This window comes from Oncorhynchus mykiss, chromosome 10 (genome assembly GCF_013265735.2).
Source record: "Oncorhynchus mykiss isolate Arlee chromosome 10, USDA_OmykA_1.1, whole genome shotgun sequence".
NCBI classification, from domain to species: Eukaryota; Metazoa; Chordata; class Actinopteri; order Salmoniformes; family Salmonidae; genus Oncorhynchus; species Oncorhynchus mykiss.
Genome location: NC_048574.1, coordinates 34619872 through 34687675, shown reverse-complemented (window position 1 = coordinate 34687675; position 67804 = coordinate 34619872). Strand labels below are relative to the sequence as shown.

Below are 67804 nucleotides of genomic sequence, written 5' to 3'. Positions count from 1 at the left end.
GTCAGTCAGACCAGTGAATGGGACAGTGAAATGGTTGACATTCTGCCTGAACCAAGCCCTACAGAGATATCATGACATCATTCACTGAGGGCAGAGGAAGGCTGCTTCCTATCACTCCCTGTCACTGAGGCACAACTGCAGGCTGCTGGCCCCCGCAGAGAGGTACTGATGGATGAAGACAGAAATACAGAATTCAGAAAAAAAGAAATAGCAGAAAGGTGGACTGAGATTGAGAGAGAGAAAGAGTGAGGGAAAGTGAAGTGTGATGGAAAAGATGGGATTGTAAGTGACTATTTGAAAGAGATGGAGAGAATCAGAAAGAGAGAAATATGAATAAAGAGAAGGGAGGGGAGTTTAGAGCTAGAGATGGAGACAGTCCGTAATTACATCATATGGAGGAAAGATGAGCCTAGTCATCTCTTCCATGGGAGAACAGAGTGTGTGGAGGGGCGAGGACACTGCCTGCCAGAGGGAAACAGATTGGAGGGGCGAGGGCTCTGCCTGCCAGAGGGAAACAGATTGGAGGGGCGAGGGCTCTGCCTGCCAGAGGGAAACAGATTGGAGGGGCGAGGGCTCTGCCTGCCAGAGGGAAACAGAGTGGCAGAGCGAGGGCTCTGCCTGACAGAGGGAAACAGATTGGAGGGTCGAGGGCTCTGCCTGCCAGAGGGAAACAGAATGGAGGGGCGAGGGCTCTGCCTGACAGAGGGAAACAGATTGGAGGGGCGAGGGCTCTGCCTGCCAGAGGGAAACAGAATGGAGGGGCGAGGGCTCTGCCTGACAGAGGGAAACAGATTGGAAGGTCGAGGGCTCTGCCTGCCAGAGGGAAACAGAGAGGAGGGGCGAGGGTTCTGCCTGACAGAGGGAAACAGAGTGGCGGGTGAGGGCTCTGCCTGACAGAGGGAAAAAGAGTGGCAGGGCGAGGGCAGGACGAAAATGAAGCGAGGGCCAGCCAACGAGAGCATACAGGTTGCAGTGGTGGGTAGTATATGGGGCTTTGGTGACAAAACGGATGGCACTGTGATAGACTGCATCCAATTTGCTGAGTAGAGTGTTGAAGGCTATTTTGTAAATGACATCGCAGAAGTCAAGGATCGGTAGGACAGTCAGTTTTACGAGGGTATGTTTGGCAGCATGAGTGAAGAATGCTTTGTTGCGAAATAGGACTTAATTTTGGATTGGAGATACTTAACGTGAGTCTGGAAGGAGAGTTTACAGTTTCACCAGACACCTAGTTATTTGTAGTTGTCCACAAATTCTAGTAGTGATGCTGGACGCGCGGGCAGGTGCGGGCAGCAATCGGTTGAAGAGCATGCATTTAGTTTTACTTGTATTTAAGAGCAGTTGGAGGCCACGGAAGGAGAGTTGTATGGCATTGAAGCTCGTTTGGAGGTTAGTTAACACAGTGTCCAAAGAAGGGCCAAAAGCATACAGAATGGTGTCGTCTGCGTAGAGGTGGATCAGAATCACCAGCAGCAAGAGCGACATCATGGATGTATAGAGAGAAAAGAGTCGGCCCGAGAATTTAACCCTGTGGCACCCCCATAGAGAATGCCAGAGGTCCAGACAACAGGCACTCCGATTTGACACACTAAACTCTGTCTGAGAAGTAGTTGGTGAACCAGGCAAGGCAGTCATTTGAGAAACCAAGGCTGTTGAGTCTGCCGATAAGAATGTGGTGATTGACAGAGTCGAAAGCCTTGGCCAGGTCCATGAATACAGCTGCACAGTATTGTCTCTAATCGATGGTGGTTAAGATATCTTTTAGGACCTTGAGCATGGCTGAGGTGCACCCATGACCAGCTCGGAAACCAGATTGCATAGCGGAGAAGGTACGGTGTGATTCAAAATTGTCGGTGATCAGTTTGTTAACTTGGCTTTCAAAGACCTTAGAAAGGCAGGGTCGGATAGATATAGGTCTGTAGCAGTTTTGGTCTAGAGTGTCACCCCCTTTAAAGGGGTGATGACCGCGGCAGAATTCCAATCATTGGGGATCTCAGACGATACGAGAGGTTGAACAGGCTTGTATAAGGGGTTGCAACAATTTCGGCAGATAATTTTAGAAAGAGAGGGTCCAGATTGTCTAGCCCGGCTGATTTGTAGGGGTCCAGATTTTGCAGCTCTTTCAAAACATCAGCAATCTGGATTTGGGTGAAGGAGAAATGGGAAAGGCTTGGGCAAGATGCTGTGGGGGGGGGGGGGGGGGGGGGGGAGGGGGAGGAACGTTGACCGGGGTAGGGGTGGAAAGCATGGCCAGCTGTAGAAAAATGCTTATTAAAATTCTCAATTATAGTGGATTTATCAGTGGTCAAATCAAATCAAATGTATTTATATAGCCCTTCGTACATCAGCTGATATCTCAAAATGCTGTACAGAAACCCAGCCTAAAACCCACAACAGCAAGCAATGCAGGTGTAGAAGCACGGTGGCTAGGAAAAACTCCCTAGAAAGGCCAAAACCTAGGAAGAAACCTGGGTGGAGATTATAACAGAACATGGCCAAGATGTTCAAATGTTCATAAATGACCAGCATGGTCAAATAATAATAATCACAGGCAGAACAGTTGAAACTGGAGCAGCAGCACGGCCAGGTGGACTGGGGAGAGCAAGGAGTTATCATGTCAGGTAGTCCTGAGGCATGGTCCTAGGGCTCAGGTCCTCCGAGAGAGAGAAAGAAAGAGAGAAAGAGAGAATTAGAGAAAGCATACTTAAATTCACACAGGACACCGGAAAGGACAGGATAAGTACTCCAGATATAACAAACTGACCCTAGGCCCCCGACACATAAACTACTGCAGCATAAATACTGGGGGCTGAGACAGGAGGGGTCAGGAGACACTGTGGCCCCATCCGATGATACCCCCGGACAGGGCCAAACAGGAAGGATATAACCCCACCCACTTTGCCAAAGCACAGCCCCCACACCACTAGAGGGATATCTACAACCACCAACTTACCATCCTGAGACAAGGCAGAGTATAGCCCACAAAGATCTCGGCCACGGCACAACCCAAGAGGGGCGCCAACCCAGACAGGAAGATCACATCAGTGACTAAACCCACTCAAGTGAAGCACCCCTCTTAGGGACGGCATGAAAGAGCACCAGTAAGCCAGTGACTCAGCCCCTGTAATAGGGTTAGAGGCAGAGAATCCCAGTGGAAAGAGGGGAACCGGCCAGGCAGAGACAGCAAGGGCGGTTCGATGCTCCAGAGCCTTTCCGTTCACCTTCACACTCCTGGGCCAGACTACACTCAATCATATGACCCACTGAAGAGATGAGTCTTCAGTAAAGACTTAAAGGTTGAGACCGAGTTTGCGTCTCTCACATGGGTAGGCAGACCATTCCATAAAAATGGAGCTCTATAGGAGAAAGCCCTGCCTCCAGCTGTTCGCTTAGAAATTCTAGGGACAATTAGGAGGCCTGCGTATTGTGACCGTAGCGTACGTGTAGGTATGTACGGCAGGACCAAATCAGAGAGATAGGTAGGAGCAAGCCCATGTAATGCTTTGTAGGTTAGCAGTAAAACCTTGAAATCAGCCCTTGCCTTGACAGGAAGCCAGTGTAGGGAGTCTAGCACTGGAGTAATATGATCAAATCTTTTGGTTCTAGTCAGGATTCTAGCAGCCATATTTAGCACTAACTGGAGTTTATTTAGTGCTTTATCCGGGTAGCCGGAAAGTAGAGCATTGCAGTAGTCTAATCTAGAAGTAACAAAAGCATGGATTGATTTTTCAGCATCATTTTTGGACAGAAAGTTTCTGATTTTTGCAATGTTAAGTAGATGGAAAAAAGCCCTCCTTGAAACTGTTCATCAAAAGAGAGATCAGGGTCCAGAGTAACGCCGAGGTCCTTCACAGTTTTATTTGAGACGACTGTACAACCATTAAGATTAATTGTCAGATTCAATAGAAGATCTCTTTGTTTCTTGGGACCTAGAACAATCATCTCTGTTTTGTCCGAGTTTAAAAGTAGAAAGTTGGCAGCCATCCACTTCCTTATGTCTGAAAAACAGGCTTCTAGCGAGGGCAATTTTGGGGCTTCACCATGTTTCATTGAAATGTACAGCTGTGTGTCATCCGCATAGCAGTGAAAGTTAACATTATGTTTTCGAAAGACATCCCCAAGAGGTAAAATATATAGTGAAAACAATAGTGCTCCTAAAACGGAACCTTGAGGAACACCGAAATTTACAGTTGATTTGTCAGAGGACAAACCATTCACAGAGACAAACTGATATCTTTCCAACAGATAAGATCTAAACCAAGCCAAAACTTGTCCGTGTAGACCAATTTGGGTTTCCAATCTCTCCAAAAGAATGTGGTGATCGATGGTTTCAAAAGCAGCACTAAGGTCTACGAGCACAAGGACAGATGCAGAGCCTCGGTCTGATGCCATTAAAAGGTAATTTACCACCTTCACAAGTGCAGTCTCAGTGCTATGATGGGGTCTAAAACCAGACTGAAGCATTTCGTATACATTGATTGTCTTCAGGAAGGCAGTGAGTTGCTGCGCAACAGCCTTTTCTAACATCTTTGAGAGGAATGGAAGATTCGATATAGGTCGATAGTTTTTTTTATTTTCTGGGTCAAGGTTTGACTTTTTCAAGAGAGGCTTTATTACTGCCACTTTTAGTAAGTTTGGTACACATCCGGTGGATAGAGAGCCGTTTATTATGTTCAACATAGGAGGGCCAAGCACAGGAAGCAGCTCTTTCAGTAGTTTAGTTGGAGTAGGGCCCAGTATGCAGCTTGAAGGTTTATTTTCATAATTGTGTCAAGAGATATAGTACTAAAACACTTGAGTGTCTCTCTTGATCCTATGTCCTGGCAGAGTTGCGCAGCCTCAGGACAACTGAGCTTTAAAGGAATATGCAGATTTAAAGAGGAGTCCGTAATTTGCTTTCTAATAATTCCTCAAAGAAGTTCATGAATTTATTACTGCTGAAGTGAAAGCCATCCTCTCTTGGGGAATGCTGCTTTTTAGTTAGCTTTGCGACAGTATCAAAAAGGAATTTCGGATTGTTCTTATTTTCCTCAATTAAGTTGAAAAAATAGGATGGTCGAGCAGCAGTGAGGGCTCTTCGATACTGCACGGTACTGTCTTTCCAAGCTAGTCGGAAGACTTCCAGTTTGGTGTGGCGCCATTTCCGTTCCAATTTTCTGGAAGCTTGCTTCAGAGCTCGGGTATTTTCATAATATCAGGGAGCTAGTTTCTTATGAGAAATGTTTTTAGTTTTTAGGGGTGCAACTGCATATAGGGCATTGAGCAAGGTTAAATTGAGTTCCTCAGTTAGGTGGTTAACTGATTTTGTCCTCTGACGTCCTTGGGTAGACAGAGGGAGTCTGGAAGGACATCAAGGAATCTTTGTGTTGTCTGTGAATTTATAGCACGACTTTTGATGCTCCTTGGTTGGGGTCTGAGCAGATTATTTGTTGCAATTGCAAACGTAATAAAATGATGGTCCGATAGTCCAGGATTATGAGGAAAAACATTAAGATCCACAATATTTATTCCATGGGACAAAACTAGGTCCAGAGTATGACTGTGACAGTGAGTAGGTCCAGAGACATGTTGGACAACGTCCACTGAGTCGATGATGGCTCCGAAAGCCTTTTGGAGTGGGTCTGTGGACTTTTCCATGTGAATATTAAAGTCACCAAAAATTAGAATATTATCTGCTATGACTACAAGGGCCGATAGGAATTCAGGGAACTCAATGAGGAACGCTGTATATGTCCCAGGAGGCCTGTAAACAGTAGCTATAAAAAGTGATTGAGTAGGCTGCATAGATTTCATGACTAGAAGCTCAAAAGACGAAAACGTCTTTTTTTTTGTAAGTTGAAATTTGCTATCGTAAATGTTAGCAACACCTCCACCTTTGCGGGATGCACGGGGGATATGGTCACTAGTGTAGCCAGGAGGTGAGGCCTCATTTAACACAGTAAATTCATCAGGCTTAAGCCATGTTTCAGTCAGGCCAATCACATCAAGATTATGATCAGTGATTAGTTCATTGACTATAATTGCCTTTGAAGTAAGGGATCTAACATTAAGTAGCCCTATTTTGAGATGTGAGGTATCACAATCTCTTTCAATAATGACAGGAATGGAGGAGGTCTTTATCCTAGTGAGATTGCTAAGGCGAACACCACCATGTTTAGTTTTGCCCAACCTAGGTCGAGGCACAGACACGGTCTCAATGGGGATAGCTGAGCTGACTACACTGACTGTGCTAGTGGCAGACTACACTAAGCTGGCAGGCTGGCTAACAGCCTGCTGCCTGGCCTGCACCCTATTTCATTGTGGAGCTAGAGGAGTAAGAGCCCTGTCTATGTTGGTAGATAAGATGAGAGCACCCCTCCAGCTAGGATGGAGTCCGTCACTCCATCCTAGCTGCAGGTCAGGCTTGGTCCTGTTTGTGGGTGAGTCCCAAAAAGAGGGCCAATTGTCTACAAATTCTATCTTTTGGGAGGGGCAGAAAACAGTTTTCAACCAGCGACTGAGTTGTGAGACTCTGCTGGAGAGCTCATCACTCCCCCTAACTGGGAGGGGGCCAGAGACAATTACTCGATGCCGACCCATCTTTCTAGCTGATTTACACGCTGAAGCTATGTTGCGCTTCGTGATCTCTGACTGTTTCATCCTAACATCGTTGGTGCCGACGTGGATAACAATATCTCTATACTCTCTTCACTTGCCAGTTTTAGCTTTAGCCAGCACCATCTTCAGATTAGCCTTAACGTCGGTAGCCCTGCCTTGTCAGAGCTAATGGTGGGAAGCTTCGGTGTCTCAGACCCCGTAACGGGAGGAGTAGAGACAAGAGAAGGCTCGGCCTCTGACTCCGACTCACTGCTTAATGGGGAAAACCGGTTGAAAGTTTGTCGGCTGAATGAGCGACACCGGTTGAGCATTTCTACAGCATTTCCCTCCAGAAACCGTGAGAAAGTTGTCCGGCTGTGGGGACCGTGTGAGGGGATTTATACTAACATTACTATCTGCACTTACTGGTGGCACAGACGCTGTTTCATCCTTTCCTACACTGAAATTACCCTTGCATAGCGATTGCGTCTGAAGCTGGGCTTGCAGCACAGCTATCCTCGCCGTAAGGCGATCGTTCTCCTGTATATTATGAGTACAGCGACTGCAATTAGAAGGCATCGTATTAATGTTACTACTTAGCATCGGCTGGTGGAGGTCCTGACGAACCATGTCCAGATAAAGCGTCCGGAGTGAAAAAGTTGAATGAAAAACAAGTTGAGGGAGTGGTGACAGTGTTTCCTAGCCTCAGTGCAGTGGGCAGCTGGGAGGAGGTGCTCTTATTCTCCATGGACTTTACAGTGTCCCAGAACTTTTTGGAGTTTGTGCTACAGGATGCATCTATCCGTAGCTTTCCTAACTGCCTGTGTATATTGGTTCCTAACTTCCCTGAAAAGTTGCATATCGTGGGGACTATTCGATGCTAATGCAGTACGCCAAAGGATGTTTTTGTGCTGGTCAAGGGCAGTCAGGTCTGGAGAGAACCAAGGGCTATATCTGTTCCTGGTTCTACATTTTTTGAATGGGGCATGCTTACTTAAGATGGTGAGGAAAGCATTTTTAAAGAATAACCAGGCATCCTCTCAGATTAGGGTTGAACTAATCTGCCAGCCTCTGCCATGGTAAAGCCGGGACATCTGCCTCCCTCTAGCTCTCTGATGCCCACCTCTTTGACAGGCTAGTTCCTACCTCTTTAATGGGGCCTGTCATGCCAAATAGTGTCCACCTCCACATTACAATGGGGTTCGATAAACTATTAGCGTCCGTTGCCATATCAACAGTGGGATGACCTAATGATTAGAATTTTGGAGATTACAGCCTAAATTACGTTATTTTCATCATCGTTCTTGAAAAGATGGCTGATTTCCGCAAAAAATTCGCTGTTTTGTTTAAGTAATAAAATTAAAACATTACTTCAAACTACTTTTGGGTACCTTGTTAACATTACAAATCAAATAAAATGTTATTTGTCAAATACACATGGTTAGCAGATGTTAATGAGAGTGTAGCGAAATGCTTGTGCTTCTAGTTCTGACAATGCAGTAATAACCAACGAGTAATCTAACCTAACAATTCCAAAACTACTACCTTATACAGACAAGTGTAAAGGGATAAAGAATATGTACATAAAGATATGAATGAGTGATGGTACAGAACGGCATAGGCAAGATGCAGTAGATGGTATCGAGTACAGTATATACATATGAGATGAGTAATGTAGGGTGTGTAAACAAAGTGGCATAGTTTAAAGTGGCTAGTGATACATATATTGCATAAAGATGCAGTTGATGATATAGATATACATATGAGATGAGTAATGTAGGGTATGTAAACATTATATTAAGTAGCATTGTTTAAAGTAGCTAGTGATATATTTTTACATCAATTTCCATTATTAAAGTGGCTGGATTTGAGTCAGTGTGTTGGCAGCAGCCACTCAATGTTAGTGGTGGCTGTTTAACAGTCTGATGGCCTTGAGATTGATAAACAGTTTCTATCTCTCGGTCCCTGCTTTAATGCACCTGTACTGACCTCGCCTTCTGGATGATAGCGGGGTAAACAGGCAGTGGCTCGGGTGGTTGTTGTCCTTGATGATCTTTATGGCCTTCCTGTGACATCGGGTGGTGTAGGTGTCCTGGAGGGCAGGTAGTTTGCCCCCGGTGATACGTTGTGCAGACCTCACTACCCTCTGGAGAGTCTTACGGTTGTGGGCGGAGCAGTTTCTGTACCAGGCGGTGATACAGCCCAACAGGATGCTCTCTGTAGAAGTTTGTGAGTGCTTTTGGTGACAAGCCAAATTTCTTCAGCCTCCTGAGGTTGAAGAGGCGCTGCTGCGCCTTCTTCACGACACTGTCTGTGTGGGTGGACCAATTCAGTTTGTCCAAGATGTGCACGCAGAGGAACTTAAAACTTACTACCCTCTCCACTACTGTCCCGTCGATGTGGATAGGGAGGTGCTCCCTCTGCTGTTTCCTGAAGTCCACAATAATCTCCTTTGTTTTGTTGATGTTGAGTGTGAGGTTATTTTCCTGACACCACACTCCAAGGGCCCTCACCTCCTCCCTGTAGGCCGTCTCGTCGTTGTTGGTAATCAAGCCTACCACCTACCACATAGGTATTCCTCTTGTCCAGATGGGTTAGGGCAGTGTGCAGTGTGGTTGGGATTGTGTCGTCTGTGGACCTATTTGGGCGGTAAGCATTTTGGCAGACATTTTGACAGAAATTGAATAATGTGTCCCTGAACAAAGGGGGGTCAAAATGAACAGTCAGTATCTGGTGTGGCCGCCAGTTGCATTAAGAACTGCAGTGCATCTCCTCCTCATGGACTGCACCAGATTTGCCCGTCCCTGCTAGAGCTGCCCTGGTCAACTGTAAGTGCTGTTAGTGCTATTATTGTGAAGTGGAAATGTCTAGGAGCAACAACGGCTCAGCTGCGAAGAGGTAGGCCACTTAAGCTCACAGAATGGGAACACCGAGTGCTGAAGTGCAAAACGCTTTCGTCAGGAGCTGCATGAAATGGGTTTCCATGGCCGAGCAGCCGCACACAAGCCTAAAATCACCATGCACAATGTCAAGCGTCAGCTGGAGTGGTGTGAAGCGTGCTGCTATTGGTCTCTTGAGCAGTGGAAACGCGTTCTCTGGAGTGATTAATCACGCTTCCCCCTCTAGCAGTCCAACAGACTAATCTGGGTTTGACGGATGCCTGGAGAACACTACTTGCCCGAATGCATAGTGCCAACCGTAAAGTTTGGTGGAGGAGGAATAATGGTCTGGGGCTGTTTTTCATGGTTCAGACTAGGCCCCTTAGTTCCAATGAAGGGAAATCTTCATGCTACAGCATAGAGTGACATTCTAGACAATTCTGTGCTTCCAACTTTGTGGCAACAGTTTGAGGAAGGCCCTTTCCTGTTTCAGCATGACAATGCCCCCCCCCCCCCCCCCCCCCCCCCCCCCCCCCCGTGCACAAAGCGAGGTCCATACAGAAATGGTTTGTCAAGACCAGTGTGGAAGAACTTAACTGGCCTGCACAGAGCCCTGACCTCAACCCCATCGAACACCTTTGGGATGAATTGGAACGCCGACTGCGAGTCAGGCCTAATCGCCCAACATCATTGCCCTCCTCACTAATGCTTTTGTGGCTGAATGGAAGCGAGTTACTGCAGCAATGTTCCAACATTTAGTGGAAAGCCTTCCCAGAAGAGTGGAGGCTGTTATAGCAGCAAAGGGGGGGCCAACTCCATATTAATGCCAAAAATTTTGAAATGAGATGTTCGACGAAGGCTCTTTCCTATCGCTCACTCCCTGTCACTCTGAGGCACAACTGTAGGCTGCTTGCCCTCTCTGCTGGCGAGAGAAGGCAACTGCTCCCTGCAGATGGTGCCCTACTGGAGTAGGATATAGTTGCCCCTAGGCCTTATTATTGTGGTTTCACATGTCGGAAGAAAATACAAACAAAAACTAAAGACAAGTGTACCAGTGTTGCATTCCAAAAAGCAGAGGGTTAATGCCTAAATGGAAAAGACCAGGATAATTTTACATGGGCGAGCACAGCCAAGAGATAACTTCAGGCAAGAGATAACTTCAGGGTCATTCTTGAATTATGGTGGCATTTGGGCAAGGCATTTAGGGAAAAAAATTCTTTATTTTTCTAAAAATAATTCTATTGAAATGTGTTTTGGTACATCTTCCCATTCTAAATCAACAAATATGGTAGCTCAATGACTTTAAATATTTGTTTACGATTACGATAGCACTGTGCCACCAGTAGGAGTAGTAACACCAATGATGGTAACACCAATGAGACATTCTAGGTTAATTAGGATTTTCTGAAATGGAGGCCACAAATGCTCATATCTAAGGTCATCAATCCTTTATATATAATTTACTAAAGTGATAAGATGAATAATTTTGCTCACAATGTTACATCCCTTCATTTAAATCGACTAACACCAAGTGATACTGGATTTAGACACACCAAATAAGCAATGGAATCCTCAAATTTATGACATACTAAAAGGGTGTGATTAGCCAATAATTGTATTTAATATAAACCCCTCCCCTGATAACAGTTTGCCACCGGAGAGAATGCTCAAGGTTCTTGTATATCAGTGATTTTCAAGGCGGTAACACCAATGACATAAAACTGAGGGACACACATTATACTACTAAAAAAAGAAATTATTTTAATAGCCTTCTTTGTTTTTATTGATCTATACAATAAATTAAATACTTTTGTTCACTGTCTAGAATTCAAAATACTAGATCGATCTCTAAATCCCCAAAACATGTCACTACACCTCTACACATAACCCTGGGAACAAGCTAGTTGTCTAGCCCCCAGTAGTTTGTACAATGCACACTAATAGATTTGTTGCAGTATAAAGGACTTACATAAACTCAGCAAGAAAAGAAACGTCCTCTCACTGTCAAATGCGTTTATTTTCAGCAAACTTAACGTGTAAATATTTGTATGAACATAACAAGATTCAACAACTGAGACATAAACTGAACAAGTTCCACAGACATGTGACAAACGGAAATGGAATTATGTGTCCCTGAACAAGGGGGGTCAAAATCAAAAGTAAAAGTCAGTATCTGGTGTGGCCACCAGCTGCATTAAGTACTGCAGTGCATCTCCTCATCGTGGACTGCACCAGATTTGCCCATTCTAGCTGTGAGATGTTACCCCACTCTTCCACCAAGGCACCTGCAAGTTCATAGACATTTCTGGGGGGAATGGCCCTAGCCCGCACCCTCCGATCCAACAGGTCCCAGATGCGCTCAATGGGATTGAGATCCGGGCTCTTCGCTGGCCATGGCAGAACACTGACATTCCTGTCTTGCAGGAAATCACGCACAGAACGAGCAGTATGGCTGTTGGCATTGTCATGCTGGAGGGTCATGTCCGGATGAGCCTGCAGGAAGGGTACCACATGAGGAAGGAGGATGTCTTCTCTGTAACGCACAGCGTTGAGATTGCCTGCAATGACAACAAGCTCAATCCAATGATGCTGTGACACATTGCCCCAGACCATGATGGACCCTCCACCTCCAAATCGATCCCGCTCCAGAGTGCAGGCCTCGGTGTAACGCTCATTCCTCCGTTGATAAACACGAATCCGACCATCACCCCTGGTGAGACAAAACCGCGACTCGTCATGGAAGAGCACTTTTTGCCAGTCCTGTCTGGTCCAGTGACGGTGGGTTTGTGCCCATAGGCAGGTGTGATGTTCAGATGTACCGATCATGTGCAGGTGTTGTTACACGTGGTCTGCCACTGTGAGGGCAATCAGCTGTCCATCCTGTCTCCCTGTAGCGCTGTCTTAGGCGTCTCACAGTACGGACATTGCAAATTTTGTCCCTAGCCACATCTGCAGTCCTTATGCCTCCTTGAGCATGCCTAAGGCACGTTCACACAGATGAGCAGGGACCCCGGGCATCTTTCTTTTGGTGTTTTTCATACTCAGTAGAAAGGCCTCTTTAGTCTCCTAAGTTTTCATAACTGTGACCTTAGTTGCCTACCGTCTGTAAACTGCTAGTGTCATAACGACCGTTCCACAGGTGCATATTCATTAATTGTTTATGGTTCATTGAACAAGCATTGGAAACAGTGTTTAAACCCTTTACAATGAAGATCTGTGAAGTTATTATAATTTTTACGAATTATCTTTGAAAGACAGGGTCCTGAAAAATGGACGTTTCTTTTTTTTGCTGAGTTTATGTTTTCTTATTAAATAATAGTTACATAAAATGGAAAACGTTTTCGTCATTTGAAAGTGTTTTTATATGGTTTCAAAGTCAAGGGACAGCATTTACCACCGCAATTAAATAATGACCCTTCAGCAGATAACAATCAAAAGGAAAAACATGCTACTTCATACATTGTTAATTTTACTTTTAAAATGTTCAGTTCATCCACCATTTTATATCATCCATAGAACCATGCCCCCAGGCCATGTCCAACCCAGTCACTTATATTCTAATACACCCCACTCCAACCCCCCTCCCCAACCCCAAGCGCAGCGCTCCATTCAATAACAACAACAAAACATACCCATGCACCTCTTAAGGTATAAACATGAAACACAATGCAGCTGAAACATAACACAACTATGTACCTTGCCACAAAAGAAAAGCAAAAGACCAGAACAGAGGCAGAACAAAGCACATTTTACCATACAGTCTCTTTAATTAGCGCATAATTAAAGCATATTTAGCTTCCTTATTTATATGCATAGTAACCATACTATCACCATAGCACATTTAGAGGAGATGTCCTAAAGACTAGCAGGGTAGTGGTGGCTCCATGGAGGACAGACACACTAGTGAGCTGCATACTAATAAGCCCCAGCCCCCTCTTTGCTGTCCACTCTCAGCCCTCCTGGCTGTAGCATAAGCATTTGACATTTTAGTCATTTAGCAGACGCTCTTATCCAGAGTGACTTACTGGAGAAATTAGGGTTAAGTGTCTTACTCAAGGGCACAGACAGAGTTTTCACCTAGTTGGCTCAGGGATTTCGAACCAGAAACCTTTTCGGTTACCGGCCTAACACTCTTAACCGCTAAGCTTCTACTATAACATATTTGGTTGTTGAGTATTTGATGCCCCCCATCCCAGCCAAAGTGAAGCCTCCTGTCCAAGCAAACCCCATTTGGTCAAAACCACCCATCCCATATATAGGGGTGCTGAACCCCTGCCACCACCACCCTGGGAGCCCCGAGGACGAGGGACGGGGAGAGGGAAGCATGCTGGGGGGGGGGGGGGGTCAAGGTCTTCTTGTTGTTCATTCCTGTGCAGAGCAGAGATAAGCAGTGTCTTTAAGGAGTTGTAATTTGTCCGAGAGAAGCAGTGTCTTTAAGGGGTTGTAATGATTTCCTGTTTCGAGATGAACAGAACATGGATACGGTCGTTAGGGCGCGAAGGGTTAATCCATCAGCTGTAATTACAAAAGATTTGTTTCTTGCTGTTTACCACTCACTGTTATCTGCCATACTACTCTTTCATTCAGCATTGGAAAGACAACAAGCTCTTCTGATCTCTTCTAGTCCTATGATTGACTTGATGTCATAAGAGTGCTGAGACTGACAGTGGATCAACTAGGGCTGCACGATATGGGCAAAAAATACAAATCTAAAAAGCATCGTTCTTGTTTGGAACACTATTTTGACTGCATCTGACGTAAAGGAACAGCATACAAATGTATTGGGAATCTAACAGTGAGGAGGAAATGCTCTGCTGAGTGACAGGTGCATGGTGTGTGTGGGAAGGCCACAAAAGGAGAGAGACAGAGTAAACTATAAAAACAGACGTTACACCCAGTTAAGAAGTGTTTCAAAATGTTGCATGCCATATGGATCTCTTGCGATATGGATATTGCACATGTCAATATTGTGATCTCTGTGAATTTGCTTAATTGTGCAGCCCTACTCAAATCCCTGGAAACGTCTGTGCTGTCACCCTAAATCTATTCCAAACTTTCTCACAACCCCATGCATGACTCTCACAAACAACAAGGGTGCCTGTCCAATTAAGCATCCACAACCCCAATATGGAATTTAGTAGAGTCGGGAGAAAATGAATTAATTTTATTACTAACAGAAAAAGGCAGAATTTAACATGCTCTCTCCATGCCATCAGGTCCTGGTCCTGAGCCAACTTCCATCCATCATCCTCTCATCACAGGCTCTCCTCACACGACGGACCCTTGCCCAGCTTCTGACAGGGCCAAATAGTAACAGCCCAGTGAGGGTCCCAAGCTCTCCCTCCTGGGGCCCCATGGCAGTACACACATGGTTAATGCTATTTGGCCATGCCAGAATAGACAGATGAATAGCCCTTCCTAATCACTAATCATCATTTCCTTTTTAACCACTAACCCTAACCTTAATCGTTACCCTAATGTTACCCCTCACTTCAAACTCTAAACTGAGAACAATAGCTGATGTACTTACTCATCAGTATAGCTATACAGTAGTTTGTCCTTTCTAGCATGGCCATCAAGTTTCTACTTCCTCCCTGCTCTACTCTACCTGTTTGATCATCTCCCCCGTCCGGCTCTCGATTACGATGGTCTTGGTATCCTTGATGGGCGATGTGGAATTGTAGTCATCAGTTAGCAGGCCCAGGAGGGGGTACTGGTTCCTGTACCTACACATCAGATATACACAGTAAGGACCGCATACTAGTTGGTTAAGTACCTACTGTTCACCAGTACAAAATCCTGTTTTGGGAAATACCACACTAGGCATCCCAAATTACATTCACCCATTTTAGAGGAGCTACTGCCCCAAATATTCCCCATAAAATAGGCTCATAGTATTGTTGGGCTGACCTTTTGGTGATAGTGGTCGTGGTGACGTTCTTGGAGCTGTCTCTCTTCTTCTCCTGCTGCAACCGCCAGATGTCCTGGAGGTTAAAGATCAGAGATGGGAGGTCAAAGGTGAATAGGGAGGGAGGAGGAGGAATGAGGTCTGTGCCGTAATATAGGTGTTAATGATGGAGCTAAAGGTGCACAACGTGCCAGGTAAATACATTCCTGAGGTGACATTAAAGGATCCTTTGGAGCCAAATTAACACAACAACTGTGAGATAATATAGTCAGACTGGCCTAAACAAAACCAATCACTTAATTATGGAAACAAGTTAGGCAACAAACCCAATAAGCGGGGTAAGAACAAACCCGAGAAGCAGGGTGAGGACAGACCCTAGAAGCAGGGTGAGGACAGACCCTAGAATCAGGGTGAGGACAGACCCTAGAAGCAGGGTGAGAAAAGACCCTAGAAGCAGGGTGAGAAAAGACCCAAGAAGCAGGGTGAGGACAGACCCTAGAAGCAGGCTGTTTTTCTAATCCAACACTGTTAGCTTAGTTTGGTTCTAGATTTGTCCAATTACAGGAGTAGACATTTCCTAGATCTGTATGTATCTAAGGGGCCGGGCTGACCAGTGACCAGTAGCTATGACCCCTGACCTCTTCCTGATGTTTGATGACGACCTCCCGCTGCTCCAGCGTTGTCAGCAGCTGTGTGATGCGGAGATGCAGGCTCTTGTCACCTGACCTCTCTGTGGTGTACTCTGTGGTGATCCGCGTCAGCTGGGACTGGACATACCGACAGATAGTCAGAGACACTCACAGTCAGTATAACCACTAGCTACCCATATTTCTTCTCGCAAGCACAGTCAGTACTGCTACAGTACTTCCAACAGAGCAGGAAGGCCCCATCCCTGTATCCATGCATCCCTGTAGGCTTCTTACCCTGAGGCTCTGCAGTTCCTTGTCCTTCTCCTGGCGCAGGGCAGCTAGCTGCTCTGAGTACTGACGTGACAGCTCCTCTGTATTCATCTGAATGGTGCTACTGCTGCACTGGCCAGCCAACTGGATGAAGATGGATACAGAGGGAGACACAAGTTAGTTAACAAGTTCGATCTATGAGAATAATTCTATAGTCGGATACTACAGTCATCATGAGTAAAAGGAATTTCTAACATGAGTAAAAGGAATTGCTAAGAGCTTATTCTCTGAAGTGAGATGGGTTAGAGCCAGAGATGGAGGAGGGTAGAGTTAGAGTACCTTCTGTTTGAGCATCTCATTTTCCTTCTCCAGGGCTCGGTAGCTGCCCTCCAGTTCTTTGATGCGGAAGTCCCTGTTTGAGTCTGTAGTGCGGCTGCTCAGGAGCTGAGTCTCCAGGGTCCGCTGGCTGGAGCTGGTCTCCTTCAGAGATATCTAGATGGATGGATGGATGGATAGAGTTACCCACACACAGTCATACACCCATTGCACTAACATACAGGGCAGAGATACTCTCTTTCAAAAACACCTACAGAAGAGGTGTACACACAGGCAAACACACACAAGCGACACACAGTGGAAGAAACACACATACACACACTCTCACAAATTCTCACACACACACACCTACCTGTAGCTGTCTGTTGTTCTCTCGTATGGCCTCTAGGAGGCGGTCATACTGCTCAGCCTGGTCAGCCTTGAAGCTCAGGTCTCTCTCCAGGGACTCCTTCTCGCTCTCCAGACGCTGGGAGAACAGAGACAGAGGCAGTAAGACTGTAAGACGGCCTGCCTGCATGTACATCTCAATGAGACAGTTAAGAGCATAAGAGGGTCCTACAGTGACCCAGATCTTACCCTCAGATCCTCTGACATGTGGATCAGCTCCTCCCTCAGGCTGCTGAAGGTGGTCAGAAGGAGACGCATGGTCTTGTCTGCTGTCATACGGGTCTGAGAGGGTGGGAGCGAGGGAGTGAGGGAGAGAGAGCGAGAGACATGAAAAATAAAGGAGAGATATTGATGAAAGAGAGGTTAGGTGAGATTTAATGAGCCAGTTTCAGGCATAGTGGAGCAACCAGAGGAATATATTTTCCATAGGCGGATTGTCCGTCGAAATGAACAAAAAATTATATAAATATTATATATATTTTAATATAATGGACACGACTTTTAGCCCAGCTTGGTAGGGGGACACGACTATTTTTCATAGCAATCTATAGTATTTGGCTGACCAGTGTGCAACGGCCGACCCCCCTACCAAGCTGGGATGACCCGGTGACGCAAATTCACAAGTCAAACGCACATCATCAGAGAGTGAGACCCACCCTGAATCTGTCAGTCACTCAGTCAAAACTGAAAAACGGAAAGGTGGTGCCAAAAAAGGGCTCGAGGCCGACGCATTTTCTAAAAGTTGTGGTTCTGTTGGTCCAAGTGTTGTGTCTGTGAGAAATTACAGATCAGCTGCAGTGGTGCAGGCAAGGAAGGAACCAAACAGAGAAATACACACTCCTGCACACCGACACAGATCATGATGCCTACTGCTGCCAGTTAGACTTCATATTTTGGCTGTATATTGTACTATGAAATATATTTAATATTGACTAAAGTAGGCTTATTAGGGAAGGGAGATTTTGGGCAGCATTTAGACACTTGTCTATTTGCAATACACCTGAACAAGTTGTTAGATTGGCTTTTATAACACATAGCGAAGGCAATAGGTATCTAATCAAATAAAATCAAATTTTATTTGTCACATACACATGGTTAGCAGATGTTAATGCGAGTGTAGCGAAATGCTTGTGCTTCTAGTTCCGACAATGCAGTAATAACCAACAAGTAATCTAACTAACAATTCCAAAACTACTGTCTTATACACAGTGTAAGGGTATAAAGAATATGTACATAAGGATATATGAATGAGTGATGGTACAGAGCAGCATAGGCAGGATACAGTAGATGGTATCGAGTACAGTATATACATGAGGTGAGTATGTAAACAAAGTGGCATAGTTAAAGTGGCTAGTGATACATGTATTACATAAGGATGCAGTCGATGATAGAGTACAGTATATACGTATGCATATGAGATGAATAATGTAGGGTAAGTAACATTATATAAGGTAGCATTGTTTAAAGTGGCTAGTGATATATCTACTAGACATGTACTCTGCATATACCTCTTTTAACTAAACACAAGCCAAATGAAGGTACATTTGGGGACTGTGTATTTTAATTGCTTTATCAAAGATTTTTCACTTCTGAATCTCAGTCTCTTCAGCCCAGCGAGTGAGTTATTGAGCTGTAGTAACAAGTGACTAACAAGTGTCAGATAACATTACATAGCCACCGCACTTAAGGCTGGAAAGTCCCGCCAATCTCTAGCATATTTAATTTGTTGAAAGGCCAGTCACTTCTTGGCAGAAAAATACGCATATGCACGCAGCACTGTCAAATGAAGCACAATGCTGGAAATCAATCTGCATCCATATACACTATTCCCAGCATCATTCTTGACAAACATAGAATGTCATATATTGAATTCAATAGAAGAAAACAGAGAGGGAGAGAGAGAGACTGCCAGTTCCTTAATATAGTCATTGGCTGTATTATACAGACAAAACATTAAGGAAGTGGCAGTCTTTATCTCTACTTCTCTCTCTCTGTTGTCTTCTATTGAATTATATGTAGCCTAATATCTAAAGGGGGGGGGGGGGGGGGGGCGCACTTGACATGCACTAATTTGAAATATGTATACTGACCAAAAATATTTACGCAACATTCAACAAACAGATTTGACTGAGTAACAGTTCATATAAGGACATCAGTCAATTGAAAAACATGAATTAGGCCCTACTCTATGGATTTCACATGACATGACAGGGGTGCAGCCTGGGTGGGCCTGAGATGGCATAGACCCACCCACTTGGCTGCCAGGCTGACCCAGTGGGGAGCCAGGCCCAGCCAATCAGAATGAGTTTTTCCCCCACAAAAGGTCTTTATTACAAACAGAAATACTCCTTAGCATACTCCTTGTTAAGTATAGTTATGCTTTTATAATGCATAATATAAGCCAATGATCATCTATAAGGCATTTATTCCGTGATTTTCTTCGTTCTATAATATATGTGTTTATTCATTCACAACTAGAATGGGTAACACTTTATTTGAAGGGTCAGTAATAAGTCATTTGTAAGGCATTTATAAATTCTGTGTTCACCCTTTTTTATCATCACTCCCACATTAATAATCTATTTACTAATCATGATGAAGTATTTTTGCAGATCCTAATCTAAAGTGAGGGCTATTTATAAATATTATGAGTGACCAGTGTAATACGAGGTGTTGTAGTAGCTGACAGGCCCACTGGTTTGTGTCAAGTACTGTTGGGTTTTTCACACTCAACAGGTTTCCGTGTGTATCAAGAATGGTCCACCACCCAAAGGACATTCATGCCCTGATGAATTGAGGCTGTTGTGAGGGCAAAAGGGAATATTAGGAAGGTGTTTCCTAATGTTTCATATACTCAGTGTATATATATGTATATATATGTGTAAATAACTAGCGTACTAACATTTACAAATGTGGGCGTAATGATCAATAAATGGTGCGCAAAAGGTTTAGAAATACCTTATAATGCCTTATAAATGGTTTATTATGGACCCTTAAAATAATGTGTTACCCTGGGGTGTTGCTGGGCCCAGCACAGGCAGTGTGGTCCCCTGGTCTTCGGGTCCCAGTGATGCTAGTCTTATAAGCACAGACATCTCAGCTGCTGCTGCAGCAGTCAAGTGTAGTGGTTGTAGGGAGAAAACAGTGGATGTAGGGAGAAAACAGTGGATGTAGGGAGAAAACAGTGGATGTAGGGAGAAAACAGTGGTTGTAGGGAGAAAACAGTGGATGTAGGGAGAAAACAGTGGATGTAGGGAGAAAACAGTGGTTGTAGGGAGAAAACAGTGGATGTAGGGAGAAAACAGTGGATGTAGGGAGAAAATAGTGGTTGTAGGGAGAAAACAGTGGTTGTAGGGAGAAAACAGTGGATGCAGGGAGAGAACAGTGGATGTAGGGAGAAAACAGTGGTTGTAGGGAGAAAACAGTGGTTGTAGGGAGAAAACAGTGGATGTAGGGAGAAGACGGTGGTTGTAGGGAGAAAACAGTGGATGTAGGGAGAAAACAGTGGATGTAGGGAGAAAACAGTGGATGTAGGGAGAAAACAGTGGATGTAGGGAGAAGACGGTGGTTGTAGGGAGAAAACAGAAAGAGACACACAAACTGACACGTGTACTGCCAGTTTATTGATATTTTGCCTCTATATTATATATGTAAGAGTAATTAACCTTTAGGATTGGGGGGACATGTATTGCAATGTAAGTAGTTAGCCTTTCATAAGGTATTATGAGCCAATGGTCATCTATTAGGCATTTATTCAGTAATCTTTCTTCCTTCTGCAGAGAGACAGCACAACAGGCAACAGAGGCACAGTTAAAGTGGTGAGTTGTATCTCCAGTGGTGATTTACATGTTATATTTGTCTTAAACATGAGCTGGTTAAAAAGGAGGAGGACCATGTTTCAAGGGTCACTGATACAGTAAATGGTGAGAAACGCTGTACTATAGTTGCCTATGTTATGTGTCAGTAGCATTACTGCCTGTGTGTGTAAGTAGCAGGTGCGGTGATGTGGGCTGGTGTGGCTGAAATGCCAGGGCTGAATTTTTGTCCCAGTCCGACCTTGGTGTTACCTGCAGCAGGTAGCGGAGCTGCTGTTTGGTCAGCTCAGATGCTCCTTTGGGGATCAGGGCCTCAATGTCCTCTCTCTTTACCTGCATACACACAAATGATTACTTTCATGTCATACTTTCACTTCCAGCATATATAAATAGCTACTGTACAGCAATTTAAACAATACAAGACTAATATGATGTTATGTAAAACCCTCGGTCGCTCCTCCCTGCTGTACCTTGTAGTCATTACTGGGATCTAAGAGGTGTTTCCTGGGAAAGAGATGGAAAGGTAAACACATTACAGGGCATGACAAACACACAATTAGACTAAATAAACCATCTTTGTCTCCAGTCTACACATGTTATGATGGAGTTAGCAGCAGAAGGACACAGAGGGATGTGTTTGCTCAGTGAATCACAGGTAGTATGAGTAAACAGAGAGTCTAGAGAAATTAGAGAAGTCAGGTCTGACTGACGGTTGTAATGTCTAGTGACTAATTACAGGATTTACGGCGATGGATGACACTCTGCAGGTGTATTTAGGACGTGTATTTAACCTGTGAGTTTATATTACTGAGTTTTACATGAAATTCCTGTGAATTTTACATTATTACATTATATATATATATATATATATAAATACAGTGCCTTCAGAAAGTATTCATACCCCTTGACATATTCCACATTTTGTTGTGTTACACGCAAGACATTTCAGCTTTTCTTTTTTATTTCATTTGTAAAAAATTCTAAAAACATAATTGCACATTCACATTATGGGGTATTGTGTGACAAATCATCTCAATTGAATCCGTTTTAAATTCAGGCTGTAACACAACATGTGGAAAAAGTGAAGGGGTGTGAATACTTTCTGAAGGCACTGTATATATTATATTCAGCTATAGAGCCTCTCAGTTAGAATATTAGCCCACAGCCTGCCTCACACCTTGACGGTATTTTATGGCCCAACCTGGCAAGTTAAGAGAGGTAGAGGGACTGTGCCAAAGTGTGCCAGAATGGCACTTGATCCAGACAGAGACAGCCAGGTATGCATTAATGAATCAATTATACTATCATACAATCAATTTGACTGTGTTTTTACCAATCTAACTACATAACAACATAATAGTAATCATTTATTTTAATGGTAAATCTCTATTGATAAACTGGGTAAATCAAGATGTAAGCTAGGCCTATTCTCAATACAGTTGAATGCATATTCAATAGGAGTGTGTGCATCTACAGTATTGAGTTATTGAGATGGTTTTGGCTGGTTTCATTGGGCTACAGATGATTAACAATCTGTTTCCTTTCCATTTGGAACTTATTTTATTGTGCTGATCAACAACATTTGTATAGAAAAAGCAATCGGTTATTTGATAAAAGTGCGCCCTGTCTCTAAGACCTAATGACGTCATTCACACACACAGTGAGAGAGAGGAGAGACGTGACTGAGGCGAAGGAGACTAAGTTAATTAATAAAGTTCTTGGCAATGACTGTATGATTTTTGGTGACAGCTTTGAAATCCTCATATTTTGTGTTATGGTTCTAGGGTAGTGAATTGATGTTAGTACTAGGGTAGTAAATTGATGTTAGCTTCAGCTGTAAACTAGTAAGGAAAGTTAGCTTACAAAACTGGAAGCTACCGGTATCTTCTTGTCTAGACATTGTTTTGCGAACAGCAATGAACAGTTGCAACATTTCTACATGCCGTGTTGCGTTATTCAAGCGTGTTAGCTTCTGTGCAGCGTGAGTGGGGAGCTAACATGATGCAGCCTAGCTACAGATTGTACCGGAAATAATGTGATATAACCTAAGATTTTTGGTGTCCATTACTGGGCGTTACAGGAAGGACCCATACAAACTGCCGCCATAGATCATTCAACTAACCTGTTCTTGGCTATACTTCTTTGTTATCAATTCAGTGAAAAAAGTATTTCAGAAATGTCAGTTTCCAGTTGCAGGTGTTTTTTTTGCCAATGGGCAGAGTGAAAAATGGGGAGTTTTATCTCTAATCTCATGCTATTTCACACATTTTGCCATGAGGTTGAAAGAAAATATTGATGTTTTAGAGGTCAGGGATTCTTGAAAGACCGGACAATCTCAAAAAAAAATCCACAAATATTTGTCCTAATATTAACAAAATTTGAAATATATATTTTGATAGACCAAAGTATCAGATATCACACCATGTTAAGGAACAACCTCGTTTTTTTCATAAATCATTTTTACAATTATTGTAATTATTATAATTATTGTCAATTATTTAAACAAGTGTTTGAAGTCCATGATTGACCTATTAAGGATCGGACCCTTTTTTCAATTTCTTCCCAAAATGACATACCCAAATCTAACTGCCTGTAGCTCAGGACCTGAATGCATATTCTTGATACCATTTGAAAGAAAAACTTAGTTAAATGTACACTGAACAAAAATTTCAACGCAACATGCAACAATTTCAAAGATTTTCCTGAGTTACAGTTCATATCAGAAAATCAGTCAATTGAAATAATTCAATAGGCCCTAATCTATGGATTTCACATGACTGGGAATACAGATATGCATCTGTTGATCACAGAAAACCAGTCAGTATCTGCTGTGACCATAATTTGCCATCGTCCAGCACGGCACATCTCCTTTGTATAGAGTTGATCAGGCTCTTGATTGTAGCCTGTGGAATGTTGTCCCACCCCTCTACAATGGCTGTGTGAAGTTGCTGGATATTGGTGGGAACTGGATCATGCTGTCGTACAGTACACATCGATCCATAGCATTCCCAAACATGCTCAATGGGTGACATGTCTGGTGAGTATGAGAACTGTGTACGGATCCTTGCGACATGGGGCCATGCAGTATCATGCTGAAACATGTGGTGATAAGTGTGGATGAATGGCATGACAATTGGCCTCAGGATCTCATCACGGTATCTCTGACCATTCAAATTGCCATTGATAAAATCCAATGGTGCTTGTTGTCTGTAGCTTATGCCTGCCCATACCATAACCCCACCGCCACCATAGGGCACAACGTTGACATCAGCCAACCGCTCGCCCACACGACACCATCTATCTGCCCGGTACAGTTGAAACCGGGGTTCATCAAAGAAGAGCACACATCTCCAAAATGCCATTGGCTGTGAACGGTGAGCATTTGCCCACTGAAGTCGCTTACAACACCGAACTGCAGTCAAGTCAAAACCCTGGTAAGGATAACGAGCACACAGATTAGCTTCCCTGGGATGGTTTCGGGCAGTTTGTGCAGAAATTCTTTGGTTGTGCAAACCCACAGTTTCATCAGCTGTCTGGGTGGCTGGTCTCAGACAATCGCAGGTGAAGAATCTGGATGGGGAGGTCCTGGGCTGGCGCGGTTACAGGTCTGCGGTTGTGAGACCAGTTGGACACACTGGCAAATTCTCTATAACGACATTGCTTATGGTAGAGAAATGAACATTAAATTCTCTGGCATCAGCTCTGGTGGACATTCTTGCAGTCAGCATGCCAATTGCACGCTCCCTAAAAACTTGAGACATCTGTGGCATTGTGTTGTGCACACAGGTACATATTGTCCCCAGCACAAGGTGTACCTGTGTAGTGATCATGCTCTTTTAATCAGCTTCTTGATATGCCAAACCTGTCAGGTGGACGGATTATTTTGGCAAAGGAGAAATGCTCACTAACAGGGATATAAACAAATTTGTGCACAAAATTAGAGAGAAATAAGCTTTTAGTGCGTGTGGAAAATTTCTGGTATATTTTATTTCACCTCATGAAACCAGCACTTTTCTACATGTAATGAGGACATGAATAAGGGGTCCTTATGGTATAGCTCACCCTGCTCATTCCAAGTCAATCTGAGTTGACCAAATCTCTGGACACATCTTTTAGGAATCACAGTTTTGAGAGAAATATTATTTCAATTCACAGAGGGGTATTGCAAGAAACTACATAAGTTCATGTTTCAGTTAATATCCATTATTGCATTAAAAAAAAAATGTAAACACTTTTTTAGAGTTTGAAATTTGTTCCGGACAAGGGCATTTCCAGGCATAGAGCCAAAATGGAAATGTATAATATTTAAATTATTTAGAAAATTCTAAAAACAAATATTTTCCATATAAAATTCCCATAAATGTACATTTGAAACTAAAATAATGCAACAAAATTCAAAAAAAAAAAAAAGTTCCCCTGCAGGACAAAGATTGTCCTGACTTTTAAGATTCCCTGAGCTAATTTCCTGCTATTCAAAAATTAATAATCCATGAGGCTGAGAGAAAATGTTGCAATTTTAAAGCACATTTCCTGTAATATATATATATATATATATATATATATATATATATATATATATTATTGCTTAGGACTTCTTCATATACTATCTGGGGGGGCCAACCTCTGGGGGGCCCCCAAAGCTCATGGGCCCTCGGGCCTTGCGAGGGCTGAGGGGGTGTGTGCCACGCCACTGTATTTCATACTGTAGCCTAGTCTGGACAGTTCAGTAGGATCTAGATTTGCCCTCTCCCTTGGGTTTCTGTCTTGTTTCTTTCTTATTGATTCTGTTACGTTTTGTGCTGGGGGGAAAAGCTATATATATAAATATGGCTATATGTTGAGAAAATCAAAACACACCTTCCACGTATCTTGGCCACGTGTTCTGAGATGCAGGTGTGGATGTCACAGTTCTTCCTGTAAACCTCCGCCAGCAGCTCTCCGAAGAAACGTGTGTCCATCTTCACCACGGGCACTACCTCCCTCACCTCACTCTTTATCCCCACCTGAGACACGCTCTCTATCACCCTCTTCACCACATTCTCCTTAACGATGTTCACCATCTCCTCCTCCTGGGGAAAAAGAGAGGGAACGAGTTGAATCTTAGACATCAATCTGTCACAAGCAAAAGAGAGAGACATACCCACCATCATCATGGCATGAAAGAGCAATATGGCATCTATACTACTTGAATTAATCACCCTACAGTGGGTTTACTATAATACAAGACATGCAACTGTTCTAGGTCATGTCTATCATATATGGCTGTCAACAGTAATGGTTGCCAGGATGTAGGAATGGGTAAAATGACTGACAATGACTCTGGCTCTATATTGCTCTTGAACAATCAGACGGAGACCAATAAATCTTGTCAGATCCATGGCCTCCAGGACCAGGATTGATTATTTGTTACAATTTTAAGATGTTCTGTTGTTTTTCAGCAGTATTTCAAAATTGTGACAGGTTGGCAGTTCTCAGAATTGATACAGGTTCCAGATGTTTTGCTGGCGGAGGGGGAAAGAGAATTTGTTGGGAAGTTGTCTCAACTCAAATCAACTCAAATTGTATTTGTCACATGAATACAACAGTGAAATGCTTACTTACAAGTTCTTAACAGTGAAATGCTTACTTTCAAGCCCTTGACCAACAATGCAGTTTTAAGAAGAATAAAAAAAGAATAGAAATATAACAAATAATTAAGGAGCAACAATAAAATAACAGTAGCGAGGCTACATACAGGGGGTACGGTACAGAGTCAATGTGCTGGTGCACTGGTAATTGAGATAAGATGTACATGTAGGTAAAGTGACTATGCATGGATAATAAACAGAGAGTAGCAGCAGCGTAAAAATGAGGGGGGGACAATGCAAATAGTCAGGATAGCCATTTGATCAACTGTTCAAGAATCTTTTGGCTTGGGGTAGAAGCTGTTAAGAAGCCTTTTTGACCAAGACTTGGCACTTCGGTACCACTTGCCGTGCGGTAGCAGAGAGAACAGTCTATAACTAGGGTGGCTGGAGTCCTTGGCAATCTTTTGGGCCATCCTCTGACACCACCTGGTAGAGGTCCTGGATGTCAGGAAGCTTGGCCCCAGTGATGTACTGAGTCGTACGCACTACCCTGTGTAGTACCTTACGGTCGGAGGCAGAGCAGTTGCCAGGATGCTCTCGATGGTGCAGCTGTAGAACCTTTTGAGGATCTGAGGACCCATGCCAAATCTTTTCAGTCTCCTGAGGGGGAATTAGGCGTTGTCGTGCCCTCTTCACGACACCAAGGATCTTGATGCTCTCAATCTGCTGCACTACAGCCCAGTCGATGAGAAAGGGGGCGTGCTCAGTCCTCCTTTTTCTGTAGTCCACAATCATCTCCTTTGTCTTGATCACTTTGAGGGAGAGGTTGTTATCCAGGCACCACACACCACACTCACCAATAACTTATGTTTTTATTATCTAATTGCTAAAACTACACCTGTAGCTAGTTGGTTTGAATTGGTTCAAAGGGTATTTTGCCACTGAAGATTTCATCTATCCTGAATAGCTTTCACAAAGTCAACAGACCAACCATGTGGCCTTGACTTTCTGCACATGGCCATGTCGTGTCTACATTCCAAGTCATAAAGTTAACCAACCCTTGTGTAACCCTTATGCAATATTAAGACAAGCAACTCTTGTGCGTGTTTTTCACATGGATTGTTCCTTGTCGCTCTAGAAACACCTAGAAACACCACTCATATGCATTGCTTACCAAAGCATGGAGGGGGTTTGGGGGAGTTGTATTATCAAACCAATGCCAAGTCACTCTGACTATAGTCTCTATGGTTTCCTAACAACAATAAAATATGTATGGCTCAAAACACTACAGCCTAAATATTAAGAGGTAGACAGAGAGAGAGTGATAGTGTCCCTGTCGGATCTATCAAAGTGGAAGAGCAACACAACAGCCAATCAGGCCAGAGTCCTGCAAATGCCCTCTGACACCATTAAATCATGGATGGAGCATCTTCCTCTTGACAACCATATCTCATGTCAGGGACATGACGCTGCATTTTTTGGGGATCAACGATCAATACCTTGAGTCTGCCCCCCGTCTCAACCCAAAAACTGAACACGTGTACTAAAGACATTTGTACAGATGTTGGTGTTTAACATGTTTTTCGATATTGCTTTTTTCTCTTATTCACAAGTTATGTTGCTGGGTATTTAGAATGTTATTTTATCATTCACATGTTGAGGTGGTGGATAATTTACTGCTTTGCCTTTGTCATGTTTGTTGTATTGTATCTCTTATTTCCCCTTAGCACAACATTCCTAAAGCACCTTTTGTTTGGCACAATGGTCTTCTTATTTGCTTTGTGTTTATTTTTTATATTTTTTTACATGTGTTTATTTTTTATATTTTTTTACATGTGTTTATTTTTTATATTTTTTTACGTGTTTATTTTTTATATTTTTTTACATGTGTTTATTTTTTTATATTTTTTTACATGTGTTTATTTTTTATATTTTTTTACATGTGTTTATTTTTTATATTTTTTTACATGTGTTTATTTTTTATATTTTTTTACATGTGTTTATTTTTTATATTTTTTTACATGTGTTTATTTTTTATATTTTTTTACATGTGTTTATTTTTTTATATTTTTTCGATATTTTTTATTTATTTTGTGTTTTACACTGCACAATTTTCCTCTGTTAATATATTTTTCATTTAAATAAATACATTTCTAGCAAAAGGTCTGCAAATGTCGTTGTCTGGTTATTCATAATTGTGTCAGAAAATGTCTGTACTCTGAAACAGTCACTCAGTAAGCTTGTAGTGGTTTGTAAACTTAGCAAAAAAAGAAATGTCCTCTCACTGTCAACTGCGTTTATTTTCAGCAAACTTAACATGTGTAAATACTTGTATGAACATAACAAGATTCAACAACTGAGACATGAACTGAACAAGTTCCACAGACATGTGACAAATAATGTGTCCCTGAACAAAGGGGGGGGGGGGGGGGGAATTATGCACAGAACGAGCAGTTTGGCTGGTGGCATTGTCATGCTGGAGGGTCATGTCAGGATGATCCTGCAGGAAGGGTACCACATGAGGGGGGAGGATGTCGTCTCTGTAATGCACAGCGTTGAGATTGCCTGCAATGACAACAAGCTCAGTCCAATGATGCTGTGACACACTGCCCCAGACCATGACGGACCCTCCACCTCCAAATCGATCCCGCTCCAGAGTGCAGGCCTCGGTGTAACGCGCTGTCTTAGGCGTCTCACAGTACAGACATTGCAATTTATTGCCCTGGCCACATCTGCAGTCCTCATGCCTCCTTGCAGCATGCCTAAGGCACGTTCACGCAGATGAGCAGGGACTCTAGGCATCGATGAGCAGGGACCCTGGGCATCTTTCTTTTGGTGTTTTTCAGAGTCAGTAGAAAGGTGACAATGCCACCAGCCAAACTGCTCGTTCATAACTGTGACCTTAATTGCCTACCATCTGGCAGCTGTTAATGTCTTAATGACTGTTCCACAGGTGCATGTTCATTAATTGTTTATGGTTCATTGAACAAACATGGGAAACAGTGTTTAAACCCTTTACAATGAAGATCTGTGAAGTTTATTTTGATTTTTACTAATTATCTTTGAAAGACAGGGTCCTGAAAAAGGGACGTTTCTTTTTTTGCTGAGTTTATATAGATAGGGTATGTTCTTATTGTCTACAGCTAGACAGCCATTCTCACCCATGTGCCATAGCAGGAAGGTCCTCATTGAAATGGTTTAAAGGCCACTTACACGTAACACAAGGTTGTACATGGCCATTTAGATGAGGGTAATGTCTTGGGGGGTCAAGCCTTAATGTTGGACAGTCATTCTGTTGTTACATGTTACAGAACCATGCTAAGCCCTGTAGTCTGTACTAGCCTTCACAAAATATATGACAAACAAAACCAACATGAGAATGAAGTGTCTGTCTTTATTGTGATTTAAAAAGTGTGAATAAGAAAAAAAGGCAAAACCCAAACAACAAAAATACCACGTATACAAAAACTGTGTAGCTCAAAACACAAGCTACTTTTGAAAGGGGATCCTACTATGACACAGTCATCACCCAGAGGAAGAAAACAAACAGTGCATTCGGAAAGTATTCAGACCCGTTGACTTTTTCCACATTTTGTAACGTTGTAGGCTTGTTCTAAAACTGATTAAATAAACAATGTTCCTCACCAATCTACACACAATATCCAATAATGACCAAGCAAAAACTGGGTTTTTGGAAATTATTGCAGGAATACCTTATTTACATAAGTATTCAGACCCTTTGATATGAGACTCGAAATTGAGCTCAGGTGCATCCTGTTCCAATTGATCATCCTTGAGAAGTTTTTCAACTTGATTGGAGTCCAGCTGTGGTAAATCAAATGATTGGACATGATTTGGAAAGGTCCATACCTGTCTATATAAGCTCCCACAGTTGATAGTGCATGTCAGAGCAAAAACCAAGCCATGAGGTCGAAGGAATTGTCTGTAGAGCACCAAGGCACAGATCTGAGGAAGGGTACCAAAAATGTATGCAGCTTTGAAGGTCCCCAGGAACACAGTAGCATCCATCATTCTTAAATGGAAGAAGTTTGGAACCACCAAGACTCTTCCTAGAGCCGGCCATCCGGCAAACCTGAGCAATTGGTGGAAAGGGGCCTTGGTTAGGGAGGTGACCAAGAACCCGATGGTCACTCTGACAGAGTTCCGATGTGGAGACGGGAGAACTTTCCAGAAGGAAAATCATCTCTGCAGCACTCCACCAATCAGGCCGTTATGGTAGAGAGGCCAGACGGAAGCCACTCCTCAGTAAAATGCACATGACAGCCCGCTTGGAGTTTGGCAAAAGGCACCTAAAGGACTTTCGGACCATAAGAAACAAGATTCTCTGGTCCGGTGAATGCCAAGCGTCACGTCAGGAGGAAACCTGGCACCATCACTACGGTGCAGCATGGTGGTGTCAGCATCATGCTAGGGGATGACTGGGGCGAAGGTTCACCTTCCAACAGGACAACGACCCCAAGCACACAGCCAAGACAGCACAGGAGTGGCTTGGGAATGTCCTTGAGTGGCTCTGCCAGAGCCTGGACTTGAACCCGATCTAACATCTCTGGAGAGACCTGGAAATAGCTGTGCAGTGACGCTCCCCATCCAACCTGACAGAGCTTGAGAGGATCTGCAGAGAAGAATGTGCAAAACGTCAAGGGTCTGAAAACTTTCAGAATGCACAGTACATGTATGTGCACAGGTTTTCCAAATCACACTGCAACATTTACTGAAGGGTGCCACGCTTGATAGCAGCATCCTTGAGGTGCGTTGGTAAAATTACTGGGGAAACCAGGCAACCTCTGTCCAGTGAAGTCCTCAAAGCATATTGTATGTTCGGTAACAGACAGTAGTAACATGACCTACAGCATGGTGAAGCAAGTCAACGTTTCCAGTATTTTTGGACCACTAAACAACTATTGATTTAGAACACTGGAGAGTTTCCGCAAGTCACAAAGAAAACAGGAGCTGCCTCCACTATTCCAGCACCATTTCAACTTCAACATTTCAACATCAAATCACCTCTGCTTAGTCTAAAACAGTGACAACTAAAAGATACCAAAAACAATTTAGTCCAATCAATGTAAGCTAAATATGATATGGCTTGCCATGGTTCTGATTTATGTGTGTGTGTGTGCGTGCAAGTAGAAAAACTTGTTGACTCAACCTACTGTGACGACCCTCCCACTCTGTCTGCCGTATTCTCTCTTTGTTCTTGTTTCCTTATTAGGATGCCGGTGGACGGAGTTGGGAGGGTCGTCAGCTACATGGGAAACACCTGGCCCCGGTGTGTCCCAGGATAAATACACCACTTCCCCATTCATGGGAGACTCTCTCCATGCAGACACCTTTCTAGATTTTGTTGTGTTTCTTGGTGGTTTTTTGGTTGTTTGCTTTGGCATCTTTCAACACCCTGCATTATCACATTCATGCATGCAAAACACTCACTTACACTACTGATTACACACACCATTGTATATTGTACTTAGATTACTTTATTTAATAAATATATGTTTTGTTACTCCTTATCTCCACGTTGTCTCCCTTTTGTTATGGTCTTTGAGCCGATTCGTGACACTACTTGTAGAGAAACGCCAATGCAAGTTTCCTCTCTTGAATGTTGACAAAATGGTCTATCACTCTGCCATACAGTTTACGCGTACATTATTATTCGCCTACCTCCTCATGCCTTTTGCACACAATGTATATAGACTCTATTTTTCTTTCTTTTTTTTCTACTGTGTGAATTTCTGGATTTTCTTTTCTCATTTTGTCTGTCATAGTTGAAGTGTACCTATGATGACAATTACAGGCCTCTCTCATCTTTTTAAGTGGGAGAACTTGCACAATTGGTGGCTGACTAAATACTTTTTTGCCCCACTGTATCTCTTAACAGCATCCATATTGGATTTCTATTTGCACGGCCGACAGACAAGTTCCTTACTTTTCCCCCTTCCACTTTTCTCTTCCGTTTTTGTGGTGATGCTGCAATTAGTTGGTTGTAATTTTGGGTAGAGCAGACATTTCCATATGTTTTTGTTAGATGCATGTATGACTTAACTCCACCAGTCTTATTTATGATATAATTTATGAAGAATATATATCTTTTTTTTTAAATAAAAATATTTATGTTTTTTTTAATAAATTTGAATATTTGAGTTTAACCACAATATTTGTTGCATTATTTGTTCTGTCTTTTCTGGTGGATTAAATAAAAAATTGCACCCAACTTTCTATGGCTTGTTTTAAAAATAGCGATATTTGGGAGATGATTTCCTTTTCAAATAAGTGAAAGTGAGAGGTTGTAATCTGAATAAAAGGAAACAGGTCATTCTTGAACATGGGGTGAAACATTCTTACAAATTTGCTAGAGAACCAGTTTGGATTTAAGTTTAACTTTTGTATGACTGAAGCCTTTAATGAGAGGTCTAATGCTTTAATATTTAATCATTTCTGCCCTCAGAATTCATATTTATTAAATAAATAGGCCCGTTTAATTCTGTCTGGCTTGCCCTTCCAAATAAATATATTTTTTCTCAAATAATTAAAAAAAACTGTTCGCAAGACCATAAGCAAATAGGTAAACTGGGATATGACTAATGAGTTAATCAGGGTGATTTTTCTACAACTATACCTGTCCATGTTAGCAGGATCTTGTCTATTTTGCTAACTTTCTATTAAAATGTATTGGAGTGAGATCATTTATTTATTTCGGGATATGTATACCGAGTATATCCACATCACCATCAGACCATTTTATTGGTACATGGTAATGTAAAAGTAAAAAAATGTTGTGATCCAATACGTAATATTGTACACTTGTCATAATTTGGTTGTAATCCAGAGAGGTTCGAAAATGTATCTAGATCCTTATTTAGCCTTGGATTGCTAATCCCTTGATATTATTGTTGGAAGTGATTTTATTAGCTAACATTTTGATGGCCATTATCAACATATATGCAGATAGAGGACAATCTTGTTTGACTCCTATTGAACTTTCTGAGAAGTCGCCATTATTTACTATTTTACACCTAGGGTTACCATACACGATTTTAACGCATTTTATAAGAGATTCTCCAAAATTGAAATGTTCCAGGCATTTAGATATATGAACTCCAGTCGTACATATCAAAAGCCTTTTCAAAGTCAGCTATGAAAAACACCACTGGTTTCCCAGATGTTTCATAGTGATTAGAGTGAATAATGTCCGACAATACACTTTTAATTCTATGCGTTATACATTTTGCTGGCCTTCTAGGCAGAGTTGCAAAGAAAAAGCCATATCTCAGACTGGCCAATAAAATATAAGATTAAGATGGGCAAAAGAACACAGACACTGGAGAGAGGAACTCTATGGTAGGGGTAGGGTTAGGTTTAGGGTTTGGGAAAATAGTAAGGTCAAACATTTTTACTTCCCAAAAAGTCCTGAAATGTTATGAAAATGTGCATGTGTGTAGGTTTGGTCTAACCGGGGATGTGTTTTTAGCCACTGCCTAGAAGGCCAGCATCCCGGAGTCGCCTTTTCACTGTTGACGTTGAGACTGGTGTTTTGCGGGTACTATTTAATGAAGCTGCCAGTTGAGGACTTGTGTGAGGTGTCTGTTTCTCAAACTAGACACTCTAATGTACTTGTCCTCTTGCTCAGTTGTGCAGCGGGGCCTCCCACTCCTCTTTCTATTCTGGTTAGAGTCAGTTTGCGCTGTTCTGTGAAGGGAGTAACACACCGCGTTGTACGAGATTTTCAGTCTCTTGGCAATTTCTTGCATCAGCCGTTTCCAGCTACAATAGTCATTTACAACATTAACAATGTCTACACTGTATTTCTGATCAATTTGATGTTATTTTAATGGACAAAAAATGTGCTTTTCTTTCAAAAACAAGACATTTCTAAGTGACCCCAAACTTTTGAAGGGTATTGTATATGTTGTTGTTTTTACTGACAAATAAAATAAAATCAATCAATCCAAACTGTGTAGCAGTCATTTGATGAATGGAAAGAATCTGATATAAACACCAAGTTTGTGTAATGACATTCGGAGATTGTCAAGCCTTCTACAAGGTAGGGAGGGATGTATTTTCTGTTTGTCGAAATCGACAGTCTATTTATTGTGGTGTTGAAAATGAAGCACCCAAAGTCGGTATGCTTTGTTTATTGGTTGTGTGGTGCATTGGCACAGAAACCTGTTGGTGGAAAATGTATGGAAATAGCATGTACAGTTGAAGTCGGAAGTTTATATACACTTAGGTTTGAGTCATTAAAACACATTTTTTTTCAATCATTACACAAATTTCTTGTTAACAAACTATAGTTTTGGCAAGTCGGTTAGAACATCTACTTTGTGCATGACACAGGTAATTTTTCCAACAATTGTTTACAGACAGATTATTTCACTAACTCACTGTATCACAATTCCTGTGGGTCATACACTGAGTTGACTGTGCCTTTAAACAGCTTGAAAAATTCCAGAAAATTATGTCATGGTTTTAGAAGCTTCTGATAGGCTATTTGACATAATTTGAGTCAATTAGAGGTGTACCTGTGGATGTCTTTCAAGGCCTACCTTCAAACTCACTGCCTCTTTGCTTGACATCATGGGAAAATCAAAAGAAATCAGTCAAGGCCTCAGAAAAAAAATTGGGATCCTTGGGAGCAATTTCCAAATGCCTGAAGGTACCACGTTCATCTGTACAAACAATAGTGTGCAAGTATAAACACCATGAGACCACAAAGCCGTCATACCACTCAGGAAGGAGACTCGTTCTGTCTCCTAGAGATGAACGTATTTTGATGCGAAAAGTGCAAATCAATCCCAGAACAACAGCAAAGGACCTTGTGAAGATGCTGGAGGAAACAGTTACAAAAGTATCTATATCCACAGTAAAACAAGTCCTCTATCGACATAACCTGAAAGGCCGCTCAGCAAGAAAGAAGCCACCGCTCCAAAACCGCCATAAAATAGCCAGACTACGGTTTGCAACTGCACATGAGGACAAAGATCATACTTTTTGGAGAAATGCCCTCTGGTCTGATGAAACAAAAATATAACTTTTTGGCCATAATGGCCATCGTTATGTTTGAAGGAAAAAGGAGGAGGCTTGCAAGCCGAAGAACACCATCCCAACCGTGAAGCAAGGGGGTGGCAGCATCGTGTTGTGGGGGTGCTTTGCTGCAGGAGGGACTGGTGCACTTCACAAAACAGATGGCATCATGAGATATGAAAATTATGTGGATATATTTAAGCAACATCTCAAGACATCAGTCAGGAAGCTAAAGCTTGGTCGCAAATGGGTCTTCCAAATGGACAATGACCCCAAGCATACTTCCAAAGCGTGGCAAAATGGCTTAAGGACAACCATGTCAAGGTATTGGAGTGGACATCACAAAGCCCTGACCTAAATCCTATAGAACATTTGTTGGCAGAACTGAAAAAGCGGGTGCGAGCAAGGAGGCCTACTCACCTGACTCAGTTACACCAGCTCTGTCAGGAGGAATGGGCCACAATTCACCCAATTTATTGTGGGAAGCTTGTGGAAGGCTACCCGAAACGTTTGACCCAAGTTAAGCAATTTATAGGCAATGTTACCAAATACTAATTGAGTGTATGTAAACTTCTGACCCACGGAGAATATGATGGAAAAAAAAAAGCTGAAATAAATCATTCTCTCTACTGTTATTGTGACATTTCACATTCTTAAAATCAAGTGGTGATCCAAACTGACTTAAGACAGGTATTTTTACTACGATTAAATGTCAGATATTGTGAAAAACTGAGTTTAAATGTATTTGGCTAAGGTGTATGTAAACTTCAGACTTAAACTGTATATAATGCATGTATATAATGTTTTGTATACTCAGTGTATTTTATATCATTATAAATATAGCATAAAAATGTTGAAAATCTGATTTCCCCCTAGTTGATCACTGTCTGCAGCTGGCTCTGATCGTAGTGTAGGCCTAATGAAATATGCAGGGAGAGTGAGCTCGTCCGTGGTGATCAGTTAACCCTCAATCTGAGTGGCATCGACTGTACCACAAAAGCATGCTGAAGTGGCAAAGTCGATATCCACATTTAAGAAATATAAGGTCACTAGAGTTATTGTTATTTGTGGTCATAAACATGATTTTGAGTTCATTCTAGGAGTCGGGATGGTTGTGCACAAAACGTTACAGTACAAGGGGAGGGTCATGTGAACTTAGTTTTTCCTTGGGGGGTACATCTATTTTTTTATGACATCTTGGGTTGGGCTGGGTCCAAGCTGGGTGTGTCTGACATAGAAACATTCCAGTGATTTCTCCAGTAAAAGGAAGGTGGTAGATAGAGGCTGTGGTGACAGGCCTGGATTAACTGGCCCTGATGCTGGGTGCAACTTAACCGGTTTGGAGAGCAGAGCAACACCTGAGGCTAAAAGGAACAGACTCTGTAAACATTTACTGCTGCTGCCCATGCATAGCAGTCAAACCTATCTCTCCTCACATACTTAAACCTACAATATATGGATACAACTAAACTGAATAACTAGGCAGTAAGGTCAAGTGCAGTGGCGTGGATGGCTATACCCCAAATGAAACTTTTCTGTGTCTATAAAAAATACACATACAGTGGGGCAAAAAATAATTTAGTCAGCCACCAATTGTGCAAGTTCTCCCACTTAAAAAGATGAGAGAGGCCTGTAATTTTCATCAAAGGTACACTTCAACTATAACAGACAAAATGAGAAAAGAAAATCCAGAAAATCACATTGTAGGATTTTTAATGAATTGCCAGAGAGCAGCAGCAGTGTAAAATAGGGGTTGGGGGGGGGGGGGGGGGGTACACAATGCAAATAGTCTGGGTAGCAATTTCTATTACCTGTTCAGGAGTGTTATGGCTTGGGGGTAAAAACTGTTGAGAAGCATTTTGGTCCTAGACTTGGTGCTCCAGTACCGCTTGCTGTGCGGTAGAAGAGAGAACAGTCTTTGACTGGGGTGGCTGGGGTCTTTGACAATTTGTAGGTCCTTCCTCTGACACAGCCTGGTGTAGAGGTCCTGGATGGCAGACAGATTAGCCCCTGTGATGTACTGGGCCGTATGCACTACCCTCTGTAGTGCCTTGCGGTTGGAGGCAGAGCAGTTGCCATACCATGCGGTGATGCAACCAGTCAGGATGCTCTCGATGTTGCAGGTGTAGAACTTTTTGAGGATCTGAGGACCAATGCCAAATATTTTTACTTTCCTGAGGGGGAATAGGCTTTGTCGTGCCCTCTTCATGACTGTCTTGGTGTGTTTGGACAATTCTAGTTTGTTGGTGATGTGGACATCAAGGAACTTGACATTCTCAACCTGCTCCACTACAGCCCCGTCGATGAGAATGGGGGCGTGCTCGGTCCTCCTTTTCCTGTAGTCCACAATCATATCCTTAGTCTTGGTTACGTTGAGGGATAGGTTGTTATTCTGGCACCACCTGGCCAGGTCTCTGACCTCCTCCCTATAGGCTGTCCCGTCGTTGTCGGTGATCAGGCCTACAGTACCTTGCAAAAGTATTCACCCCCTTGGTGAATTTCCTATTTTGTTGCATTACAACCTGTGATTTATTTGGATTTCAAGTAATGGACATACACAAAATAGTCCAAATTGGTGAAGTGAAATGAAAAAAATTACTCAAAAAATGTAAATAAACTGTGTACGGACAAGTGGTGTGTGCATATGTATTCACCCCCTTTGCTATGAAGCCCCTAAATAAGATCTGGTGTAACCAATTACCTCCAGAAGTCAAATAATTAGTTAAATAAAGTCCACCTGTGTGCAATCTAAGTTTCACATGATCTGTCACATGATCTCAGCATATACCTGTTCTGAAAGGCCCCAGTCTGCAACACCACCAAGCAAGCGGCACCATGAAGAGCTCTCCAAACAGGTCAGGGACAAAGTTGTGGAGAAGTACAGGTCAGGGTTGGGTTATAGAAAAATATCAAACTTTTAACATCCCACGGAGCACCATTAAATCCATTATTGAAAAATGGAAAGAATATAGCACCACAACAAACCTGCCAAGAGAAGACCGCCCACCAAAACTCACGGACCAGGCAAGGAGTGTCATGTTGTGTCTTGTCTCTGTCCTTTCCCTTCACCCTGTCTCCCTCTGCTGGTCGTTGTTATGTTACCTTTTCTCCCCCGCTTTCCCCCAGCTGTCCCTTGTCTCCTCTAACTACCCGTTCCCCACCTGTTCCCTGTTTCCCTCTGATTAGGTCCCTATATCTCTCTCTGTTTCTGCTCCTGTCCTTGTCGGATTCTTGTTTGTTTGTGTTTCATGCCTGAGCCAGACTATCGTCATGTTTGCTGTAACCTTGTCCTGTCCTGTCGGAATCTGCCGGTCTATCTGAGCCTACCTAAGTTTGGTTATTAAAGAAGCTCTGTTTAAGTTAGTTCGCTTTTGGGTCCTCATTCACTCACCATAACAGAAGAATCCGACCAAGAATGGACCCAGCGACTTCGGATCCTCTCCACTCAGCCGTCGGAATCCAGGGAGCGATGCTAGGCAGACACGAGCAGGAAGTGTCTGCTGCTCGACATGCCGTAGAGACCCTGGCCACCCAAGTCTCCAACCTCACAGAACAGGTTCACCATCTCCGCCTCGATCCACCGGCCACTTCCAGGGCTTTCGAATCTCCGGAGCCCAGAATCAATAACCCGCCGTGTTACTCTGGGGAGCCCACTGAATGCCGCTCGTTCCTCACCCAGTGTGATATTGTGTTTTCTCTCCAGCCCAACACTTACTCCAGGAGCACTGCTCGTGTCGCCTACGTCATATCTCTCCTTATTGGACGGGCTCGTGAGTGGGGCACGGCAATCTGGGAGGCAAGGGCTGAGTGTACTAACCAGTATCAGGACTTTAAGGAGGAGATGATACGGGTTTTTGATCGATCTGTTTTTGGGGAGGAGGCTTCCAGGGCCCTGTCTTCCCTATGTCAAGGTAATCGATCCATAACAGACTACTCTATTGAGTTTCGCACTCTTGCTGCCTCCAGTGGCTGGAACGAGCCGGCTTTGCTCGCTCGTTTTCTGGAGGGTCTCCGCGCAGAGGTAAAGGATGAGATTCTCTCCCGGGAGGTCCCTTCCAGCGTGGATTCCCTGATTGAACTCGCTATTCGCATTGAGCGACGGGTTGATCTGCGTCACCGAGCTCGTGGAAAGGAGCTCGCGTTCTCCGTTGCTCCCCTCTCCGCATCACTACCATCTTCCTCTGCCGGCTCGGGAGCTGAGCCTATGCAGCTGGGAGGTATCCGCATCTCGACTAAGGAGAGGGAACGGAGAATCACCAACCGCCTCTGTCTCTATTGCGGTTCTGCTGGTCATTTTGTCACTTCATGTCCAGTAAAAGCCAGAGCTCATCAGTAAGCGGAGGGCTACTGGTGAGCGCTACTACTCCTGTCTCTCCTTCAAGATCCTGCACTACCTTGTCGGTCCATCTACGCTGGACCGGTTCGTCAGCTTCCTGCAGTGCCTTAATAGACTCTGGGGCGGAGGGCTGTTTTATGGACGAGACCTGGGCTCGGGAACATGACATTCCTCTCAGACAGTTAAGGGAGTCCACGGCCTTGTTCGCCCTGGATGGTAGTCCTCTCCCCAGGATTCAGCGTGAGACGCTACCTTTAACCCTCACTGTTTCTGGTAATCATAGCGAAACCATTTCTTTTTTGATTTTTCGTTCACCTTTTACACCTGTTGTTTTGGGCCATCCCTGGCTAGTTTGTCATAATCCTTCCATTAATTGGTCTAGTAATTCTATCCTCTCCTGGAACGTCTCTTGTCATGTGAAATGTTTAATGTCTGCTATCCCTCCTGTTTCCTCTGTCTCTTCTTCACAGGAGGAGCCTGGTGATTTGACAGGGGTGCCGGAGGAATATCACGATCTGCGCACGGTGTTCAGTCGGTCCAGGGCCACCTCTCTTCCTCCACACCGGTCGTATGATTGTAGTATTGATCTCCTTCCGGGAACCACTCCCCCCCGGGGTAGACTATACTCTCTGTCGGCTCCCGAACGTAAGGCTCTCGAGGATTATTTGTCTGTAGCTCTTGACGCCGGTACCATAGTCCCCTCCTCCTCTCCCGCCGGAGCGGGGTTTTTTTTTGTCAAGAAGAAGGACGGGTCTCTGCGCCCCTGCATAGATTATCGAGGGCTGAATGACATAACAGTTAAGAATCGTTATCCGCTTCCTCTTATGTCTTCAGCCTTCGAGATCCTGCAGGGAGCCAGGTTTTTCACTAAGTTGGACCTTCGTAACGCTTACCATCTCGTGCGCATCAGGGAGGGGGACGAGTGGAAGACGGCGTTTAACACTCCGTTAGGGCACTTTGAATACCGGGTTCTTCCTTTCGGCCTCGCTAACGCTCCAGCTGTCTTTCAGGCATTAGTCAATGATGTCCTGAGAGACATGCTGAACATCTTTGTTTTCGTTTACCTTGACGATATCCTGATTTTTTCACCGTCACTCCAGATTCATGTTCAGCACGTTCGACGTGTCCTCCAGCGCCTTTTAGAGAATTGTCTTTTTGTGAAGGCTGAGAAGTGCACTTTTCATGCCTCCTCCGTCACATTTCTCGGTTCTGTTATTTCCGCTGAAGGCATTAAGATGGATCCCGCTAAAGTCCAAGCTGTCATTGATTGGCCCGTCCCTAAGTCACGCGTCGAGCTGCAGCGCTTTCTCGGCTTCGCGAACTTCTATCGTCGTTTCATCCGTAATTTCGGTCAGGTGGCCGCTCCTCTCACAGCCCTTACTTCTGTCAAGACGTGCTTTAAGTGGTCCGTTTCCGCCCAGGGAGCTTTTGATCTCCTCAAGAATCGTTTTACATCCGCTCCTATCCTTGTTACACCTGACGTCTCTAGACAGTTCGTTGTCGAGGTTGACGCGTCAGAGGTGGGCGTGGGAGCCATTCTTTCTCAGCGCTTCCTCTCTGACGACAAGGTCCACCCATGCGCGTATTTTTCTCATCGCCTGTCGCCGTCGGAACGTAACTATGATGTGGGTAACCGCGAACTGCTCGCCATCCGGTTAGCCCTAGGCGAATGGCGACAGTGGTTGGAGGGGGCGACCGTTCCTTTTGTCGTTTGGACTGACCATAGGAACCTTGAGTACATCCGTTCTGCCAAACGACTTAATGCGCGTCAGGCGCGTTGGGCGCTGTTTTTCGCTCGTTTCGAGTTCGTGATTTCTTATCGTCCGGGCTCTAAGAACACCAAGCCTGATGCTTTGTCTCGTCTCTTCAGTTCTTCAGTAGCCTCCACTGACCCCGAGGGGATTCTCCCTGAGGGGCGTGTTGTCGGGTTGACTGTCTGGGGAATTGAGAGGCAGGTAAAACAAGCGCTCACTCACACTCCGTCGCCGCGCGCTTGTCCTAGGAACCTTCTTTTCGTTCCCGTTCCTACTCGTCTGGCCGTTCTTCAGTGGGCTCACTCTGCCAAGTTAGCCGGCCACCCTGGCGTTCGGGGTACGCTTGCTTCCATTCGCCAGCGTTTTTGGTGGCCCACCCGGGAGCATGACACGCGTCGTTTCGTGGCTGCTTGTTCGGTCTGCGCGCAGACTAAGTCCGGTAACTCTCCTCCTGCCGGCCGTCTCAGGCCGCTTCCTATTCCCTCTCGACCGTGGTCTCACATCGCCTTAGATTTTGTCACCGGACTGCCTTCGTCAGCGGGGAAGACTGTTATTCTTACGGTTGTCGATAGGTTCTCTAAGGCGGCCCATTTCATTCCCCTTGCTAAGCTTCCTTCTGCTAAAGAGACGGCACAAATCATCATCGAGAATGTTTTCAGAATTCATGGCCTTCCGTCAGACGTCGTTTCGGACAGAGGTCCGCAATTCACGTCTCAATTTTGGAGGGAGTTTTGCCGTTTGATTGGGGCTTCCGTCAGTCTCTCTTCCGGCTTTCACCCCCAGTCTAACGGTCAAGCAGAACGGGCCAATCAGACTATTGGTCGCATCTTACGCAGTCTTTCTTTTCGCAACCCTGCGTCTTGGTCAGAACAGCTCCCCTGGGCAGAATACGCCCACAACTCGCTTCCTTCGTCTGCGACCGGGCTATCTCCTTTTCAGAGTAGCCTCGGGTACCAGCCTCCGCTGTTCTCATCTCAGTTCGCCGAGTCCAGCGTCCCCTCCGCTCAGGCTTTTGTCCAACGTTGCGAGCGCACCTGGAAGAGGGTCAGGTCTGCACTTTGCCGTTATAGGACGCAGACTGTGAGGGCTGCTAATAAGCGTAGAACTAAGAGTCCTAGATATTGTCGCGGTCAGAGAGTTTGGCTCTCCACTCAGAACCTTCCCCTTAAGACGGCTTCTCGCAAGTTGACCCCGCGGTTCATTGGTCCGTTCCGTATTTCTCGGGTCATTAATCCTGTCGCAGTTCGACTTCTTCTTCCGCGATACCTTCGTCGCGTCCACCCGGTCTTCCATGTCTCCTGTATTAAGCCCGTTCTTCGCGCCCCCGCTCGTCTTCCCCCCCCCCCCCCCCCCATCCTTGTCGAGGGCGCACCCATCTACAGGGTCCGCAGGATTTTGGACATGCGTCCACGGGGCCGTGGTCACCAGTACCTTGTCGATTGGGAGGGGTACGGTCCTGAGGAGAGGAGTTGGGTTCCCTCTCGGGACGTGCTGGACCGTGCGCTGATCGAGGATTTCCTCCGTTGCCGCCAGGTTTCCTCCTCGAGTGCGCCAGGAGGCGCTCGGTGAGTGGGGGGGTACTGTCATGTTGTGTCTTGTCTCTGTCCTTTCCCTTCACCCTGTCTCCCTCTGCTGGTCGTTGTTATGTTACCTTTTCTCCCCCGCTTTCCCCCAGCTGTCCCTTGTCTCCTCTAACTACCCGTTCCCCACCTGTTCCCTGTTTCCCTCTGATTAGGTCCCTATATCTCTCTCTGTTTCTGCTCCTGTCCTTGTCGGATTCTTGTTTGTTTGTGTTTCATGCCTGAGCCAGACTATCGTCATGTTTGCTGTAACCTTGTCCTGTCCTGTCGGAATCTGCCGGTCTATCTGAGCCTACCTAAGTTTGGTTATTAAAGAAGCTCTGTTTAAGTTAGTTCGCTTTTGGGTCCTCATTCACTCACCATAACAAGGAGGGTATTCATCAACAAAGATACCAAAGATAAGCCTGAAGGAGCTGCAAAGCTCCACAGCAGAGATTGAGGTATCTGTCCATAGAACCACTTTAAGCCGTACACTCCACAGAGCTGGGCTTTACGGAAGAGTGGCCAGAAAGAGCCATTGCTCAAAGAAAAAAATAAGAAAACACGTTTGGTGTTCGCCAAAAGGCATGTGGGAGACTCCCCAAACATATGGAAGAAGGTACTCTGGTCAGATGAGACTAAAATTGAGCTTTTTGGCCATCAAGAAAAATGCTATGTCTGGCACAAACCCAAAACCTCTCATCACCCCGAGAATACCATCCCCATGGTGGTGGCAGCACCATGCTGTGGGGATATTTTTAATCGGCAGGGACTGGGAAACTGGTCAGAATTTAAGGAATGATGGATGGCGCTAAATACCGGGAAATCCTTGAGGGAATCCTGTTTCAGTCTTCCAGAGATTTGAGACTTGGATGTAGGTTCACCTTCCATCAGGACAATGACCCTAAGCATACTGCTAAAGCAACACTCAAGCGGTTTAAGGGGAAACATTTAAATGTCTTGGAATGGCCTAGTCAAAGCCCAGACCTCAATCCAATTGAGAATCTGTGGTATGACTTAAAGATTGCTGTACACCAGCAGGAACCCATCCAACTTGAAGGAGCTGGAGCAGTTTTGCCTTGAAGAATGGGCAAAAATCCAAGTGGCTAGATGTGCCAAGCTTATAGAGACATATCCCAAGAGGCTTGCAACTGTAATTGCTGCAAAAGATGGCTGTGCAAAAGATGGATCTACAAAGCATTGACTTTGGGGGGGTGAACAGTTATGCACACTCAAGTTTTCTGTTTTTTTGTCTTACTTCTTGTTTGTTTCACAATAAAAATATATTTTGCATCTTCAAAGTGGTAGGCATTTTGTGTAAATGAAATGATACAACCCCCCCCCCCCCCCCAAAAATATAATTTAATTCCAGGTTGGAAAAATGCCAAGGGGTGTGAATACTTTCGCAAGGTACTGTACCACTGTTGTGTCATCGGCAAACTTAATGATGGTGTTGGAGTCCCTTCAGGAAGTCCAGGATCCAGTTGCAGAGGGAGGTGTTTAGTCCCAGGATCCTTAGCTTAGTGATGAGCTTTGAGGGTACTATGGTGTTGAACGCTGAGCTGTAGTCAATGAATAGCATTCTCACGTAGGTGTTCTTTTTGTCCAGGTGGGAAAGGGCAGTGTCGAGTGCAATAGATATTGCACCATCTGTGGATCTGTTTGGGTGGTGTGCAAATTGGAGTGGGTCTAGGGTTTCTGGGATAATGGTGTTGATGTGAGCCATTACCAGCCTTTCAAAGCACTTCATGGCTACGGACATGAGTGCTACGGTTCTGTAGTCATTTAGGCAGGTTGCTTTAGTGTTCTTGGGCACAGGGTCTATAGTGGTCTGCTTGAAACATGTTGGTATTACAGACTCAATCAGGGACATGTTGAAAATGTCAGTGAAGACACCTGCCAGGTGGTCAGCACATGTCCAGAGCACACGTCCTGGTAATCCTTCTGTCCACGCAGCCATGAGTAAGAACTTTGAACAGGTCAACATTCACATGTCGGCTACGGAAAGTGTGATTATACAGTCGTCCGGGACAGCTGATGCTCTCATGCATGCCTCAGTGTTGCTTGCCTCGAAGCGAGCATAGAAGTTATTTAGCTCGTCTGGTAGGCTCGTGTCCTTGGACAGCTCGCGACTGTGCTTCCCTTTGTAGTCTGGAATAGTTTGCAAGTCCTGCCACATCCGACGAGCGTCGGAGCTGTTGTAGTACGATTCAATCTTAGCGCTGTATTGACGCTTTGCCTGTTTGATGGTTTGTCGGAGGGCATAGCGTGATTTCTTATAAGCTTCCGGGTTAGAGTCCCGCACCTTGAAAGCGGCAGCTCTACCCTTTAGCTCAGTGCGAATGTTGCCTGTAATTCATGGCTGCTGGTTGGGGTATGTACGTACAGTCACTGTGGGGAAGACGTCCTCGGTGCACTTATTGATAAAGCCAGTGACTGATGTGGTGTACGCCGCTCCTGGGCGAGTGGTTTCCTGTTTGCTTAATTCCTTATACAGCTGACTGAGTGCGGTCTTAGTGCCAGCATCTGTCTGTGGTGGTAAATTAACAGCCACAAAATGTATAGATGGAAACTTTCTTAGCGAATAGTGTGGTCTGTAGTTTATCATAAGATACCTTCCTTCAGGTGAGCAAAATCTAGAGACTTCCCTAGATTTTGTGCACCAGCTGTTGTTTACAAATATGCACAGACCCCCTCGCCTTACCGGAGTGTGCTGTTCTATCTAGCCGGTGCAGCGTGTATCTCGCTAGCTGAATATCCATGTCATCATTTAGCCACGATTCCATGAAACATAAGATGTTACAGTTTTTGATGTCCCGTTGGTAGGATATTCGTGAACGTACCTCAACTGTTCATCTCGTGAAAATCTCCCTTGTATCTGGTTTTTATAACATACAATTTGATCTGCATTAATACCCCTTCGAACAAATCAATCTTGTTATAGAATCTGAGACAGTGTTCCCGTTTAACCATCAATCCATCTGCAATCTAATACGTACAGGCAATGCATTACCATGGCAACACCTGGAAGGGTGTCAGGTCCTTTTAGACTTCAGTGTCTTATCTAAAACGGCCCTGTGTGTCCATGTGAACACTGATGTAAGTCAAGTGTGTGAACCAGGGCCTAGGGTATCTGTAGTAATAGAGCCATGGTTTTGTCAACCTGCCTGTGTAGTGGGAGGAAGGAGTGTCAGCTTTCTGCCCTTGTGACACTCACAGGAATGAAGAATTTGAGGGGACAAGGTAAACAGGACACGGATATATGCAAATAAAAAATATTTATATAAAAAATATATTATGAGGCCAGTTTTGTCCTACACACACACACACACACACACACGCACACGCACACGCACACACACACGCACACACACACACACACACACCTCTAAACAGTTCTCGAGCGATCAACTGAAATTAGAGGTAAGAATACAGCCCCCCTCTAGGTATAGTCCCATCTTCATCATCAAGGGCAGCAGAGGGACAATAAAATGCCACGCCCAGTCATTCTCATGGCTGTGCTGGCTGCAGATCAATGGCAGTTAGTCTAGCGTGGGAACACACGCCAGAGACTGAAAGAAGCTGTCTAGATCCAAATGACAATTACACTGGCTGCTGCCAATATGCAAAACCCAAGTTTGACATAGAAACATTATTCAGGCAATATCAGCATGCCACTACAAAGGCTGCTTAGCTAAGTGATTTGATGTTATACTGATGTTACCTCAGGCAGGTTGCCTAAAGACAAATAGTGATCAAATTTGAAGGCATTCCAGATTGTGTTTTTATAAAAGAATAGACTACATGTTTGTACCTGACAAGACATGTTTAGTAACTATCTGCCAGGTATTCAGATCCAACTCTGCTGTTAGCAAAAACAGAAACAGATCTATCGAACCAGATAACTAACTACTGAAATGCTCCATCTAACTCAGCAAAAAATTACTAATTCGCATTCGCGCAAAACTGAAAGTGCGAACCACTACTTTTAACCAGGGCAAGCTGACCGGAAACATGACCGAATACAAACAGTGTAGCTATGCCTTAGTATAGAGACAAAGTAGAGTCGCAATTCAACGACTCAGACACGAGAGGTATGTGGCAGGGTCTACAGTCAATCACGGATTACAAAAAGAAAACCAGCCCCGTCGCGGACCAGGAAGTATTGCTCCCAGACAGACTAAATAACTTCTTCGCTCGCTTTGAGGACAATACAGTGCCACTGACACGGTCCGTTACCAAAACCTGCGGATTCTCCTTCACTGCAGCCGACGTGAGTAAAACATTTAAGCGTGTTAACCCTCGCAAGGCTGCAGGCCCAGACGGCATCCCCAGCCGCGTCCTCAGAGCATGCGCAGACCAGCTGGCTGGTGTGTTTACAGATATATTCAATCAATCCTTATCCCAGTCTGCTGTTCCCACATGCTTCAAGAGGGCCACCATTGTTCCTGTTCCCAAGAAAGCTAAGGTAACTGAGCTAAACGACTACCGCCCCGTAGCACTCACTTCCGTCATCATGAAGTGCTTTGAGAGACTAGTCAAGGACCATATCACCTCCACCCTACCTGACACCCTAGACCCACTCCAATTTGCTTACCGCCCAAATATGTCCACAGACAACGCAATCGCAATCGCAACCACACTGCACACTGCCCTAACCCATCTGGACAAGAGGAATACCTATGTGAGAATACTGTTCATTGACTACAGCTCAGCATTTAACACCATAGTACCCTCCAAACTCGTCATCAAGCTGGATCTCGACTCCGCTCTGTGCAACCGGGTAGTGGACATCCTGACGGGCTGCCCCCAGGTGGTGAGGGTAGGTAACAACATCTCCACCCCGCTGATCCTCAACACTGGGGCCCCACAAGGGTGTGTTCTGAGCCCTCTCCTGTACTCCCTGTTCACCCACGACTCCAACTCAATCATCAAGTTTGCGGACGACACTACAGTGGTAGGCTTGATTACCAACAACGACGAGACGGCCTACAGGGAGGTGAGGGCCCTCGGAGTGTGGTGTCAGGAAAATAACCTCACACTCAACGTCAACAAAACAAAGGAGATGATTGTGGACTTCAGGTAGCACCTCCCTATCCACATCGACGGGACAGTAGTGGAGAGGGTAGTAAGTTTTAAGTTCCTCGGCGTACACATCACGGACAAACTGAATTGGTCTACGGACACAGATAGCGTTGTGAAGAAGGCGCAGCCTCTTCAACCTCAGGAGGCTGAAGAAGTTCGGCTTATCACCAAAAGCACTCACAAACTTCTACAGATGCACAATCGAGAGCATCCTGTCGGGCTGTATCACCGCCTGGTACGGCAACTGCTCCTTCAAGGTGCGGGACTCCGCCCCTCCCCAGAGGGTAGTGAGGTCTGCACAACGCATCACCAGGGGCAAACTACCTGCCCTCCAGGACACCTACACCACCCGATGTCACATGAAGGCCATAAAGATCATCAAGGACAACAACCACCCGAGCCACTGCCTGTTCACCCCGCTATCATCCAGAAGGCGAGGTCAGTACAGGTGCATCAAAGCAGGGACCGAGAGACTGAAAAACAGCTTCTATCTCAAGGCCATCAGACTGTTAAATAGCCACCACTAACATTGAGTGGCTGCTGTCAACATACTGACCCAACTCCAGCCACTTTAATAATCGAAATTGATGGAAATTGATGTAAAAAATGTATCACTAGCCACTTTAAACTATGCCACTCTTATGTTTACAGTGGGGCAAAAAAGTATTTAGTCAGCCACCAATTGTGCAAGTTCTCCCACTTAAAAAGATGAGAGAGGCCTGTAATTTTCATCATAGGTACACTTCAACTATGACAGACAAAATGAGAAAAGAAAATCCATGTAGAAAAACCTGTAACTTCTTCTTTAAGAGACTCCTCTGTCCTCCACTCGTTACCTGTAACAAGTTCAAACAGGTGCCATTAATACAGGTAACGAGTGGAGGACAGAGGAGTCTCTTAAAGAAGAAGTTACAGGTCTGTGAGAGCCAGAAATCTTGCTTGTTTGTTTGTATTTTCCACCATAATTTGCAAATAAATTCATTAAAAATCCTACAATGTGATTTTCTGGATTTTTTTCTTCTAATTTTGTCTGTCATAATTGAAGTGTACCTATGATGAAAATTACAGGCCTCTCTCATCTTTTTAAGTGGGAGAACTTGCACAATTGGTGGCTGACTAAATACTTTTTTGCCCCACTGTACATACCCTACATTACTCAACTCATATGTATATACTGTACTCGATACCATCTACTGCATCTTGCCTATGCCGTTCTGTACCATCACTCATTCATATATCTTTATGTACATATTCTTTATCCCTTTACACTTGTTTGTATAAGGTAGTAGTTTTGGAATTGTTAGGTTAGATTACTCGTTGGTTATTACTGCATTGTCGGAACTAGAAGCACAAGCATTTCGCTACACTCGCATTAACATCTGCTAATCATGTGTATGTGACAAATAAAATTTGATTTGATTTGAATGTCCTAAATGTCCTCATGGATTTATTCCAACTGGGTTGCAAATTGCAATACTGTAGTAATAAAATATTAAAAGATTTATTGCTGTAGTGCAGGTGATGGGCAGATGTGTAAAAGAGGCAGAACATGAAACAGTAAAGAGCAGAAATAAGTCAGTGAGTAGGGGGTGTAAACAGCCCAGGAGTATATACTCTAAGAAGGGGCTATTCAAACCCAGGCCTCCAGGTCCACACAACTGCTGTCAAATATTTGCTAATTCATTCAGTAAGCACTCATCTGTTGCAGGGGCGGCACAACTTTTTTGGGACAGGGGGTGCAGGGGAAATATGTTTTTAAAGCCTCATTTAGATATCTTTCTGCTTATAATTACAGACATTTGGTAGGCTATTTGTCCACTTGTTGCTCTAGAACAGAGGTTTTCAAACTGGGGTCCATGGACCCCTAAAGGTACTGCAGGGGTTCCGCAAATATTTGTTTTTTTCTTGGGGGGAGGTGGGTGATATATTACGCAATATTTATTTTATGAATATCACTAGCTGCAACAAAATACCATCGTGGATACCATTTGTATGTCTCTGCATCCAGTATGAAGGAAGTTAGAGGTAGTTTCAAGAGCCAATGCTAACTAGCACAATGACTGAAAGTACAAAGGAACAGTTAGCATGCTATTCGTACTCATCAGACTTGCCAAAATCTCGAACTATCCTTTTAATGTGGAGGAAATGACAGTCATTGGAGCTAACTACAGGTTAGTTTCTGATATAAATGCTTAAAAGACTGTTTCAGTGTCAACTTAAATGACCAAAACTAGATAGGAAATATATACACTACCATTCAAAAGTTTGGAGTCACTTAGAAGCGTCCTTGCTTTTGAAAGAAAAGCAAATTTTTTGTCCATTAAAATAACATTAAATTGATCAGAAATACAGTGTAGCCATTGTTAATGTTGTAAATGACTATTGTAGCTGGGTACGGCAGATTTTTTTATGGAATATCTACATAGACGTACAGTGCCTTGGAAAAGTATTCATCCCCTTCGCGTTTTTCCTATTTTGTTGCATTACAACCTGGAATGTAAATTGATTTTTATTTGGATTTCATGTAATGGACATACACAAAATAGTCCAAATTGGTAAAGTGAAATGTAAAAAGTTACTTGTTTCAAAAAATAAAATAAAAAATAAAAAAATGGAAATGTATTCACCCCCTTTGCTATGAAGCCCCTAAATAAGATCTGGTGCAGCCAATTACCTTCAGAAGTCACATAATTAGTTAAATAAAGTCCACCTGTGTGCAATCTAAGTGTCACATGATCTGTCACATGATCTCAGTACATATACAGCTGTTCTGAAAGGCACCACCAAGCAAGCAGCACCATTAAGACCAAGGAGCTGTCCAAATAGGTCAGGGATAAAGTTGTGGAGAAGTACAGATAAGGGTTGGCTTATAGAAAAATATCCGAAACTTTGAACATCCCACAGAGCACCATTAAATCCATTATTAAAAAATGGAAAGAATATGGCACCACAACAAACCTGCCAAGAGAGGGCCGCCCACCAAAACTCACAGACCAGGCAAGGAGGGCATTAATCAGAGAGTCAACAAAGAGACCAAAGATAAGCCTGAAGGAGCTGCAAAGCTCCACAGAAGAGATTGGAGTATCTGTCCATAGAACCACTTTAAGCCGTACACTCCACATAGCTGGGCTTTACGGAAGAGGGGCCAGAAAGAGCCATTGCTTAAAGAAAAAAATAAGAAAACACGTTTGTTGTTCGCCAAAAGGCATGTGAGAGACTCCCCAAACATATGGAAGAAGGTACTCTGGTCAGATGAGACTAAAATGTTGCTTTTTGGCCATCAAGAAAAAGGCTATGTCTAGCACAAACCCAACACCTCTCATCACCCCGAGAACCCCATCCAACAGTGAAGCATGGTGGTGGCAGCAGCATGCTGTGGGATGTTTTTCATCGGCAGGGACTGGGAAACTGGTCAGAATTGAAAGAATGATGGTTGGCGCTAAATACAGGGAAATTCTTGAGGGAAACCTGTATCAGTCTTCCAGAGATTTGAGACTGGAACAGAGGTTCACCTTCCAGCAGAACAAGTGGATCACACTCGAGTGGTTTAAGGGGAAACAATTAAATGGCCTAGTCAAAGCCCAGACCTCAATCCAATTGAGCATCTGTGGTATGACTTAAGATTGCTGTACACCAGTGGAACACATCCAACTTGAAAGAGCAGGAGAAGTTTGCCTTGAAGAATGGGCAAAAATCCCTGTGGCTAGACGTGCCAAGCTTATAGAGACATACCCCAAGAGACTTGCAACTGTAATTAAGGCAAAAGGTGGCTCTACAAAGTATTTACTTTGGGGGGGGGGGGGGGGGTGAATAGTTATGCACGCTCAAGTTTTCTGTTTTTTTGTCTTATTTCTTGTTTGTTTCACAATAGAAAAATAGTTAGCATCTTCAAAGTGGTAGGCATGTTGTGTTAATCAAATGATACAAACCCCCCAAAAATCTATTTTAATTCCAGGTTGTAGGCAATAAAATAGAAAAAATGCCAAGGGGGGTGAATACTTTCGCAACCCACTGTACAGAGGCCCATTGTCAGCAACCATCACTCCTGTGTTCCAATGGCACATTGTGTTAGCTAATCCAAGTTTATAATTTTAAAAGGCTAATTGATCATTAGAAAACCCTTTTGCAATTATGTTAGCAGAGCTGAAAACTGTTGTTCTGGTTAAAGAAGCAATAAAACTGGCCTTCTTTAGACTAGTTGAGTATCTGGAGCATCAGCACTTGTGGGTTCGGTTACAGGCTCAAAATGGCTAGAAACAAAGAACTTTCTTTTGAAAGTCATCAGTCTACTCTTGTTCTGAGAAATGAAGGCTATTCCATGCAAGAAATTGCCAAGAGACTGAAAATCTTGTACAATGCTGTGTACTACTCCCTTCACAGAACAGAGCAAACTGGCTCTAATCAGAATAGAAAGAGGAATGGGAGGCCCCGCTGCACAACTGAGCAAGAGGACAAGTACATTAGTGTCTAGTTTGAGAAACAGACACCTCACACAAGTCCTCAACTGGCAGCTTCATTAAATAGTACCTGCAAAACACCAGTCTCAACGTCAACAGTGAAAAGGCGACTCCGGGATGCTGGCCTTCTAGGCAGTGGCTAAAAAGACATCCCCGGTTAGACCAAACCTACACACATGCACATTTTCATAACATTTCAGGACTTTTTGGGAAGTAAAAATGTTTGACCACACTATTTTCCCTAACCCTAAACCTAACCCTACCCCTAACATAATCCTAACCCCAACACCCATAAACCTAACCCGTAAGCTTAAAATAGCACTTGAACAAATTCAGGACATGAAAAAAGTACTTGCTTTTAAAAAAACGTTTTTGTTATCCGATATTCAGGTGAATTGTTAGGACATTGGGGTCCTGAAAAGGTAGGAAGACAAGTACTCACACACACACACACACACACACTTTGACTTGACCCAAGTATGCTGTGATGATTATTTAACAACAACAATACTGAACAGCAATGAAAGGCAGTAAATGTTTCCAACAGCAAGCTAACATCAACAACTATAATCATCATGACATCTCTGGCCCAATCAAAGAGAGCTGCTGCCTTCCGACCACAATAAAGGCTACTGGATAACAGGGTGGTGTGAGGCACCCTAACCTCGCCCAAAGCTTAGCGTTGCATATGACCAGGGACAGCGCAGGTGAACAAAGTTCAACTGCAATATACTGTACTATACTTTATTCTACTCTATACTCTATAATTTATGTTATACCCCTGATGTTACCTCAGGCAGGTTGTATTAAGAGAGATTAACATAAATCCAAATTAATGTTGAAGGCTAAGTTTTAGCTATAGGGTCTGGCCTGTGGGTGGAAGCCTTAGTATAAATCGAATCATATGGATCTGAAATGTGCTCCAAGCCACCACTAGGTTAGCTAGGCCAAGCTTAAGTGCAATATAAAATAGCTGTAATTACAATATGTAAGTGTGTTTGTTCATGTGTAATTAGATTCTTGCATGTGAACTACATAACTGTGCATGTACGCAGGTGTATGTGTGTGTGTCTGTGTGAGATAGTGATACACAAGTAAATGCCATGTACAGGTCTCTCTCACCCCCTCCTCCTCCTCCTCCTCCTCCTCCTCCTCTTCAACACTAGGCTCAGGGCTCTTGATGGAGCTAGACATCTGGCTGAATACAGAAGGGGTTTTCCCATTGACGTTCTGAAGGAGGCAAAACAAAAACAGGCAAAATGTCATTACAGTAAATATATTTACATAGCACTAGAGGTAGTACTTACTATGTAATAAGTGGTGTGTCCAGAGGGTGCCCAAGTCACCTCTGAATATAGTGATACATTTGACAAAGACGCACACTGACAGGAAGACTCATCAATCTCACCGGAGAAAGCATCAGAGTGAGCAAAACAGCGCCCTCTGACTTAGCTTTGACCAATAAACTTTCATTTGATTTGTATGTGTAGCACATGTTTCTGATGCCATCTGGCCAAAAAAAGAGTATGACATGTCATGTTATCTGTAGCCCATGTAACTGATGCTAAGACAGAGGACCACTGTTTCCCTCGCTCGGATGCTTTCTCTGGTTAAATAGTTGCAGCCTCTTGCGAATTGAAGGAAAGTTATGAATGGAAATTATGAAACACGGGTAGACAAAAATGAGAAATAATTGTATAGGTTTGTTTATTTTTTTATTTGGGGGGGGCTGGCTTCCCTTGGCAGCCATGAATACACGCCACTTGATAGGCTGAATGTCATTACACGTATTGTGTTTGTAATAGTGGTCCCGTTCCATTCAAATGGTGGTTGCACAATGCACTGTACACATGCTGGACTTATTTTGGAGTAGACAAATGTGCGCAAGTAACCTACTTAACCTACTTTTTGAAGTGATTCGTTTGACAATCAGATGAAAACATCCTGACTGTTTGTGTTCCTGACTGTAACGGTTTTTCTCCTCTTGGATCGGACCAATATGCAGCGTGGAAAGTGTTCGTCATTTTATTGAACTGAACTGAACACTAAAATACAAAGTAACAAAAAGAATAACCGAAAGAGTTCCGTCTGGTAACTAAAACAAAGACAGAAAACAACTACCCACCAATCATAGTGGGAAAACAGGCTGCCTAAGTATGGTTCTCAATCAGAGACAACGATAAACAGCTGCCTCTGATTGGGAACCATACCAGGCCAAACGCAGAAATACAAAAACATAGAACAACACCTAGAAGGCCCACCCCAACTCACGCCCTGAACAAACTAAAATAGAGACATAAAAAAGGAACTAAGGTCAGGACGTGACACTGACACATTAAAAGCTAATACAGTTAAATGACATGCCTTTACTATAAAGCCCATAAAAAAATTCCCATGCACACAAACATACAGTGGTTCCTCAATTAAAAGTTTCAAGCTTATGCTGTGACAGTTTGTGGTAGATGGAGGTAAATTGTGGTAAATTGCGTCATTCTGTCATTGTGCCACACTATCACAAGGGGGAGTCAGAATGCTGATTATGCTTTTTGTTTCTCTCCCTCTAAAATCAGAAAGAAAGAATTCTAAATAACAAACTGGCTTTATTTACCAGTGTGAAAGCGTGATAGCCCCTGAATATAAAGTGAGTTTCTGAAACACGGAGTCCTTCTTTGCTGATGTGAAGAAGATGTGAAGAAGAAACTGAGTGAAAGAGAGTCCAGCGAGGATAGGTAATTCACATTAACACCACAAGATGTCACTACATTATTTCCCCAACACTTTTCCTGGCTGACACTTCCCTTGCTCAAAAAACATGTCCTCTGTATCATCACAACTGTTGGAGATGTTTCAACAAAAAAAATGTGTACATATATTCCAATGAAATTAGATCTTCACTAGCAGTAAATGCTAGCTAGCTAGCTTAAGCTGCTAGGAGTGCTAGTTAGCAACCTTACTACCAGATCGTGACTTAATTGCGGTTGTAAATGTTTCCAGTAGCGACTAATAGCTTTACTTTACTTTATAGCCTTTTAGCTATTTTACACAGCATTTTATGTCATATATCTAGATAGCTAGCTACATTTAAGAGCTATTCAATTGGCATCTCTCCCCATGTTTTCAGTCACAGGAGGGGACTGGATTAAGTGTGAACACTGTAGGAGGTGGGCTCATGAATTGTGCTCCAATTTTACTGGGAAAATATTTATTTGTGACCTATCTACAAATTCAAATTGTGCATTAGCAGAGCATAAGAGAGTTACACTGAATGTATTAGTTATGAGCTATTGTTATAAAATGTTATATTCCAATGTTATTTAATGTTATTTGTTATATTCCATTCCAATATTCCAATCCAAGATGGCATAGCAGTCAGACGTCCTTTGTCCTCGTCTTGTCCCGTGTATATATATATTTACATCTTTCTTCGGATATCTTTTATATATTTTATTTTCCAAAAACTCTACTTCAAAACACTCTCCTGCAACCCGCCTCACCAATTTAAAAAAAAGTATTATTTACCTCAAATCTGAAATCCACAATAGAAGCTAGCCTGAAGCTAACCAGAAGCTAACCAGGAGCTAACCAGAAACTAGCCAGAAGCTAGCCAAAAGCTAGCCAGAAGCTAGCCAGGAGCTAACCAGGAGCTAACCAGAAACTAGCCAGAAACTAGCCAGAAGATAGCCAGAAGCTAGCCAGTTTACTGGCTAACGTTAGTATTTAGCTAACCACAGTTGATGGTCGTCAGCTATCCTTTAGCTCGAAAAGCTATCGCCAGTTTTGTACAACGCGACTCAGACCAGAATATACCGGACCTATTTTTCTCTCCATATCCCCGGATTTCAACCGAAAGCTCTGAACATTTAGACCTGGATCTCGCAGCTAGCTAGCTGCTATCCGTGTGACTATTGGCTTAAGTCGGTCCCGGAGCAAACTTCAATTATTCCGGAGCTAGCCAGCTGAAGAGTTCCATCAACCTCTCCTGGGCTACAATCACCTATCCGGACCTATTTTACTGCCGGTGCGGAGCCCCACCGGGCCTTCACGACTGTACTACCGACGTTATCTGCACGAGGGAGTTATCCAACTGGCTCCTCCGTCGCAATGTTACCTGAACGGCCATCTGCGGCCCGCTAAACGTTAGCTGTCTTATCGGCTGCTATCTGAATAGGTCTCTCGGACAATTTTTCTTGGGTCACTATAACTATATCTATTTTGCCAATTGGATTGATCCCCTCTACCACACGGAACCCCACTAACGGAAACGTGGCTAAAAACAGAACACCGTCCTATGCTACCGATGGCCCGGCTAGCTGTCTGAATCGCCGTTACCCCAACCAACCTCACTACTAACTGGACCCTTATGATCACTCGACTAAGCATACCTCTCCTTAATGTCAATATGCCTTGTCCATTGCTGTTCTGGTTAGTGTTTATTGGCTTATTTCACTGTAGAGCCTCTAGCCCTGCTCATTTTACCCTATCCAACCTTTCAGTTCCACTACCCACACATGCGATGACATCAATAGGTTTCAATGATGTTTCTAGAGACAATATCTCTCTCATCACTCAATACCTATGTTTACCTCCACTGTATTCACATCCTACCATACCTGTCTGTACATTATACCTTGAAGCTATTTTATCAAGACAAGACATTTAGAACCAGGAATAGGTATAACCCCTGGTTCTCTCCAGACCTGACTGCCCTTAACCAACACAAAAACATCCTATGGCGTTCTGCATTTGCATCAAACAGCCCCCGTGATATGCAACTTTTCAGGGAAGCTAGAAACCAATACACACAGGCAGGTAGAAAAGCCAAGGCTAGCTTTTTCAAGCAGAAATTTGCTTCCTGCAACACAAACTCAAAAAAGTTCTGTGACACTGTAAAGTCCTTGGAGAATAAGAACACCTCCTCCCAGCTGCCCACTGCACTGAGGATAGGAAACACTGTCACTACCGATAAATCCACTATAATTGAGAATTTCAATAAGCATTTTTCTACGGCTGGCCATGCTTTCCACCTGGCTACCCCTACCCCGGTCAACAGCACTGCACCCCCCACAGCAACTCGCTCAAGCCTTCCCCATTTCTCCTCTTCCCAAATCCAGTCAGCTGATGTTCTGAAAGAGCTGCAAAATCTGGACCCCTACAAATCAGCCCGGGCTAGACAATCTGGATCCTTTCTTTCTAAAATGATCTGCCGAAATTGTTGCAACCCCTATTACTAGCTTGTTCAACCGCTCTTGTCTGAGATTCCCAAAGATTGGAAAGCAGCTGCGGTCATCCCCCTCTTCAAAAGGGGGGGACACTCTTGACCCAAACTGCTACAGACCTACAGTATATCTATCCTACCCTGCCTTTCTAAGGTCTTCTAAAGCCAAGTCAACAAACAGATTACTGACCATTTCGAATCCCACCCTACCTTCTCCGCTATGCAATCTGGTTTCAGATGAGCTTCAATGCCTTTCAACACTCCTTCCGTGGCCTCCAATTGCTCTTAAATACAAGTAAAACTAAATGCATGCTCTTCAACCGATCGCTGCCTGCACCTGCCCGCCCGTCCAACATCACTACTCTGGACGGTTCTGTACAGATTATGTGGACAACTACAAATACCTAGGTGTCTGGTTAGACTGTAAACTCTCCTTTCAGACTCACATCAAACATCTCCAATCCAAAGTTAAATCTAGAATTGGCTTCCTATTTTGCAACAAAGCCTCCTTCACTCATGCTGTCAAACATACCCTTGTAAAACTGACCATCCTACCAATCCTCGACTTCGGCAACGTCATTTACAAAATAGCCTCAAATACCCTACTCAATAAATTGGATGCAGTCTATCACAGTGCCATCCATTTTGTCCCCAAAGCCCCATATACTACCACCACTGCGACCTGTAAGCTCTCGTTGGCTGGCCCTCGCTTCATACTCGTCTCCAAACTCACTGGCTCCAGGTCATCTACAAGACCCTGCTAGGTAAAGTCCCCCTTTATCTCACCTCGCTGGTCACCATAGCAGCACCCACCTGTAGCACGCGCTCCAGCAGGTATATCTCTCTGGTCACCCCCAAAACCAATTCTTACTTTGGCCGCCTCGCCTTCAAGTTCTCTGCTGCCAATGACTGGAACGAACTGCAAAAATCTCTGAAACTGGAAACACTTATCCCCCTCACTAGCTTTAAGCACCAGCTGTCAGAGCAGCTCACAGATTACTGCACCTGTACATAGCCCATCTATAATTTAGCCCAAACAACTACCTCTCCCCCTACTGTATTTATTTATTTTGCTCCTTTGCATCCCCATTATTTATATCTCTACTTTGCACATTCTTCCACTGCAAATATACCATTCCAGTGTTTATTTTATTTATTATTTTTTTACTTGCTATATTGTATTTACTTCGCCACCATGGCCTTTTTTTGCCTTTACCTCCCTTATCTCACCTCATTTGCTCACATTGTATATAGACTCATTTTTCTACTGTATTATTGACTGTATGTTTGTTTTACTCCATGTGTAACTCTGTGTTGTTGTTCGTGTAGAACTGCTTTGCTTTATCTTGGCCAGGTCGCAATTGTAAATGAGAACTTGTTCTCAACTTGCCTACCTGGTTAAATAAAGGTGAAATAAATAAATAAATGAAACTTTTTATGAATTAAAAACAACTATTGAAAACCTTTTGCTCCTGAATGTCATGTTTAAGACTGCCGGGATTTAAAATCTTGCAATATTCAAATAATATTTAGTGCAATTGTACATAATGGAGTATATGGAAAATGAACAACAAAGAAAGAATAAAGAAAATTAATATGCAGGTGAGTTAAAAAGAGTGACTTTACATCAAATCTACTTATGGTGTGGATATTAATTTATTAATTGTGACATGTACAACACCATTTCCCCCCATGTTTTATTTATATAATTTAAAAAATAAACTAGACTTTTAAGTATCACTTTTTTATGTCAGCAATTAGACATTGTTCTTAGCTAGTAACCCCCTAGTACCCTATTCTTTCACAATAGCTGACCTTATGTTATCCGCAGTTTTGAGTTGCTCTGTCCAACTCCGTGGTGGATAACACCCACTCTTTGTTCATGTAATGGGCTGTAAGGCACAAGTATCCTGTCAACTGTAATTGGGCCATTGTATTGACCCAAGCTCGGAACCACCCGCCTGCTGATTTTTTTGCCCAATGCAGGACTAGTGCGAGAGAGAGCCTCGGACAGAAATATTCACAACCCCATTCATTTACAAAAGGATAGTTTAATAGCTTGGTTAAGTGTAAAAAATCCCAAAATGTGTGCCAGTTTTGACTACCCATAGACGCTGCGGTCAGTCAGAGTTGATCCCTATCAGCACTATGCTTCTGTTCCTGCTTCTGTTGCCTATTTATGTGTTTGTTTAATATCATACTGCAACCGCAAAATGTGAGATAAAGCAATTTCACAAATCCGTCTGTTTTTAAATGTTGCTATGCTGTAATAAAGCATTAGAACAGACTCTGGTATTACTATATTTAGTGTTGTTTACACTGTTCCAAACGGGCAGAAAAATTATATAGTAATATAACAGGTTCCTGTTTGTCATGTAACAGTATCTCTTGTGCTTTTGACAATGACGAAATATCCTTTTCTGCAACTCTACGCCCTCACATCCCTCCTTCCCTTTCCTCACCCTTGTGCGCACGAACCAATCACGTAGCGGATCCCGTTTAAAAAATAGAGACACCCCGAATGTCACGGTATGATTCGCACTTTAGATGGCACTTCCAAGTTAATTTACTGCTGCATGCTAATAGCCTTATTTCAATTCCTGACCATGAATGCAAAAACAGTAACAATACTTTTGGAATTGATTTATGATGTATTTGAACAGGGAAATGTACCAAACCTATGCTGAGTCTTTTAATTCGTTGAACCATCATAATTATATTGAAAAAAATCCACTTTGCATCGATGAAGGTTCAAAATGACATGGCCCCCCTAAACTGGGTGTGCCCCACCTTGGCCACACCATTCAAAACGTTTTGGACATGCTACTGTTATTAGTTACATGTTACACATTCAATCTCAAAGAAGAAAAAACACTTGAATTTCTGTAGAACTTCAGAAGATGAACATCAGAAGATGTTCAAAGAGAAACACAGCTGCAGATAGAGTGATGACAGGGCTGTTGATTCAGAGGGGCGTAAGAAGTTGCTGTAATGTGTGTTTGTGTTATAGACTGTATGAGTCACGCCCTGGCCTTAGTTATCTTTGTTTTCTTTATTATTTTGGTTAGGCCAGGGTATGACATGGGTGATGTATGGTTTTGTCTCATCTAGGGTGTTTGTACAGTCTAGGGTTTTTTGTAGATTTATGTGGTTGTGTTCATTCTAGGTGTTTATATAAGTCTATGGTTGCCTAGATTGGTTCTCAATCAGAGGCAGGTGTTTATCGTTGTCTCTGATTGGGAACCATATTTAGGCAGCCATGTTCTTTGGGTATTTTGTGGGTGATTGTTTCCTGTGTCAGTGTTTGTGCCACACGGGACTGTTTCGTTGCCAGTTCACTTTATTATTTTGTATATGTGTTCATGTTCAGTTTTTTCTTATTAAAAACCATGGACACCTACCACGCTGCATATTGGTCCGATCCTTGTTTCACCTCTTCAGAGGAAGAGGAGGAAATCTGCCGTGACAGAGAATCACCCACCAAAACAGGACCAAGCAGCGTGGTGACAGGCAGCGGCAGATGGAGCAGCGCAATCAGCACTATTGGGAGGAGATACTGGATGGAGATGGCCTACAGTGCGCCTCACCTGTCCAGCGCCGCTAGAGCCTCCCTCCTCTCCAGCGCCGCTAGAGTCTCCCGCCTGTCCAGAGGCACTAGAGTCTCCCGCCTGTCCAGAGGCGCTAGAGTCTCCCGCCTGTCCAGAGGCGCTAGAGTCTCCCGCCTCTCCAGAGGCGCTAGAGTCTCCCGCCTCTCCAGAGGCGCTAGAGTCTCCCGCCTCTCCAGAGCCGCTAGTCTCCCGCCTGTCCAGAGCCGCTAGAGTCTCCCGCCTGTCCAGAGCCGCTAGAGCCGCCAGACTGCAAGGAGCCACCAGTGTGCAAGGAGCCGCCAGAGCCGCCAGTCTGCAAGGAGCCGCCAGTCTGCAAGGAGCCACCAGTGTGCAAGGAGCCGTCAGAGCCGCCAGTCTGCAAGGAGCCGCCAGAGCCGCCAGTCTGCAAGGAGCCGCCAGAGCCGGCAGTCTGCCAGGAACTGCCAGTCTGCCAGGAGCCGCCAGAGCCGCCAGTCTGCCAGGATCAGCCAGAGCCGCCAGTCTGCCAGGATCAGCCAGAGCCGCCAGTCTGCCAGGATCCGCCAGGATCCGCCAGAGCCGCCAGGATCCTCCAGAGACACCAGTCTGCCAGGATCCGCCAGTCTGCCAGGATCCGCCAGAGCCTCCAGTCTGCCAGGATCCGCCAGAGCCGCTAGTCTGCCAGGATCCGCCAGAGCCGCCAGTCTGCCAGGATCCGCCAGTCAGCCAGGATCCGCCAGAGCCGCCAGTCAGCCAGGATCCGCCAGTCAGCCAGGATCTGCCAGTCTGCCAGGATCCGCCAATCTGCCAGGATCCGCCAGTCTGCCAGGATCCGCCAGAGCCGCCAGTCAGCCAGGATCCGCCAGAGCCGCCAGTCAGCCAGGATTCGTCTCTCAGTCCGGAGCTGCCCCTCAGTCCAGTGGGGCCATTTAGTAGGGTTGACAATCCTAGGTTGGCGGAGAGGGTCGCTGTTTTCGTTTGGCCAGCGCCGCTAGAGCATCCCTCCTCTCCAGCGCCGCTAGAGTCTCCCGCCTGTCCAGAGGCGCTAGAGTCTCCCGCCTGTCCAGAGGCGCTAGAGTCTCCCGCCTCTCCAGAGGCGCTAGAGTCTCCCGCCTCTCCAGAGCCGCTAGTCTCCCGCCTGTCCAGAGCCGCTAGAGTCTCCCGCCTGTCCAGAGCCGCTAGAGCCGCCAGAGCCGCCAGTCTGCAAGGAGCCACCAGTGTGCAAGGAGCCGCCAGAGCCGCCAGTCTGCAAGGAGCCACCAGTGTGCAAGGAGCCGCCAGAGCCGCCAGTCTGCAAGGAGCCGCCAGAGCCGCCAGTCTGCAAGGAGCCGCCAGAGCTGGCAGTCTGCCAGGAACTGCCAGTCTGCCAGGAGCCGCCAGTCTGCCAGGATCAGCCAGAGCCGCCAGTCTGCCAGGATCAGCCAGAGCCGCCAGGATCCGCCAGAGCCGCCAGGATCCGCCAGAGCCGGCAGGATCCGCCAGAGCCGCCAGGATCCGCCGGAGCCGCCAGTCTGCCAGGATCCGCCAGTCTGCCAGGATCCGCCAGAGCCGCCAGTCTGCCAGGATCCGCCAGAGCCGCTAGTCTGCCAGGATCCGCCAGTCAGCCAGGATCCGCCAGAGCCGCCAGTCAGCCAGGATCCGCCAGAGCCGCCAGTCAGCCAGGATCCGCCAGTCTGCCAGGATCTGCCAGTCTGCAAGGATCCGCCAGAGCCGCCAGTCAGCCAGGATCCGCCAGAGCCGCCAGTCAGCCAGGATCCGCCAGAGCCGCCAGTCAGCCAGGATCCGCCAGAGCCGCCAGTCAGCCAGGATCCGCCAGAGCCGCCAGTCAGCCAGGATCCGCCAGAGCCGCCAGTCAGCCAGGATTCGTCTCTCAGTCCGGAGCTGCCCCTCAGTCCGGTGGGGCCATTTAGTAGGGTTGACAATCCTAGGTTGGCGGAGAGGGTCGCTGTTCCTAGGATGCCACAAAAGCGGACTAAAACTATGGTGGAGTGGGGTCCACGTCCCGCGCCAGAGCCGCCACCGTGGACAGACGCCCACCCAGACCCTCCCCTATGGGTTTAGATGTGCGGCCAGGAGTCCGCACCTTTGGGGGGGGGGGGGGGGGGGGGGGGGGTACCGTCACGCCCTGGCCTTAGTTATCTTTGTTTTCTTTATTATTTTGGTTAGGCCAGGGTGTGACATGGGTGATGTATGGTTTTTGTCTCATCTAGGGTGTTTGTACTGTCTAGGGGTTTTTGTAGGTTTATGGGGTTGTGTTCATTCTAGGTGTTTATATAAGTCTATGGTTGCCTAGATTGGTTCTCAATCAGAGGCAGGTGTTTATCGTTGTCTCTGATTGGGAACCATATTTAGGCAGCCATGTTCCTTGGGTATTTTGTGGGTGATTGTTTCCTGTGTCAGTGTTTGTGCCACACGGGACTGTTTCGTTGCCAGTTCAATTTATTATTTTGTATATGTGTTCATGTTCAGTTTTTTCTTATTAAAAACCATGGACACCTACCACGCTGCATATTGGTCCGATCCTTGGTTCACCTCTTCAGAGGAAGAGGAGGAAATCTGCCGTGACAGTATGTTTGTTTTGTGTAACTCTGTGTTGTCGCTTTGCTTTATCTTGACCAGGTCCCAGTTGTAAATGAGAACTTGCCTACCTGGTTAAATAAATGTAAACATTTTTATAAAAAGTTGCTTCATAAGGTGTGGCAGCTGGTTTGAACTTGACTAGGATTGGCTCGCTCCATAACATAAGTACCCTGTGGGACCCAAGACAAGACAAGCATTCAGTAAATTATGCATATTTTTCATTTTCTCCGGTGTAGGGTTATACTGGAGCAAATGGTTGCTCCATTACTACCAAATCACTATCACAAAAAAGCATGTGTCTTTTCCTGTACATGATTATCTAATGAATGGTTAGGGACAATTATACAGTGGGCAGATTATGATAGACCTGTCATGTGGACCTGCACTGACATGCTGTTCTCTTTACTTGCTCATAGATGGTGGATTCTCCGATGGTCCCTACGTGATCATAAGTAGCCTAATAGATGATGCCGAAGTGAACAGTTCTCTACATACTTAAGATACATTTTATAATATTATTGAATGTTAAATTGTTATACTCTTACAGGCACTAAGCCTATTTCTTCACAAAATAAATATTCATCATAGTGTATTGTAATAAACTCACCTCTACAATTTGTTCTCGGTAGATGTCTGATTCTTCCGAACTATTTACACGGACCCTCTGGATATTCTGCAAATATACAGGTGACACCATCTGCTGCATAACCTGGGGGGGCTGGTTGACCAGCACATACTGCATCTGCTGCTGCTGAATCGCCTGCTGAACTGGCATTAGGTAGCGCACGGTATCGTAGCCATTACCGATGCCATACTGTACCGGAGCAGACGAAACACTCATAGTTCTGTAACCGTCGATGTATTGGCCCGGCGATAGAACTGTGGTGGCTGGGTCCGACGAGACGCTGACGGTCCTGTATGACGTGGAGGTATTCTGAATAGACATCTTGCTGCGAGTGCGAAGAATAAATTCCACCCAGGTTGAAACTTTGGCTAGATAATGAGTGCGCGCGTGCTAACTTCTATCACTAAAATATTGTAGCAGAGTAAACTAACTAGGTCCAGTCTCTGAAATACTGAACTTTGAGAACTGTGAAGGTGTTTTGTGTTGTACTACTACGCAACGAAAGCATTGGGGGCGGAGATCTATGCAAATGTCCTCCTGTCATACCTTGTTGTTCTCAAATCACAGGGAATGTAGCCTACCTGAAATCTAGGCAAATGTACGTTCAGTTCGCCTCAACGTTTACTACGTTTCATGACGGTTTGTCGGCCTACCTAACGACATTTTCCCAAAACGGTGTACACCATTCTTCAACATCCTTGAATACATTCTCCCCCGTTTGGTAGGTGTGCTGAGGAGTCACCAGCTAAAATTACAAACTCGTGCAGCACACCATATGGTAGGCTAAATAACTGCATTCTGGGCCACCATAATCACGTTTTTCCAACTGGTCGTTCAGTAGTTTTCGTTGAATTAACGATGCACACCGTTGTTGTTTCTGAAAGCGACCCAAGCCACTTAGATACACTATAAAATGAATTGGTCAACTGTATAATAGTACTCTAACATTAATTCATACACATACTAGTAAGGACCAACACAATAAATAGGTCACTGTATGGATATTAATATGATTAATTCCAGCTGGTTCGAGGTATTAACCTGTATGCTACTACCGCCTATTTTTGGAAATCTGTCTCTATAGAATATAATGCATATGTCAATCAATACTTTGAGCTGCGATAGGGTTAGACCATTGTTTTTGTGCACATTCTAATAAAGATGTAATTTCCTTCTCACTTGATTACTCAACTCTCCACCTTGGTGTTGGGTGCTTAAAAATAAATACAATACATTTTATTTGGGAATGTACATTTAATCAAGTTATTTATACAAAGCCAAATAAAATCTTTCACTGAAAATAGTTTACACAATTAACCAACTAAACACTCAATTGACTAAACAAGCAAAATATTTGATTGCAAATACAGTTTTAAAATCAACAGACATTTGACCAAAGTGCAAATGACCAGGAAATGACAGGCTGAAATATTTGATAGAGACCAAACAGTGTTTCAGCCAGCTGAGTCACACAGCAGTAGAGAATACAACCATGAAAAACAGAAATAAATAAGATAGTCATCAAAATATAACCATACAGCAAGGCAAGTCTAAGCAGTCAAAAAGGTAACAACATTGTACTGTCATTGTCAATTCTCAAACTCCAATATAATGATAGAAAAAAATCCTTATTTGAAAATGGATTCTAATCTTGAATTGGATGTTCAAATCACTCCCTGAATTGACTCAACTGAAAATTATCACCCAAGCATGTATTAATATATATCAAAGTAATAATCAATGTGGTTGACAGCAAAATGCAGCTGGAGCCAATGAAAACAATAATTGTCCAATAAATCATAAAAAACAGCAGCAATGTTGTTCCTAAGCTAGACATGCTCACATACTGTAAGTAAAAGCATGCAGTAAGCCCTGCCAAGTGTTTAAACAGGAATGAGAGAAAAAGTACATAATATATTCTGCATTGCTGAGTAAAGGGGCAACAGGTTCAAGACTTCAAGAATGTGTTAAGTTCATATGGGAAAACATGATCATGCAATAAATAAATAAAAATCTAAAATAGATAATGCTTTGGAAAGAAATTCAATAAAAAAGTTACTCGTAAAGTACTTTCGGATTCTCTGTGGGGGAAAAAGTGTGTTACATCATTGTAAAGACACAGATAAAAGCTAAAAAGCTTGACTGCTCAGTAATGCACGACTGCTGAAACAACATATTAAGCAACAAAACTAGTAATTCTAATAAAAATCAACATGGCCATGGGACATGGGCAGAGGTGCAGAATCAGGCATCATATAAATTAGAAACATGATCACGAAAGTAAAGTATAAGGCCTGAGTAAGAATGTAACAGTACAGTTATCCTGATACTTTGGCAACTGACCTACTCAGACGGCGCTTTGCAACAGTGGTTCAATAAAGTACAGAACATGCACACTTTGGCACAACAGCCCCCATTATCCTAGTCCATTCAGGGCTTTACTCAAAGCTCAAAATAACAATTCAAAGCAGATTCTCCAAAGTAACTATGTACAAGTTAGACATGCCTGTCAAAATACAGTATCCAACTTTACATGTGTGTATCTCTCTGTACATACATTTACATAATGTACACTGAACAAAAATATAAACGCAACATGTAACGTGTTGGTCCCATGTTTCATGAGCTGAAATAAAAGATCACAGAAATGTTCCATACGCACAAAAAGCTTATTTCTCTCATATTTTGTACACAAATTTGTTTACATCCCTGTTAGTGAGCATGTTATCCTATGTCAAGATAATCCATCCACCTGACAGGTGTGGCATATCAAGATTATCATTACACAGATGCACCTTGTGCTGGGGCCAATAAAATGTGCAATTGTGTCACACACCACAATGCTACAGATGTCTCAAGTTGAGGGAGCGTGCAATTGGCATGCTGACATCAGGAAAATTCATGAGAGCTGTTGCCAGATAATTTAATATTAATTTCTCTACCATAAGCCTCCATCACTTTAGAGACTCATTCTGATTGGCTGGGCCTGGCTCCCCAGTAAATCGCACTGGCTCCCAAGTGGGTGGGCCTATGCCCTCCCAGGCCCACCCATGGCTGCGCCCCTGCCCAGTCATGTGAAATCCATATATTAGGGCAATAATTTTTTTATTTTAATTGACTGATTTCCATACAGTTGAAGTCAGAAGTTTACATACACCTTAGCCAAATACATTTAAACTCAGTTTTCACAATTCCTGACATTTAATCCTAGTAAATAT

The 67804-nt window shown here is 43.9% G+C and overlaps 1 protein-coding gene across 1 annotated transcript; it reads right to left on the bottom strand.

Moving 5' to 3' along the window:
• Nucleotides 1-12798: 12798 nt before the first annotated feature.
• LOC110533716 (protein POF1B) lies at nt 12799-65268 on the bottom strand. The gene is made up of 14 exons (XM_021618184.2): nt 64569-65268; nt 53723-53830; nt 26285-26301; nt 25658-25999; nt 21271-21304; nt 21053-21133; nt 17175-17267; nt 16951-17064; nt 16602-16754; nt 16287-16406; nt 16002-16130; nt 15366-15439; nt 15064-15181; nt 12799-13909 (listed from the first exon to the last, which is right to left on the bottom strand). The coding sequence occupies exons 1-14, from the start codon at nt 64905-64907 to the stop codon at nt 13889-13891; spliced, it is 1743 nt and encodes a 580-aa protein (XP_021473859.2). The 5' UTR covers nt 64908-65268; the 3' UTR covers nt 12799-13888.
• Between the last annotated feature and the right edge of the window lie 2536 nt (nt 65269-67804).

Excerpts from the sequence above, each read along its gene's own strand:
- LOC110533716 (XM_021618184.2), bottom strand. The coding sequence starts at position 64,907 with ATGTCTATTCAGAATACCTCCACGTCATACAGGACCGTCAGCGTCTCG. Across the intron at positions 15,182-15,365 it reads ACGACCACTATCACCAAAAG|GTACAGGAACCAGTACCCCC; the intron begins GTCAGCCCAACA and ends TCTGATGTGTAG. Across the intron at positions 13,910-15,063 it reads CGGGGGAGATGATCAAACAG|GAAATCATTACAACCCCTTA; the intron begins GTAGAGTAGAGC and ends ATCTCGAAACAG.